General features: G+C 40.2%; 1 protein-coding gene across 2 annotated transcripts; it reads left to right on the top strand.

The window, feature by feature from the left end:
* The first annotated feature begins 23,124 nt into the window (after positions 1-23,124).
* On the top strand, positions 23,125-41,992 carry Naa30 (N-alpha-acetyltransferase 30, NatC catalytic subunit). Of its 2 annotated transcripts, XM_085698501.2 has the most exons (5): positions 23,125-23,280; positions 23,527-24,289; positions 29,012-29,135; positions 31,390-31,445; positions 38,626-41,992. In XM_085698501.2, the coding sequence occupies exons 2-5, from the start codon at positions 23,528-23,530 to the stop codon at positions 38,761-38,763; spliced, it is 1,080 nt and encodes a 359-aa protein (XP_085554627.1). In that variant the 5' UTR covers positions 23,125-23,280; position 23,527; the 3' UTR covers positions 38,764-41,992. The 2 variants fall into 2 exon arrangements, with proteins under 2 accessions (XP_085554627.1, XP_048285937.2); XM_048429980.3 differs by lacking the exon at positions 23,125-23,280 and having other exon boundaries at positions 23,480-24,289.
* Positions 41,993-72,089: the final 30,097 nt, after the last annotated feature.

Here is a 72,089-nt window from a genome sequence, read left to right as displayed (position 1 = left end):
TCAGGTCTACTCCTTCAAAGGTCCCAAATTCACACCTGGACCCACAGAGATCTCTTGTTCCTGCCTACTCCCTCGGAGGTCCCAGATTCACGCCTAGACCAATAGAGGTCCTGGCTCAGGCCTAATTTCTCGGAGGTCCTAGACTCACACCCAGACCCACAGGGGCCCTGGCTTAGGTCTACTCCCTTGAAGGTACCAGATTAATGTCCGTACCCTTAGCGGTCTCTGTCTCTGATCACTTGCCCAGCAGTTGCTCCCCTGTACCTGCCTCCTCCTGTGGAGTTCGCTGTCTCAGGTCCACTCTGACCCAGGTCACTGGGTCAGTCCTGCGTCTGCAAATGTCCCTGGTTTGGATCTGCTTCTGCTCCCATGGAGTTTACTGTCCCAGGCCTGCCCAGTCCTATATTAATATATGTGTGTGTGATATTTATACAAAATCCTACAGGAAAAAGAATTGTCCTGTGTGCCTTATATATCATATTCATCCCCTTGCTTTTCTACAAATTGAAACCAACACATATAGTAGTCAAATGAAAATAGATTCAGGTTTTCCCGCCCAGGATTTACAAACAAGATCAGCACACTTGCAATCCAGAATCTGTGAGATGGACATCAATGTTACATTTCCATGCAAATTTACCCTTCTAATAGTTAAAAACAAGACGATGCATATTAACAAGACTGTAAGCATCTTTTGTTGAAAAATTCACAATTGATTAAAAATGTCTTATTTTTTGCAAACATCTTATGCAAACATATTTTATGGCTGTGCAAGATTGCCCTCTTGTGTTTTCTCTAACTAAATCATTATCAATTTTTTGATTTAGTGTTCTTTCTCACTTTTCTTTCTAAAATTAATTTACCACAAAATTAACTTTAAAACTAAATAATGAAAAATGGCACAGGTCAATGTTATGACTTGTTAAATGAGGTTAACCCCCCAACATCATTTATAAAATACTATGGCCTAATATTAAGGAGATCAAGAATCAAGGAGAAATAGTTACATACCTTATCTTCCCCCAAATAATGTCAAGGGATTTCAAGAGCCAGATGCTAAATCCCAATACTACCCAAGTGATGGAAGATGCAGCCAATCGGCCTCTCAGAGAGATGTTGCTGTGGCATCTCCAGCCAGTTTCTCTCCTTGTTTTCTCAGTTATCATGGGAATAAAGCATTCATAGTTTTATTATTTTAAAATTTTTCCTTGTGTATTCAGTGAGCCAAATTTTCTCTTTAATATTGTATGATTAAAGCCGTTAATCATATGCTGCCAGTAGAAATGCAAATTTGGTGCACGTGCATGCACACACATGCACACATACGTGCACACACTTGACTGCACACCATGCATGTACATACTCATACTTCTTTTGATGGGGTGAGCTTCCAATCGTTGGCTAGGCAAGTTTTTACCGCTGAGCTACATCCCCAGCTCTAGTTTTTGAGGCAGGGCCTCATTGTATAGTCTAGACTGGCCTCAAACTCCTCATCTCTCTTTCAACCTTCCAAGTGCTGGGAATACACTGCCTGTCACCACACCTGACTGGTACATCCATTTTGCAAATCAAATTAGCACTATACATTATGAACCTAGGTTTGCTCTTAGGGATTATCTTAAAAACACAATCCTAAACACCCACCCCAATTTTATACACAAACTGTTTGTGATAAGTTTACTTACAATACAAACATTGGTAATAATTTTTGCGTGGTTCCGTGTTGAATTAGAGTGGACTACAATTCCAGAGTGAGATGATTTACAATCATTAGCATCTTATTACAAGTACTGGAGGAATTGCTCAGTGGTTAGGAGCACTTGCTGCTTCTGCAAAGGACCCAGGTTTTGTTTCTGACACCCATGTAAAAGCTCCCACCCTCTTGTAGCTCCAGTTCCAGGGAATCTGATGTCTTTTTCCAGCCTATGTAGGTACCAGGTATGTATGTGGCACACATACATTCACACAGGTACCCACATACAAATAAGTAAATAAATGTTTGATTTTTTATTGTAGTATTTTAATTGAAATGAATTTTCTTCTATTATGCTAAATTAGAAGCATCGTAAAATGTGTGTGTGTGTGTGTGTGTGTGTGTGTGTGTGTGTGTAAGACAGTGACTTCTGAGCATGCCTCCTAAAACTAGATCTAAAGACTAACATAGAGGGTTGGGCAGAACTTCGTGGTATAGTGCTTGCCTAGCATGACTGAATGCCTGGATTTCATCCCCAGAACTTCAAAACGATAGTAACAACAGCAGAAACAATAAGAGAGTGCTTAAAAATGCTAATATTTGTCATTTGGTGATGACAGAATAGACGGGCTTTCATCTGTTTCTCACTTGTTCGAATTTTTTGTATTTTTCGTACTAAACATGTTTATACTGTTGTTTGGATGGGTGAATTACTCTGTTGTGAGCACCTCTTCCCGAGTGCATTCTGACCTCTGCGGTTTAAGCCCAGGAAGAAAACCCAAACTTCAGCATTCAGCTCAGGACACAGCATCTCACGGAGTGCAGGTAGGAAGGTGGGGGACTCTGCACTGCTGGGGGAGAAGTTCTTACATTGGATAGGAACCACACTGGATGCTTCAGAGGAGGAAGAGAGTAGAGTCAAATAATGGATTCCTTCCCCAAACACACAAAAGGGTAGAGAGAGGGAAAAAGCAGCCTTTCCTGGGCGTATTGCACCCTAGGTTGGTTGAAGGGGGCTGGGTGCTCAGTGCAATGAGGGAGCAGGGGAGTGAAGGTTGGGGCCAAAGTTCCACGGGGCTCCTGTGGGACAGCCTCAGCTGGTGGGTGGCTGGTCTCCCTACCTGAAGTTATCCAACAACCTCTTCTCTTACCGCCCACGGCACCCCTGTCATTTTCCAGATTGAAGCAAGGGCAAATCTTCTGTCGTCCCTTGGGATGAAGCTGAAACTCTTTAGGGTAGCTGGAAGACCCTTGGTGACCTGCCTTCTGCCCACCCAGCCCTTTAAGCTGACTCTCGTCATGCAGGCTTTCTGCTCCTCCTCATACTGCCCTCTGGTGGTCACCTGGGTTAAAACAGATGTACCTTTTCTCTATTTTAACTGTTACCTACCCTTTAAGTCTTTGATAAAACGGGGCTGCTGTCTTTGGGAAGTCTCCGTGGCCCGTGGTGTTCACATCTTCCCTGACACGACGCTCCCCACGGGTGCTGCTGAAGTCTCTGTGATGCTGGGGATAGAATCCAGGTTCTCATGCATTCAAGGATAGTAGTTTACCACTAAGCTGTACACTCCGCCCATTCCCGTCCCCAGCCTCCCACCCTTAACTGTCTGCTTGATTTGTCCTTCTCTTCCCCCAAATTGAAGGCTTTGTGAAGGCAGAGTTTTCCCTTTTTACTTGGGGTTGATAGTGCTTAGCAGGGAAGTAACAGTTGTTCATTAAATGAATGGGGTGCATGAAAAAATGAGATAATCTGATTCTATTTGATCTATGCACAACTCTAGCAAGGCATTCCTAGAAATAAATATGAAATAAATAGAATGAATATTTATTTCATATTGGAATAAATATGAGAATCTTGTGATGGTGGTCCAGTGGATGCTAGGAGTATTATATCTGGTGTCGATTCCTTAATTTTGTCCTGTGTCTGTGTATGTCTCTCTCTTACGACCCCATGCTATACTTTAAAGTTGTTTTTCAAATGTATTATGGGTGGGATCAATTCTGATATATTGACTAATCTCTAATACTTTAAAAACATCAAAATTACAAATAATCTTTAAAGACCCAAGAAAATGTTCACATATTTTAATTAATATTAGTTACCTATTAATTGAGGTCCAACATATATTTAATTGTTTCATAAGTAAAGAGTATACTCAGATTTTGAACTTTGGAATATTTTTTTTCAATGTACACAATTTTGCTGTTATGTTTTGAAACAGGGCTTTTTTTTCTCTGTGTAGCCCCGGCTGTCTTGGACTTACTCTCTTGGCCAGGCTGGCTTTGAACTTTGAACTCAGAGGTCTACCCCTCTGCTTCCTGAGCACAGGGATTAGAAGTGTGTGCCACCGATTGTGCTGCTGTGAATAAAGTCTGTTTCAGATTCTCCTTTCTAAAGTTTACGTATACGAACTGCATGATTGAAATAACCGGCTGTTTTCCACTTGAAAATATATAATGAATTTATTTAATTAAGATATCGGAAGTAGATGGATGTGGTGGTGCACATTTTTAATTCCAGCACTCAAGAGGCAAAGCAGCCTGGTCTACATAGTTTGAGGCCAGCCTGGTCTACATAGTATCTATTTATATATAATTAAGAGCTATAATACAATTGTGTCTGAGGGCCATTCCGTGTAAAACACTTTTTATTTCTTTAGAGTTTTTAGTGTTTCCTCTGAGTGAGCACGTATCATGTTTGTTAGAGAGGCACGTATTAAAAATCATTATACTAGCATGAATTTCAGAACAACTAACCCATTTACAGGTACTCCAAAAAAGTTAGAGGCTAGGCAAAAGGGATGCATCTGGTCTCTAAGTAGCGACTCCCACAGCTGGCCAGGAAAAGCCCCTCACCTGCTCACTTACAAATCTAGGAAGTTGCTTTTCTTTTGCTTAACAATAGGTCCCAGTGATAAGCAAAACCGCTCTTCTCCAAAGCTCCTTGAAGTGCGAGAAGTCTAAGAGGATCAAAGGAACCGTTAGCCACTCCCGGAACTTCAAAGGTTACTCCGCTGGGAACCCTGAGAAGCAGCTGCCCCCGCGTACTTTGGAGACTTCCAATACCGTGTGGAAACAACATTACCTAGAAAGGTTCCTGCACCGCCATCTATTTCTTCACTACAGTTGCATTGGCGGTTTTGTCCCCGTACTAAAATGAGCTGCAGATCAAAGAACCAGTTAGGATTGGGCACTGCAGCATTTTATTTTATTTTATTTCAGATGTTATGTGTTTTAATGCCACATTCATGTCTCCAAAGTCTACTTAACTTTTCCAGAGCCTCGGTGTCGACCTTGAAAAAGGTCCTTTTAACTAAAACATTTCATGCAGGCTATGGTGACCTGAAGTCAAAATAATGCAATTAACCATATAAATGACTGTTTAATTGTAAACATTGCCTCCCAAAGTTCATTTTCATGATAAAATTTTATCACGTAAAGTTATGAATTTAAGAAACATTATCTTAAGCCCCAAGTATATCATCTATGTGATAAAAGAAAGTTCTATATAATTAAACTTGGTTCAAGATATTCATACCAATAGAAACCTACATTCTTTTTTAATCGCACTTATTCATTCGTTTGATTGGTTAATTTTTGGTTTTTCAAGACAGGGTCTTTTTCTACGTAGCTCTGCCCTGACTGTCCTGGAACTCACTATGTAGATTAGGCTGGTCTCAAACCCACAAAGATCCATCTGCCTCTGCCTCCCAAGTGCTATGTGTGATTAAAAGCATGCACCACCATGGCCTAGCTGAGAGCTATATTCTTAAACGATGTAAAAGAACTCAGTCTTGCACCCATAACTTCAGAATAAATGCATTGCACAAAGAATTCTCCCCCTGAAGGAATCTTTAGTAGAAGCAGGCCTCCGTGGAGAGCCCTTTCTGGTCTAGGAGGACCTGGGGGTCAGTTCCCAGCACTCACACAGGTCTCTAACTCCAGCTTCAGAGGCCCTGCTATCCTCTATGGCCTCCACAAGGCACTACACGCTCATGATGTACAGACACCTAGAAAAATGCATACATGTTTTTTTTAAAGCATTTTTCTAGAAGAAGTCACAGGCAGACAAACAAAGAGATGCTCCAAAGAAGTGCAAGCAAAGACAACTAAAACATATAGAAGTTGGTTGACCATGGGGAAGTGTGCATGGCTGTGTAAAACCAGATGGAGGGGACTAGAGCTTAGAATTATGATTCCCAGGCACTGGGGGTGTCATGAGCACAGTCATGGGGACTAGAAATTACTTGGCATATTTTGGCAACCTCAAGCAATTCATCTCTACATTCACTCATTCATATAAAGAATCACCGTTAGTTGAATATTTTGAGTTGAATTACTAGAAGAAAATAATGGAAAATGGACTAACACATCGAGAGAAAACAAAATTCCTGAAGGGCACGGCAGTAAGAAATGCCACAGAGGAACAAAGTGGCAGGAGCAGTAAGGAGGTGAAAGGTCAATTTGGGGAACACAGCAGGTGACTGTTAGCAGAGAGACAGACCCACACAGCAGCTGAAGGATGAGCCTGCACTTGAATGGGGACAGGAGCCAGTGTGCGGATTCGTCTGTGACTAAAGGCAATGGAGACAGCACAAGAGAAGGGAGAGTTTCCAAAGGGAGTTTGTTTTAGGCTCTGAGGTACAGTTCCCAGCCAAGACCACAGGGAACATTCAGGGGGCAGCTGTGAACGGAAAAGTCCATAGTCCCAGCAACAGGCTGCTTGAGCCTCTCCGGTGAAGGGACTCGCGAAGCCTGGAGAGCTGGTAGGGCTGCCTCCCACCCTCTGGACTGGCCGGGGTGGGGTCGGGGGTCGAGGCTAGTTGAGGGTGAGTTCAGATGCGGATAGGGTGGTAAGCGCAGCTAAGAAATAGTTCACTTTCTTAGGGAAATGGCAGCAGTTGCCTGCGGGAGCCTAATAAGCCAGCAGCGATTCAGCTGTGGTTGGATGAGTCTCTGAAGTATCAACAGCTAAGGGCACAGCTAAATTGGAGACCCGTAATTTTCAACAGCTTTCAAGTGAGGAGCAGGTAGTTCTCCCCAAGGCCTCTCACCAGTCCTGCATCCAGGTCTGTAGGCTGGTTATGAAATTAGTGCAAGAGAGGAAGTAACGGAGGAAGATCGCTTTTGGACCATAACCCTGCCTGCTTCCGAGGCCTCTGGTCTGTCCCTGCAGTCGAGACTGCCAATTAGTGTTCTCAAAGGAAGGCAGAAGGTTAAAAACAGACCACCACCCTCAATTCAAAGGGAAGAATCAAGGTTAATTAAAGCACTTTAAACTGGGAATCTCAGAGTGTACTGGGTTAGGGAGTAAAATTTCTATTTTACTAATATTCATCCTTCGGCTAAATTATATAGCGCTCAGAGTTGAGATATGTCCAATTTTCCACTAGAATAAAAAAAAGTTAAGGACACACACACACACACACTTTATGTATAATAGATAAGATTAGTGGGATTAAGAGCCACATGGCATGTAAAATAAAACTACACAAATACTTAAATTATTCAGTGTTTGTGCCTATGGCACATCGAGTCATCCTGCTGAGCGAAGGGAACTGAAGATCTTTTCATTATTAATGTCTTCATTCCCACAGTTGTCGTGAGGGTCAGTACGCAGATCAGTTTCTCCTCCAAACCTAGACAAAGACAGAAAAATGTCTTGCTGAGTGAGAGACCTGGGAAAGAACTTTTCTTGTTCCGGGAAGATTCCAGGAAGTTGCTCTAAGATGTTTTGAAATCGCTGTTGGTCATTTTAACGGGCTTAATGAGGAGAGTGAGTTTCTTCCAAAATTTAAGTTGTGTCCTGCTATTCAGAAGAGAACAAGTAGGTCCTGTTTTTTTAAGTGACTATTGCATCGTAGGATATTACAAAGCACTAAAAATACCAATCACCCAGGTAGAGGAGTAGCTGTGCTCCGAGGCCATTTCTTTTCCTGAGTCTTTGCTCAGGGAGGCAGCTTTCCTTGTAGAATTTCACAGAAAGCAAATATGCCTGCAGCATTGTAGCAAATTAGTTTTGTTTCTGTGCTACTGCGATCCCCACTTCATGCAGAAAGTCAAAAAGAAAACTACTTCCAAGTCGAAAACAATCTTCAGTCTTCCAAGAGCCTTCATCTGACCCAGGAGGTCGCTTCTGAAATTTTGACACAAACACAACTCATTACACAGAGAACTCATCGGTGCTCAGATGTCAGAAACATTTCTGCCTAACTGGAAAGAAAGCCAGAATTTACTTTGTTACTCCAAGAATTCAAGATTGCTGAAGGAGAATGTCAAACAAGCTTAAGACTCCTTTATGTGTTAGCTGGGGAATACAAAATAACAGTCCCTGCTTTTAAGGAGGGCTTCAAGATTCAAAAAACAAAAATAGAAGCAAAACAAAATAAGACAAATTAAACCTCACTTTAAAGAAAAATAACATTTTAGTATGTGTATGTGAGAGAGACAGACAGACAGACAGAAAGAGAAAGAGTGGGGGGTATGCCTGTTACAGGTCATGTTTGGAGGTCAGAGGACAGCTAAAGAGAGTTGTTTCTCTCCTTCTACTGTGCATGTCCCTGAGATTGAACACAGGTCATCAGGCTTGGTGGTCACCTACAATACTCTATGAACTTAGGAACTTCTCCCTGGACCATAATTCTGATTTTTTTAAAATAGCTTCTTGAGAGACAATATTCAATCAACCCTTCAGTATGACCAAATTCATTGTCAACCAACAATACAGAAAAACCTTAAAGACAAGTTCCTCCTCTTTATTACACTGGGGTCTTTGGTCTTTTAGGAGACACGGTATTCCAAAGAGAAAAGCCAAGGTCCTTTGGAGCATCCAGTGCTCTTAAATGCTGCGCCATCTCTCCAACCCAACATTATTCTAAGTGAGAGTTTCCCTTAAGCATTTCTCCGAGGACTGTGTGAAGCCATGTGGGCGTCATTCCTTCATGATCTGAACTGATCGTGTTCCTTTGGCCAAACTCCCAGGTAATGCTTAGGAACTTTGTATTTTGAAACACATACATGTGTGCATGTGGTCGCACGTGTGTGTATGTTTTACTTAACCTTTTTATATTTATTTATGTGTATGGGTGTTTTGCTTGCATGCATGTATGTATATGCACAATGTGCATGCCTGGTGCCTATGGAGGTCAGAAAAAGACATCGGATTCCCTGGAGTCTTGGGTGCCACTATGGGAGGCAGAGATAGGGATGCAGAGAGAGAAAGGGGAAGAGGGAGAAAAGAAAGCAGAGTTTCACCTTTTAAAGAGACAGGGTCCTGCCTACCCTGCACTAGGCAAGGCTCACTCTTGCCACACTCTCTCAGGCCTTCAAGGGGCGAGGCCAACCTCATCTGGATGCTGACTGTCCTAACTCTATCTAAGGGAGATCTTTAGATAATGTACCCATGTGTCTGAAATATGACTGTTGTGGTGATTGTATTGCCGTTTTGAGGCACGGTCTCACCATGGAGCCCAGGCTTAACTTGAACTTGCTGTATAGCAAGGCTGGCTTTGAACTTGTAACCTTCCTGTCTTAGAGCCTCCCAAATGCTAGGATTGCTTGTGTATGCCACCAGGTCTGGGTTTGGAAATTAATTTTTTTGTGTATTTTTTGAAGAGATCAAACAAGATTACATCATACGCCTGCATCTCGTTTCCCTTTCCCATAAGGTATTGGGGGATATGCTACTGTGCTTGAGACAGAGTCTCATTAGATAGTCCTGTCTAGCCTGGCACACCGTAGACTAGATTAGTCTTGAGTTTGTGGCAATGCTCCTGCTTCTGTCTTTCGAGTGCTGAAGTTTCAGGTGTGGCTCCAGCTTGGCTTCAGAAAGCCTTTCCATGTAAATGCCTATGACAACTCAAATTTTCCAAATAGCCTGTCTTAGTTAGGGTTTCTATTGCTGAAACGAAACACTAGGACCAAAAAGCACTTTCAGGAGGAAAGGGTTTATTTGGCTTAGACTTCCACAATGTAATCCATCATTGAAGGAAGCCCTGACAGGAACTCACGCAAGGCAGGATCCTGGAGGCAGGAACTGGTGCAGAGGCCATGGAGGGGTGCTGCTTACTGGTCTCCTCAACCTGCATTCTTACAGAACCCAGGACACCATCCCAGGGATGACATCACCCACAATGGGCTGGGTCCTCCCACATGAGCCACTAATTAAGAAAATGCCTTACAGACTGATGTTAGTTATTTCAAGACAGGGTTTCTCTATGTGGCCCTGGCTGTCCTGGAACTCACTCTATAGACCAGGCTGGCCTCGAACTCACAGAAATCCTCTTGCCTCTGCCTCCCTAGTGCTGAGATTAAAGACGTGCACCACCACCACCTGGAAACGGCATTTTCTCAACTGATGCTCCTTTCAGATGACTTTAGATTGTTTCAAGCTGATAAAACTACCCAGCACAACTGACCCCCTTCTCACCTTGACATAAAAACACATCACTGTTAAGACATAACCTTTCCGTCATTGTTCTTACCCAATACCTCACATTGAAAATATAAATAACTTTAAAGTCCCACAGACTTGACAAATTCATACACATTAAAATTTCAGTCCCTTTAAAAATATCCAATCTCTTTTAAAATCCAAATTTACGGTAAAACTCCAAAAATCTTCCTTCCTTTCTCCCTCCCTCCCTCCTTTCCTCCCTCCTTCCCTCCTTCCTTCCCTCCTTCTCTCTCTCTCTCTCTCTCTCTCTCTCTCTCTCTCTCTCTCTCTCTCTCTCTCGTCAAGATGGACTAGTCTCACATCTGTGTGGGCCCTGAGAAATAACAGCAATAGAAGCCCTGAGACACGTGTGTGTCAGGTTAGTGGGGTTTTGCTGGACAGACCTGATCATGTTGTTAGGGAACATGAATCGTGGAAGGATTTGGAACTTTCTAGGCTCAAAATGCCATTGAGTTTTTGAGAGATCTATAGAAGCTGTTCTTTAGAAACTTGGCAGATGAGAATGTTGAGAGCAGACCGTGTGCAGACAATGGAGGCCTGGCTTGTGAAGTTTCAGAGGGAAGCAAAGATGTTACCAGGCCATTGGAGTTAAGAATTTGTGGTTCTGGTTAGCTGAGGCTGAAGAGTCATCCATGCTTAACAAGATACCAGAGCAGCTAAAGCGAACCCTTTGCTTTGCTGAAATATTCTGCTCTCATCAGCTGGAGCTGAGAAATTATCAGTAATTGTGAAGAGGTCAGAACCACTGACATCTGGGAGTGTTTCCTGAGAGCAGGCAGAAGCTGTCTTTTAGAGGTAGCCAAGGCTGCAAGAACAGCTGAACTGGTTTTGAGATTTTAAAGGCAGGGAGAGGTCACGGAGATCAGCTGAGGCTTGCCACTATGACAGGCCATTGGTGAAGGTGCAGCCTCCGTGGTAGCTGAAGACCCAGGATGGGAGGGTCATGCAGAGAATTTGTGGGTTGTCACCACGAGGAGAGCCCAGGAGAAGCTATGGGTGAAAATGCAGTCCCGTTGCGGTAGAAGTCCCCAGCATTTTAGACCTGACCACCGAGAAAGGCAGTAGCTGTGGAGTGAAGTCATTTGGAGCTTAGAAGACCAGCTGTGCATGTTGTTGAGGGCAGAGTCAGAGAAATGATCCAGGCCTTCAGGGGAATACAGACCATCATGAGGGTCCAGGCATTGTGTGGTTTGCACTGTTGGGAACTTGGGTTTGCTTTGTTCAGACTGCGACTGTGCCCTAGTTCTTCCCTCTTGAAGCAATAAAGTAATTACCTTACTTTTACTTTACAGGAGACTACAGTTGAGAGACTTTAAACTAAAGAAGAAGAAAGAGAGAGAGAAAGAGAGAGAGAGAGAGAGAGAGAGTCAGAGAATCTGAGGTTGTTGACAAGTATGGCTTCACACCTTGACCTAGGGTGTGGTTACTTGGTGTTTTGGACATTAAGATGGTCCACAGAAGTGAATCCGCTCCGTTGGAGTTAAGAATTTGTGGTTCTGGTTAACTGAGGCTGAAGAGTATTTTTCGGACAGCTGATTCTCTGTCTCTGTCCCTCTCTCTCCATCGTGGTTGTGGGCTCTCCATGAACCCCCTTCTTGGGCTGCTGCCATATGGGCAGCTGCCTGAAAATCTATCCAGGCTTTTACTGTTCTACTCAGCAGCAATGAGCCTGATATCTTCATCAACATTATCAGCAGATTTGATAAGACAAGTGGGAATTCTTTTTTCTTTTCATATTTATCTATTTATTATGTATACAATAGTCTGTCTGCATGTATGCCTGCAGGCCAGAAGAGGGCACCAGACCTCATTACAAATGGTTGTGAGCCACCATGTGGTTGCTGGGAATTGAACTCAGGACCTTTGGAAGAGCAGGCAATGCTCTTACCTCTGAGCCATCTCCCCAGCCCTGACAAGTGGGAATTCTCAAAGGGAGGAATTAGTTAAAAGAAAGATTTTTCCCCACATTAAAAAATGGGAAAAACCATTACAATGGAGGGATTTGGGTCTCTGTATAATAATATGCTGGACAGTTTGACAATGGAATTATTAAATAAGAAGATATCTAATTTAGATGGGATTTATGTAATGTCATTTGTAAATGTTATCTACATTATTTTTGTTGTGTGACTAAAGAAGTTGTTTAACCTGAGTGCTAAGATATAGGCCTTAGGAAAACCTAGTAAAACAGATCAGAGAGATGTTCAAATCCAGACAGAGGAATTTTATGGGGAACCAATTTCAGCATTGCAATGTGAAAATAGAGAAAAACAGGCTAAGGTTTTCAAACAACCAACCTTAATATATCCAGTAACCTTACATAAATTACCAAAGTGTCAGAGACTCTGTTACAGCTAAATGGACTTCTGTAGCAATATTAGATTTAAGGAGATTCAAGAAAGTAATAGTCTCATATGGCATGCAGTCACCTTTTGTGGAGCAAATGTTAAACTAGTGGTCAATTTGTAATAGTACTGTACCTAAAGACTGGATAGAATTTGTTAAAGGTGTTTTAGAGTAAGGTCCACAATTATAGTGGAGTACCTGGTTCAGCGAAGAGGCTAAGATTATTGAATAGTGGAGTAAAGATAGAGGTAGGAAAATCTCCCAAGATCAAATTCTTGGAGAAGGAGATTATTCTACTATAGGAAGGCAAGCTGTATGTGATGACCACACCCTGGATTTATGCCACTCGGCAGCTTTGAATGCTTGGGACAGAATTGGAGAAGTAGGAAAGAAAATTGAGTCATTTACTAAAGTTATCCAGGGCCCAAGGAAGCCTTGGATATCTGGGGAAGTACTAAATGGAATGCTTTTGATTGGACCCTAAACATTGATCAAATGCCTGTCAATAAAGGTAATTGCAGGAAGGCAGATCTCTAGGTTAATATAGGACCTGGTAGTGGGAAGCAGGTTTCTTGACTGTGTGACTGTCTTCACACACAGCTCAAATAGTGCCGAACCGTGGGAGATAAATTCCAAATTTGTAGCAGAAGGGGATAGCTACAGTGAGAAATATTACAGCAAGAAACAGTCACTTTATTCACAAGGAAATGATTCCAAAATGCTCTGCATTTTGGTTTAAACCTCCAACAATGCTCTTGGCTCTGATAAGTTGACCTCATGAAAATATTGCTGAGTAAATACTGTATAATGTTGTGGCCTGTAGCACTAGACAAATAATAATTGAATCTCTATTTTTTAAAAATGCCAATTCTTTATGCAAAATGATAATTAGGCCATTAAATGCAAGGTCAGCACCTTTGGAGGAATGGATTTGAGATACATTTAGTACTGACTCTCATGAACATGGTGATGCATGGATAGGAGAGGTGCTTGCAGAGGTTTGACGAAAGCGCAGAATGTCACGTGTTATAAATGTGACGGGATTGTAGACAGGGCATTACTAGAAACAATGTTTTTTTCTAAGAATAATCCATTTAGCATGCCCCTCCCTTCTGGGTTATACAGAAGGTGTGACAAAGGCAGACATTGGACTAATGTAGGTCAACAAGGAATATTCAAGGTAACCCTTTGCCATTGGAAAACTCTGTGAGGGGCCTCTTGCAGACCCCTATGCCAAATCCAGTTAAGTTGTTTCCTGTTTTAGTAGAAGACATTTCTTCCCAGAGCAATTAAAGTACCTAATGCCTATTGTAAGAAACCATACTTGTTGTAGGAGGTCACTTGTTCGTTCCTGGCTACTCGGACCTGAAATAATAACACAGAAACTGCATTATTTGAAACACTGCTTGGCCAATAGCTTAAGCATATTTCTAGCTCACTTTTATCTCTTAAATTAACCTATTTCTATTATTTTATATTTTGCCATGAGGCTTGTGGCCTACCAGCAAGATTCTGGCTGGTGGCTTGCGTCTTTTTCTTCTGGTGGCTCCATGGCATCTTGCAACTCTGCCTTCTTTCTCCCAGCACTCATTTTAGTTTTCCTGCCTAGTTCTTTTCTGCTGAGTCACTGACCAAAACATTTATTCATTAACCGATGAAAGTAACACATAGACAAAAGGACTTCCTACATCATATACTGTTCTGGATAATAGAATAGCTATAGAAAAGAGAATAAAACATTCAGGAGAAACTGGAAAACAAATATTTTGGCAAATTTCTATAAATGAACAAAGACGAAAATTAAAATATGAATAAATGATGCTATCATTGAGGTTTGGTAGACACAAGTGCAGATGAAACAATTTCATCAGAATGTTGGCATCCAAACTGACATCTTCAGGATGTAAATGTTCAGTTTTTAGGAATCAGAATTTTATCTTAGGTAAAGCAGAGCATTGGATGGGTTGAATGTATAGGACCAGGAGGACAGAGAGGCCTATTAAACCATATGTGGATAACATACAATGAATTTGTGGGAACGTAATTTGTTACAGGGATGGAATACTCAGATTAACACTTCCCCAATCCAAGAAACAAACCATAAATTAATATATGTTTCTGGGAACTATTAGAAGATTTTATAAAGAACAGTCAGCGACCACTCAGGTTGTACAAAATAGAGTAGAACAGCTGCTGATATTCCAAAGGCACCAACAACCCTATCTTTAAAATGGTTGACGGACAAACCTGTATGCGTTAAGCAATGGCCTTTAACAATAGAGAAACCACAGGCTTTAGAACAGCTGATACAGGAGCAACAAGATGCTCCACATATTGAAGAATAAACCAGACCTTGGAATGTTCCTATCTTTGTTGTTAAAAAAAATCTGGAAAATGGAGAATGGTAACAGATCTAAGACGTGTTAATAAGATGATTCAATCAATGGGCTCTCTACAGTCTGGAATTCCTTTGCCTTCCCTTTTACTTAAAGGATAGCCTCTTATAATTATTGATCTAAAAAATTGTTTCTTCACTCTATGAGAAAAGGGCAGAGAAAAATTTGCCTTCACATTGCCTATTTATAATACTTCTCAGTCTACTAAGAGATAGCAATGGAGCTTCTCCCACAGAGAATGTTAAATAGCTTCACGCTGTGCCAATTTTTTAAAGTCAGTCATTGGAAATGATAAGTATGCAATTTTTTTAATCTATAGTTTACCATTACATGGATAACATTTTATTATCTAATTCAAATGTAGGTACTTAAGAAAGAATGTTTGAAGAAGTAAATACAATTTTGATTTGTTGGGGATTACAAATTACTTCTAAAAATAGAAATTTGAGTCTATTAATTATTTAGGATATAAAATAGGTTTTAAAAAAATTTGACCTCAAAAGGTACAAATTAGGAGCAGATTCTTAATGACTTCCAAAGATTGCTAGGAGACATTTCCCATCTATGGTGCACTATTGAGATAAAACCCGATGAACTGATTAATATAAACAAAGCCTAGATGTGACAAGAAATCCAAATAATTATTAACTGAAGCCAAATGGCTTTGATTGAAGAGGAATTGGAAGGCACATGTGGGTTGTATGTATCAAAATCTTAACTGCACGTTGGTCATATTACCCTTCAAACATTCCCCTACAGAAATTTTAATGCAGAGGGAAGATATTATCTTAGAATGGATTTTTTAACCATATAAACCAAGTAAAAATTTTAAAACTTAAGTGAAAAATGTCTCTGAGTTAATTAGAAAAGGAAAACTGAGACTTCAACAATTAAAAAGTATAGATCCAGTGGAAATTATAGTACCTTTTAATATGATGAAATTAACAAATTATGGGAAGAAAGTGAGCTCTGGCAAAGATCTTGTAGCAATTTTCTTGGAGAGATTAATAACAACTATCCCAAAAGCAAGAGAATTCAACTTATAAAGAAAACTAGCTGAATCCTTCCTTGCATTGTATGGGGCACACCAATAACTGGAGCTGCCATATTCTATACTGATGCAGACAAATCAGGAAAGGCAGGTTACAAATCAGAAAACTTAAGTAAAATGGATCTAAGCCCTTATGATTCTGTCAAAAAGTCAGAATTATATGCTATTCTCAAGGTACTAAGGGATTTTAAAGAACCTTTCAGCATAGTTACCAATTCTCAATTTGCAGAAAGAGTTGTTCTGCATATTGAAACCACTAAATTTATACCAGATGACACAGAATTGACTTTATTATGTATTCAGTTACAAGATACTATCAGGAATAGGAATCACCCTATATACATAACACACATAACACACATTTGATCCCATACAGGACTGCCAGGTCCTCTAGCACAAGGTAATACAGAAATTGATCAATTCTCAATCACAATGTGTCAATGTGTTTTTATAAAAAAACATTATGTCAATAGCAAAAGTTTTTCTTTAAAAAAAAGACTTTTCCATCATGTGGCAACAAACCAAGGAAATTATAAGGAAATGTCCTACTTGTTCTTTATACAACAAAACATCACTACCTGCAGGAAGTAACCTAAAGGGTAATTAAAGGAATAAAATCTGGCAGCTGGATGTTTCATTTTGTAGAATTTGGAAAACTAAACTATGTACACCACACCATTGATACCTATTCAGGTTTTCAATGGACAATGACTTTGAGTTCAGCAAAGGCTTATTTGGTAATTACATATTTACTAGAAGTAATGTCCATCATGGATATGCCTGTACAAATAAAGACAGACAATGGTCCAGCATATGTTGCTTTGAAAATGAAACAGTATTTTGCTTACTATAAAGCACATTACAGGTATACCATATACTCCTATACATCAGGAAGCTACAAAAAGATCAAATTGATCTGTAAAGGAGAGGTTAAATAAACTGAAAGGGATGAGAAATAACCCCAGAAATAGATTGCATAATGCTTTATCAACTTTGAATTTTCTAAATGCCAATGCAAAGGGAATAACAGCTGCAGAGAGACATTGGATAGTATGAAAAGAAAAACTACATAATTAAATCAGTAAATATCATTTAAATGACCTCAGAATGGAAACCAGGACATGTATTATGTTGGGGAAGGGTTTTCCTTTTGTTTACACAGGAGAAGAAAAATCATGGGTACCACCAAAATTGATAAAGGTTTGATTTGAACAAGAGACACCTCTTAATTAGAAGAGATGATAGTTCATCAAACAGTGTGGTCATTTAAACTAACCTATAAAACTAACAAATGCAATCAGATGGAGGTGGCACACACTTTTAATTCTAGCACTCAGGAGGCAGAGGCAGGTGGAACTCTGTGAGTTTGAGGCCAGCCTGGTCTACAGAGTGAGTTCCAGGACAGCCAGTAATACACCAAGAAACCTTATCTTTAAAAAACAAACAAACAACAAAAAACCCAAGAACAACAACAATAAAAAACTAACAAATGCTTTTCATTTGATCATATATAACTTGCCAAAAGAGAATCTCCCCAAAATTAGGGTGGGGGGAAGGTTTTTTTTTTTTTTTTTAGAAGAATAAAGGTATCCAAGTAAGGAATCCAAAGATCACAAGACAAATGAGACAGCTGTAGAAAAAGGACAAATAATACAGAAAAATTATCACAAGAAAAGTGGTAAATTAGCCTATTTGTATGTCACATTTCCAACAAAATAAAATTTCATACATCTTCTCAAATCTTTGTTTCTGCTGTTCTCTACAGACATATAATGCAAATGGTCTCTTTGTAGTCCCAGTCCAATTACAGATTAAAGCTGGCTTTGGAGTTGGAGTGTGGTTCTCCTTCTGTAAATGCAAGCATTTTTATTAAAGTGAAATCCAAAATCTGTATCTCATATCAGAAGAGTCACTTGATATGGGACTGAAGTAAAACAAAAATTTAAGGACTATTTTATAGATACTAATCTCATAATACTTTGGTTTTCTATTGATTCTTTAACAGTTTTTCTTAAGGCATAAGGTTTGCAAGATTGATATATTTATATAGATACTGTTTGTTCATTTCCTGGCCACCTAGACTCAAAATACCCACATAGAAACTGTATTCATAACAACACTGCTTGGCCAATAGTTTAAATGTATTTCTAGCTAGTTCCTACATCTTAAATCAACCCATTTCTATTATTTTGCATATTGCCATGAGGCTCATTGTTTACTGGTAAGGTTCCAGGGCAGGCATCTTTCTCCTTGGAAGCTATATGATATCTCTTTGACTCCACCTACTTTCTCCTCTATCTCTGCTCGAATTTCCCGCCTGTCTTTACTCTTTTAAGCCATCGGCCAAAAGAAGCTTCTTTGCTCACCAATAGCAAAAAAAACATATTCACAGAATACAGACAGGAATGCCACAGCATATCTATGTTATAAACTTTTTGTCATGACATTAATGGTCATATGGAGTGCTAACTAATTCTAGAAAAAGGTTTCATCTACCGCCCTGTACTTGATTTTGGGTGCGAGTCTCTATCAGTTTTCTGCAGTGAACCATGAGCACTCCTAACAGCCACCTTTGCAGTCTCCAAAACTAGGATGGGCCCCACAACGATGATTCCTCCAGGACTATAGTAACACCACTGAGCTGAAAATCACCATCTAAAGATTGGCTTAGAACTACAAACTGCTCAGAACAATTTCAAGGTAGCTAATTTCAAGGTAGTAGTTGTTAGAGTGAGATGATCCACTCTAACAACTACTCTGGCCAAGAGTTGAGACAAGCCCTGCACTTTCCCATTATGGAGAGACTGGACAACAAATGATACCGCTATCTCTCTCAGGACTTGACAATTAAGCCAAATTTTTCTTTTCAGGATCCCCTAAAGATATTGTTGCCCCAGACAGCAGGAAGTAAATTTAAGTGTACAACACCCACATTCCCAAGAGGCAGGGTGGGTAGTTTTCGGTTGTTCAACGGGTTATGGATATTTGTCATTGTTTAGGGGGCTTGGATAGAAGTTGTTATTGTTTACTGTCAGAAGAAAAGTTGAACAAAGGAGATTAAATACAGAGTTCTCGTTTGGAAAAGAGAAAAAGGGGATATAGATATGATAGGATAAAAGGGTAGATTATTGAATCTACTCTGAAAAGAAAATAGGGAGGATGTAGATATGATAAGATAAAAAGGTAGATGGTTGAATCTACTTTTAAAAAGCAACTACTACTTTTAAGTGTTTTACATTGTATTGGATTTTTGTATATTGTATACAAATTTTGTATATTAATACAAATTTGAGATTAATTTTGTTAGAAAATATTGAATATTCATTTTTACTGTTGTTCAAGGTATGGTACCTATACAACTCATTTAGCAGAGTATGCAGGGGCTGGAGAGATGGTTCAGCTGTTAAGGACACTGACTGCTCATCCAGAGTTCAATTCCCAGCAATCACATGGTGGCTCACAACCATCTGTAATGAGATCTGATGCCCTCTTCTGGACAGCAGGCATACATGGAGGCAGAACATTGTATGCACAATAAATAAATAAATCTTTAAAAAAATGTGATGCAAACTTCTAGTCCTTGGAAATTATTATTACCAACTATTTAGGGTAATAAGGAAATGCAGGCTAGTAATTAATCACCTATTATAATTGAACTTGTAGTCACTTTAGGTCTGTTTTCAAGGTCAAACAAAGATATATTTTAGATAGGTCATCTTCAAACACGTCAGAGATCTACAGAATGTGGTATTTAAGATGTTTTAATAATCTAGATTCTTTTTCATGGTAATGAGATATGTCTGCTCCTGGGAGCACTAATCTACTTCAGAGAAGATGATGGGCATTGAAGAAACTCCACATGGAGTTTACTTTCTTTGTGGCAAAAGTACATCAATGGGCAAGAAAATGCCCTTGCTTTGACTGTTCACAAATTAGGACATTATGCTGTCCTAATTGGACAAACAGGACACAAAAGAAAGTGACTGCCAAACAATGTCAAGACAAGGCGGGACAGCCTTTCAGAATATCCTGCTTCACAGAAAAGTCCATCAAATATGCTAGGCCCGTAGGTTGAAGATTGATGCTCTAATGTTGCAGAGGAACTTTGGGTGACTGTCCAGGCAGCCAGCTGTTTCTGCCATTTTTCACATTTTTGGAAATTGCTTGCTTGCACTTCCTGTTTACTCAATATTATTTCATTCTCAGGTCTCTGAGAAAGTTGAAGACCAGACAGTTATAGCTATAGTTTTCCTTGTTTACCGAGTGTGGAAAGCAAATTATAATAGAAAGTAAATTAGATAAAAGACTTTGGACTCACCAAGATAGGATAGATATGGAGTATTTTCTCTGAATTTGTCAAATGCAAATGGACTAGATACTGTTTATATATTTATTGCCTGTATATATTATACATAGTTATTATACTTATATAGTTTTTCTTATAGTTTTCTTTTAAAATTTTAGAGAAAAGGGTACATGTCATGATATTTTATTTGTATTTTAATATATAAAGTTTGCTTGAAGATCAGAATGTAAAACAGACACACTAGTCAACTATACAAGTCAGGCAGTGGTGACACACACCTTTAATCTCAGAAGTCGCACTAGTTAGCTATAGTGGTGGTCGTGTATGTCTTTAATCCTAGCACTAGAGAGTATTATAAATTGGGATGAGACAGGAAATTGCTCTCTTTCATTCTGAAGATTTCAACAAGGTAAAAGCTCCCTAGTGTTTTGGCTGATTTGCTTTTCTGATCTTCAGGTTGAACCCCAATATTGAGTTTTTATTATTTGTGCTACGCTTAGCCCACTTTCTTACGGAACCCTGACCACCATCCCTGGAATGGTACCTCTCACAATGGGTTGAGCCCTCCCTCATCAATTCCTAATTAAGAAAATGCCCTACTATAGGCTTGCATATTGCTTAATCTTACAGAGGTATTTCATTTCTCAGTTGGCGGTCCTTCCTTTTAGATAACTCTAGCTTGTGCCAATTTGACATAAGACTAGCCAGCACACACAATAAATGGTTATTTTATAATGAATAATTGTGGAAATAGTCTGCAAAGCTAATAAAAACCAGGATAGTACCAATAGCAATACCTCTTTAAATTTAAAAAAAACAATAGCATAGTTTGACAGTAATAGTCTTTAATTTAGGATTGGGAGATGGTTAGATTGCTATGCCAGCAAGAGGACTCTATTGAGTTCAAATCCCCAGATTCTTTGAAACTGATGAGTGGGTGTTGTGGCACTCCTTTAATTTCAGCCTGAGAAGGTAGAGAAGAGGGATCTCTGGAGTAAGCGGCTTTGCAAAACTAGCTCTCTTGGTGAGTTCTTGGTTCAATCAAGAGATTCTGGCTCAAAGAATAAGATGGACGAGTGAAGAAGGAAGATTTCTGCATCAAGGGTCCACATTCACACACTACCCGTGCTCACAAGTGTGATCATACATGCATACATGTGACCATACATACATACATACATACATGTGTTCACATGCATGCACACATACACGCTCATGCCCACACACCACACATACACACAAAAGAATAAAACGTTTATTTAGTCATTCTCAAATTTATAGCTACTTAGTTGGACTTTCCCCATATTACAGAGAAGACTGAAATACACAAGTGTTTTCAAGCCTGTTTGTACAGAAATGTATTTCGGCAAGACATTCATAACGTATAGAGGGCAATTTGAACAATACCTGGCAGATAATTACAAATTTTATTATCTTTAGAGGCTTAATCTCTCCCTGAGAAGTGGTATGTCCTTTAATAGTCTTAGTAAAAAGGATTGTAACCTTTGAATCTAAAATGACACCACAGTGTGGGTCAGTGTTGCTTGAGAATTATTTTTATGTACTATTTATTTTTAGATAAGGTTTTACTATGCAGCCCAGGTTTACTTTGAATTTCTGAGCATTTTGCTTTTACCTCCTGAGAACAAGGACTCTATAAGACATGTGCCTACTAGTGCAGCTCACTTTTTTAGTTTAGATTAGGTCGTGGCACAAAGTTGCAAACCTTCTGTCAGAGAAACCTATCCGTGAAATCATTAATCATGGGAACACCTGACAAGCTCTATACACCAGTTCAAATAAATAAAAACCCTATTTTTTGAACATGTCCTTTCTTTTTTTTTTTTTTTTTTGCCTGTATGTATGTTTGTACACCACGTGCATTCCTGTTGTCCTTGGAGGCCAGCAGAGGTTGTAGCATCCCTTGGCTCTGAAATTGCAGACTGTTGTGAACTGCCTGTGAACGGTGCTGGGGATCTAACCCCAGCAGCAAATGTTCCTACTCATGTGTCCAGCTCCTACAAACAACTAAAACCAAAAAAGTAGTAACTTGATTTGTATGCATGAGTTATTTACACAACCCTTGTGCCTCTCAGCTCAGATATATATACGGCAAACCATCAGCTGTGGACTAAAGTAGGCAGAGATAAGTCACATGCTCAAATGCATGCCCTAGTCTTCAATACCTGCTTAGAATGCACACCACCTGGGAGGATCCCGCGAACTCTTTCCCGGGGCCACCCAACCTAACACAATTACAATCACAAATTAGAAGTGTGCTTCTTAGCCACCACCGGCTCTGTCACTTTCCCCCAGGTGTGCCTGTGGTTGTCCAGCACCTGTTAGTCACATTTATGGCTCCAATGTTCGGAATGGAGAAATGGGGCAAGAGGGGGTTTGGAAGACGGCTAGCCGTTCTCTTGTCCCAACGGGATAATGAGGCTCTTTCCTATTGCAAAACGCTATCTTCACAGTTCAATGCTTCAAATTCCCTCCTTTTCGCCGCCCAGTCCGGGATTTGCTACCTCTGTAGCCGCTGCTCCCTGCCCCACCCGCCAGGTCGGAGCAAAAGTTGTTAACAGTGCAGCTGCAAAAAGGCGCTGGAGATGGGCTGTCAAGGGCTGGTCCACAGCCGCCGCAGCTCCCGGAGCGCCTGCCGTGCCCGGCCCACTCCTTCCCACCCCGAGAGGCCGCCCCGCGACTTCCGCGGCCGGGAACCCCAGCCTAGGGCCACACCCCCCCGCGCGCGGCCGCCCGGAAGCCCTCGGGAGACACCGCGGGCCCCGCCCCACGCACAGGTCACCGCCCTCCACGCCCCTTTCTCTGGCCCGGCAGCCGGCAGGCAGGGAAGTGTCGTAAAGCCTGGCCCAGGAAACTTTACCCGGGGTAACAGGCGAGGCGCTTTACGGCGGCGGCGGCCGGGTGAGAGGCTCGGCGGCGGCGGCGGCGGTGGAGCGGCCGCGGCGGCAGAGGCGGCTGCGGCTGTGGCTGAGGGACAGGAGCGGCGGCAGCGGCGGCGGGGAGCGGCGCGGGGTGAGCCGCGAGGAGGGGCGGGTGGGAGGCGGTGACACGGCCGGCGGCGGGGCTCGGGCGGCCGGGGACGGTGGCCGGCACGGCGGCGCGGCGGCGTGGGGGCGGCGCGGCGTTGGGGACGCTCGGTGAGGGACGGTTTCTGCCTTTGTTCCCCCCGCCTCGGCCGCCCCCGGCCCGCCGCTCGGCGCTGCCTGGCGCCGCTCGGCCGCCGCTCATGGCCTCCTCTCTCGGCTGTGTCGCTTCCAGGATGGCGGAGGTACCGCCTGGGCCTAGCAGCCTCCTCCCACCACCAGCGCCCGCGGCCCCGGCGGCGGCCGAGCCCCGCTGCCCGTTCCCAGCGGGGGCCGCGCTCGCTTGCTGCAGCGACGACGAGGAGGACGACGAGGAGCACGAAGGCGGCTGCGGGAGCCCGGCGGGCGGCGAGGCGGCGAGCACGGCCAAGGCGCGTTCCTGCCTGCGCTGCCCGCAGCTGCCTCCGGAGCAGCCGCAGCAGCTCAACGGATTGATCGGCCCCGAACTGCGACACCTCCGGGCCGCGGCGACCCTCAAGAGTAAGGTTCTGAGTGCAGCGGAGGCAGCCGCCCCCGACGGGGCCCCCAAAGTGACTGCCACAAAAGAAGCCGGGGGACACCCGGGGGAGAGAGCTCCCTGCTCGGCCCCCAACAATGCAAGAACTGCGCTCCCCGGCCGGCCGGAGGCGGCGGCGGCGGCGGCGGCGAGCGACCCCGCGGCGGCTCGCAACGGACTGGTGGAGGGCAACGAGCCGGAGGAGGAGGAGGACGAGCAGGTGCGACTGCTGGCTTCGGCCCTGACCGCCGGCTGCAGTCTAAGGAGCTCCCTGGGCCGGGAGGCCGAGCCCGGGGAGGATCGGACGATACGATACGTCCGCTATGAATCCGAGCTCCAAATGCCTGATATCATGAGACTGATCACCAAAGATCTGTCCGAACCCTACTCCATTTATACGTATAGATATTTTATCCACAACTGGCCACAGCTGTGTTTCTTGGTAAGTGGATGGTGTGACAAGAGGGTGAGCCCGGCAGAGAGCCTGGCCACTCAGGGCAGGGAGTGTCAGGCGAGGGCCCGGTGTGTGCTGGCAGTGGTTGTAGCCTTCATTTTCACAGCACCCTACAGCTGTGAAGTGCCAAAGTGCGCGCGCGCCCTCTCTTAGTTAGTAAATGGAACTGTGTGGAAGGTGAGAGCTCATGAGCAGGGTTCTCTGGCTCCTGTTGTAACAGAGGCAAGCCAGTGTGTTTCACCTGGGGTGGGGGCGGGTCTTACGTCCTGTTTACATTAGCTGCTAATCGCATTTGACCCTTCACCCCTTCCCCTCCTCATTCGCAGAGCATTTTGTAGTGATTTAATTGGAACCTGGTTCTGTTCACGCGCAGGCCTTAGTAATAACTCAGTTCCAGCCTTAGTCAGGGAAGAATATATGCGGTAAACATGTTTTGGTGAACGTGGTTGTCTGTTGCTGTGGCCACGTTGGAGAATGAAATCTCAGAGCCTTGGTCATGGATGATGGACACTGTTTCCTTCAGTAGGACAGTAGTTGCAGGCAGCATGCTTTCAGGTGTGCCATTGCAGAAGGTGTCACTAACACTTCCGGTGGCTGAAAGGCCCCTGGAACTTGAACAGAAGGCCTTTTTGTGGGACGCAGGAAACTTAAGTGTGAAACTGCTCAAACAGCCTGAAAACTGGTGCCTTGGTTTGTATGGGGATAGATGACAGAAGGTTTTTTTTTTTTTTAACTTACATGTAAATCGAACAGATTTGCCTATTGGATAAGATGAATAGCTATTGTAAGTTTTCATTTCCAGCACTGGTAATCTCTCAACGGTAACATTGACCCACTTTCTGTCTGTATGAAATCTTTAACTGAGATATTGTTAGACTTGAGGTATAAGCTGTACCGTGAGCACAGCACATACTTTCAGAGAATAAAGCTCCCATTGTTATTATTTTTAACCCAGACTTAGTTGCACTCAGTATTCCTTGCAGTATGTTTTGACAATATGTCAAAAGGCTTGTGGTTGCTTCCACAGCTTGATGGTAATCCAGAAATACTGGATATTGTAGATAGACATTGGTAGTTCCGTTAGCGTTTGTGTTAATTGTGCTTAAACTTTATTTTAGGACATTTGTTTAAACTTTAGGTACTATTTTGTATTTTGTATTCCAGAAAATGTGGTCAGGATTCTTAGTATTGTGTTAAAATAGTTCTACAGGATGAGTTAACACAAGTCTTTAAACCCAGCACTTGGGAGGCAGAGGCAGGATTGTCTCTGAGTTCAAGGCCGTCCTGGTCTACACAGCAAGTTCCAGGATAGCCAGAGTTGTGTAGAGAGACCCTGTCTGAAAAACCAAAGACAAACCAAAGTTGTAAGACATGTTAGTGTCGGTGACTATGGGACAGTGCTTACAACACTGATGACATAGATGCCGTCAGATGCGGTTCCTCAGAATCATGTATTGACTGAACTGTACATCATCCGCAAAAGCCATCAAGGAGTTTAAACTGAAATGGGGCTGGGGAGGCGTTCAGTGGTCGTGGGTTTGAGCCATGCTGTCCCTAGACCTCAGTTTTTCTGGCACTTTATACTATGGTAAACTTCATTTCATGTACACTCTTCCTAATTGGCCAGTTAAGTTTTTACTTTAGCTTTTACTAGCCAAAGTTTAACATTAAGTTATGAATATCTAGAAGTTGAAATGTGTACAAGTAGTTGGCCTCTAAGGTTTCTCATTAAGTATGGAATATGAGTCTGGAGATAGTGAACAATAAAGCAAGTTACACAACAGAGACAGTGTAAAACTAGTTCTTTCATGTGCTTTTCAAATTGAATTTTCCAGTAGAAGTAATTTTTATAAATAATGTCTGAATTATGTCTTTCAAATTACATCTGAAAGGACCACCCTAGAGATAATCTAGACCCACCTTATTTTTCAGTGGGAATAAAAATCGTGGTTCTGGATAATGTTCAAACTCCTAGCTGTTTTAGGAACAGAGAGGGCTTTAGCGCTCTGGTCTCCTGGCCTCTCTTGATGGCAAATAAGATGCAGAACTATTTTATCATCATGGAAGTTGTCCTTATAAGTGTCAGTCTCAGGATTAGAACCTCCGAAGTGCCTCCAGGTTCCAGGGAGAACATGCAGTAAACCTTAAAAATTGCCTGTACTTGGTTGACTTATCACAACAAGTTTCTTAAAACCCTTCCTAATATTTGTAACACTTTGGAAAATAGAAACTAGTCCAGATGAGTCACTGTCAGTTACCATAAACTTTAGCCTTTATAGTTCACAATATTTTCACTTTCGGGTTTTTAGAAGTTCTTAAATTTACGACTAGCAATGTAGTATAGTATTTCCTGTTATCTGTTCTAATTTAACTTTCTGATGTCCTCCAGTGTTCTTTTTGTAATGATTTGGGGAGTTTGGGAATCTGTTTTGCAGATACACGTTTTTCATAGTTGTGTAGACTTGACAGGCTTTTAAAAAGTCTTGTGAAGGTAAAAGATAGATTTACTACTTACCATACTTCAGAAACCATGTTTAATAATATGCTTCAAAGTGAGTGCAGCAGCTTTTGTTTGGGGAAAAAAACCAAGTAATTTAGTGATTGTTTAATAAGCAATTGATTAGGATTGCAGTATTGGTTTTTATACTGAGCAAGTCATATATCCATATGTCATATGATAGATCATATTTTTAGATGATATGTACAACTTGATCTATATTTCTTTGTTTTTAACTAGGGAAGTAATGTAGTCGCAAGAAAAACTAACATAATATTTTGTTTGCTTTTTACTTACATGGTCAGAGGACAAATATTTGTTTGAAATTCTGGTGCAGTTTGAAAGTATTACCTAGCTGTATTTAGTGGCTTTAATTTTTCTTTTTGAATGGCTTTATTAACTGTAGGATATAGATATCCTATGGTCTTAAATTTTTCGTGTTATTTTCTTTTTACACGAGCCTAGCTTACTAGGTCAGGGAAATTTTTTTTTTTTGCCTGTTATATGATTTGGTCTGTGATAATTATATATGTGTGTGCACATGTGCATATATATGTTGAATACACACACATACATACATACGTGTATACTGACAATTCAGATCAGAAAATGCTATTAGTAGGGCTGGGCGTGTAGCTCAGTGATAGAGTACATGCATGTTATTGGGTTCAGTCCTTAGCACTAAAAAGGCTGTCAAAGTTGTTCATTTAGATAACTTTTATCTCTGTTTCAGGTCTTAATACAAAAAGAAATTAAATTGATTTGTTGTGCATTAAATTGGTATGTTATGAATGAAAAAACAAAATGGAAATAATAATTGTAAGGTTTTTTTTTTTTGACCCAGAAGAATTATGGAAAATGTGATACAATGGGAATGAACTGTTATCAGTTATTGACTTTAATATCCTTTCAAAAGGATTTTCTAAATGGGTTAAAATTATCTTGCTTACAAAGATTTTTTTCCACAGTTTATTTAAAAAGGGAGTTTCAGGAAATGTATTAAATACTAGACCATAAAATGTTACAACAAAATCAAAGTTAAAATAGATATTAAGTATATGTTAGATTTTGCTTACTAATCTTTTGACCAGTTTATGGTGGTGTTGATATAGTTGTTTCTGGAAAGTTAGTTTACAAAACAGAAATATTGCTTGCTGAGGGATTGCCCTATTTATATTTCTCAGTATACACTATTAGAACTTTTTAACAGTTTTGAAATATTTGATAAGCATTTGCATTAACAAGACTGGAATATCAAAATGAGTTATCAGCATTGTTTAACATTTAGCCTTTAAGACTTTGATAACCTGATAGTTTTATTAAAATAGAAGTCATAGTATTCTAATTACACTGATATAAAGACTGAAATTTAAGATATTTATATGTATATGTCTTAAAATATCACACATATATGATCTATATATATTTTGGAAACAGGATTTTGCTGTGTAGAGCAAGCTGGCCTTGAGCTTCGTATCCTTCTGATTCAGATCCTTCCACCTTAGCCTACCAAGTGCAGGCTATTGTATTGAATTTCTGGGAGCTTTATGATAATGACTCATATTGTCCGGAATATCCTGAAAACGGACTATCATGTATTTAGTCTTTGTAGTGCTAAAGTGCCTTTTGAGTGTGATTTAAGTAATACTTCTAAACGGTGCTTTTTCTGAAAAAGTCATAGTACTTTTTTCTTGATCAAAGTTAACTACCAGATGTAATTTTCAGTTATGTTTATCTTTCATTAAATCTTTATTATAAAAACTTGTAATACTCTGCTTATGGGTAAATTGTACATTATTTTATTGTATTCTAATAAGTAGATTTTTTTAAAGAAATAATTTGTTCACTTGCTCCCTCTTCCCAAATGTAAACAGGTCTTTATCTCAAGTTAGTTTAAATATAAGCACTTGATATGGAGTCTGTAAAAGTTCTTGAGTGTTTGCCTTGTAGAAATCTTGTCTCCCTCTCCCTTAGGGTTTTAATAAGCATGAAAAAAATCAAGATCTGAAGAAAGTTTGAGTTTAGAAACAAGAATATTTGAAGAGTTTTGAGATTCAGATTTCTGAAACTTTCTGTGATTGCTCTTTTGCTCTGGAGTTCTCCTGGTTTCCTCTCTCAAAAATGCTGACCAAGGGTCAGTTGCTGTTTTCCCGTGATAATTTTGCAGTACCTGATGGCATTGTGTTCTTCTTAACTGTTTGTTTATTTTCAAGGCCATGGTGGGGGAGGAGTGTGTAGGTGCCATCGTTTGCAAGCTGGACATGCACAAAAAGATGTTCCGCAGAGGTTACATAGCCATGCTAGCCGTGGACTCCAAGTACAGGAGAAATGGCATTGGTAAGGAAAATGTTGTTTCACAAAGGGTGAATAAATTACTTTCATTTTTGTGTATTGAAACAAAAGATTTAAATGTCAATATGTAGGAATAAACTTCAAAGTAAGGGAAGAAGTTGTATGCACATCACTACAGGCATCTGGGGACAGCTTTGAGGAGTCTGTTCTTTCATATGGGCTATGGGGATTGAACTCAGATTATCAGGCCTTACTGGCAGGCAAGTGGTTGTTTTTTTTATTTTTTATTTTTTGTTTTTTTTTTTTAATTTTTATTTATTTATTTATTTATTTTTTGAGACAAGGTTTTTCTGTAGCTTTGGTGCCTGTCCCGAAACTAGCTCTTGTAGGCCATGCTGACCTCAGACTCCCAGAGATCTGCCTGCCTCTGCCTCCCGATTGCTGGGATCAAAGGTGTGTGCCACCACCACCCGGCCTATCTATGGTTTTTTGAGACAGGGTTTCTCTGTGTAGCTTTGGAGTCTGTCCTGGCACTCACTCTATAGACCAGACTGGCCTCGAACTCATCAGAGAGCAGCCTGCCTCTGCCTCCTGAGTGCTGAGATTAAAAGCATTTGCAACTACCACTTGGTGAGAGATAATCTTTGTTTTTTTAGATTTGTGTGTGTGTGTGTGTGTGTGTGTGTGTGTGTGTGTGTGTGTGTGTGAGTGAGAGAGAGAGAGAGAGAGAGAGAGAGACAGACAGACAGACAGACAGACACACACACACACAGTGCATGTGTACAGGTTAGAGAACAATTTTTGAGCGTCTCTTCCATAATGTGGGTCTTTGGGATCTGATCCCCGCTGACCCATCTGTGGGTCAGCACGTGTGTTTTTTTTTAACTGTCACTGGAATCGTCTGGATGGTTTAAAGGCAGATGGTTAGACTCTCCTTGAGAATCTCATTCAGCTGCTCTGGCTCAAGCTTTTCCTGTTGACTGTTTTGTAAGCCTAATTAGAACTCCTGTCCTAGTGTCCAGTACCTGCCGGCTCTCTTTTCACAATGGATGGTCAGATGGAGAAGTGCTTATTGGGATGTATTTTAAGCTAAGTCAGTGTTATAAAATATTTGATGTGCTGTTATTGCTATTAGCAGTTTTGTTATTTGTAGCTGTAAAAGAATATGGGTGTTGCTGTCTAATACTTATATTTAAGACTTTCAGAGTCAAGGTAGTGTCCTGAGAAATCCCTATAAATATGTTAGGAGTTTATTTATTTATTTGACATTGGGTTTAAATTCCTGCCTCAGTTTTCCAAGTAGTTGTGATTATAGTCAGGTGCCACTGTACTGAGCCAGTTTAAAGGGTAAAGAACTTCATTTTTGGATAGTGTTAACAGTAAATTCTACTAAAATTTGTAATGAATTTGGTTTGTTTTATAGATAGGTTTGAAAAGAGCTAAGGACTCAGAAAAAACAGTTTGATTTTCCAGTTTGGAAACAAAGTAATTTTAAAATAAAAATAAAGTTTATATCTTTTTTGAGGTGGGGGTCTCACTATGTAACCTTGGCTGGCCGAGAACTTCACGTAGACTAAATTGGCCTTGAACTCAGAGGTTTATTTACCTTCTCTCCCAAGTGCTGGGATTAAAGATGTGTACAATTACATCTGGAAAAAATTGTCTTTCTTAAAATGAGATTTGACAGTTCTTTCTATAGTATCTATAGTATCTATAGTATCAGATCTGTTATAGTATCAGATCTGTGTGACACTGAATTATGATACTTTCCTAGACATTTACAGACACACCACTGGCATCAGTGAGAGTGCCTGACTTGGTTGTGTCAGGCTCAGTACGTTTTACAGCAACTGGTTTTGTCTAGGCCCCAGTGGGCTAAGTAGTTCTTGTTAAATGGTCTTGTGGCCTTGTGTCTAGAGAATTGGATGACATTTGACAAAATAGCTCAGTCATTCAGTATCTTTGCTAGCTCACAGGATTCCGGACTACTTCATGCTGTATTTTCCCTTTTTATTTTATCTTTCCTAATATCCTATAACAATAAAACAGGCTCATGCTTGAGGCTAATGAGACCTGAGGAAAAAGAATCTACCAGAAAGTAGATCTTTCCAAGGCAGGTTCACTTCTCTGTGGAGTTCCCTGGACTTCTGCTTTATTTTCTACTTAGAGATGATCAGTGCATCTGCATTCAAGATAAAGCCTAACATTTGATTTCTGTGCACTTATGATTACCATAATTTAGATTCTTTAAGAAACTAATTATACTTTTCCTTCATTAATACTCAGATCTATATTCTAGGTACTAACCTGGTAAAGAAAGCTATATATGCCATGGTGGAAGGAGACTGTGATGAGGTGAGTCGCTCAGCTGTTTACTCCTGTTATCCTAGGCAGGCTTCTGCTGCATGGGTTTTTAACAGTATCTGCTAGTACCAGTACTGGAAGTTTCATTGCAGATCTTCTACACAAATCAGATTGTGGAGAAAATGCTATTTTGTTAAGAAATAATAGTTGTGATATAAAGTACATTTTAAGATAATGGAGTTGAATTTCTTGAGACTACAGTGAAATCTAAATATTCAGTAAATATTTAATATTCAAAAGCTTTGTTGTCTATTACCTGAGTCATTTAAGTAAGTGGTTTCTATTTTGCTTACCTTTTGTCCTATTTAACTTCCTTTTTTAAAAAACATGGGAGAAAACTCAACTTGTATGGAGGGCATTTCACTCAAGGAAAATGTTTCTTAAGTATTAAATAATAAACAACTGATTTGCATATTACCACAAGGGAACATCTTTTCAGCTTGTCTGTAGGGCCTTTTGCCATCTGTACTTCCCTTTATTCCTATAGCACTGTGCTTCACATATGCTTAGTAAATATTAGTGATTACTGGGGATGCTAACATTGTACAGTAATGGAGGTGGGAATGGTGTTAAACCAGAGAATGAGTGCCTTTTATAGTAGTGACAGCTAAGAAATAAAAGTTATTGTACTTTATGAGCAACACAAATGACAGTCATCCTTGGGGAAAAGTCCCTTTTGGTTTACTTTGAGACAGGCTCACTATGTAGCCCTGGCTGGCCTGGCACTCACTGGGGACCAAGCTGGTGCTTATCTCACCCTCTCGAAGGCTGGGGTCAGTGTGCACCACTGTGCTCAGCAGTCTGTACTGGGAGAGCGCGGATGTATCTTGGCAAAGTTATTCAATACATGCAATTAGGTGGTTCCTTTCTTTGACCTTAGTAAGTGCTTTGATAACTTTTTAAAACGGAGGGGTTTTGTTTTGTTTTGTTGTATGAGACAGGTCTCTGTCTCAGTCTGGTCTAGAGTTAGGTAGTCCAGGCTGCCCTTAAACTTGCCACTTTCCTGCCTTAGCCTCCAGAGTACCAGAATAATAGAAATGTACCTTGCTAAAGTTAATTTGTGTGTGTTTACAAAATTCGTCCTACTGTCTTGTTCCTCAACTATGTCCTTTCTACTGAAATCTGGTTGTCTGTCTGCCTTCACATTTTCTGAGCATATTTTCATGTAGATGTAATAACTCTGTAGGCTTCACAAAAGTTGCTTAGCTGTTTGGAGAAATCTTTGAGTTGATAGACTCATATTTTGATTTTATGCTACTGAGAATTATTTCTTGTGAACAAGGATGCTTAGGGCCAGGACCTACTTTGTCTTTCATGAGTTATATTAGTCATCGCCTATGAGGCAACATGTGTACTTACTGATAAGTGTTGAATAATACTAGTTTTTCATCAAAGCTTCTAAGAGATTTTGAATACTGTGTTAGTATATATGGTTAGATCTTAATTTTACTGTATGTTTTAGAATTAAATGGTGTTACTTTCTTCTGTATTTATTTATCGTGTGTGTGTCAGTGTATGCATGTGTGCATGTAGAGGCCAGAGATTGACCTTGGTTGTCTTTTTTGATCACTTTTCACTCTAATTTTTGAGATAGGTTGCACTGAACCTAGACTTCATCGGCTCAGCTGGGCTTGGTAGCACTTTACTCGCTAAGCTCCCATGGCCTCATACCATAAGTATCTTGAGTGAATGGTTTGACATGTTTAAGGGACTCAGTATGAGACACCTTGATTTCTTATCCGTCTTCTGTGACTTAGGGACTCCTAAGTATATTAGGTGTTTAATTGAGGGCAAATCATTTAACTTTGCCTGCTCTGTCATTTTGTGTGAAGTTATGTTAATGTGCTTTTAACTTTTGTTGTGAAGAACAATAGTTACTTACTTGTTCATTTATCAGATATCTATCAAGGTCTGTTGGGAGCCAGATAACAGTAGGCACAGCCTCTCTCCATGAACTCCAGCCTCCACTGTTAAAAATGCTGTCTAAACTCTGCCAGTTTGACTTATCCTCATAATGTTTTCTTGATGGAGAGTTGGTGGACCATCACTGTAATGTATTTCTCTGTTAAAGAGAATCAAACACTCAAATACATTAAGCTTCTTTTAAAAAGATTTTGTGTGTGAGTGTGTATGTCTATGTCTGTGTCTGTCTGTGTCTGTGTCTGTGTCTGTGTCTGTGTCTGCTAGCCACCTGTCTGTAGGTATTCAAGAAGGCCAAAAGAGCTATCCCCTTAGGATAGCTCATAGCTCTGAGCTGTCTGGTTTGGATGCTGGAAACTGAATTAGACTCCTGCAAGAGTAGTACATGCACTTATTAACTACCGATGCATCTCTCTTAACTGTTTTTATAGGACCAAAACAACAACAACAACAACAACAAAAAACCCAGAATTATCTGTTGGTGACTGTTTTTTACTCTTGGAGCTCTTTATTCATTTAGGGGCCTGCCACCAAACTCCCAAAGAAATCACACACACAGAGCCTTATTATTACTTATAAATGCCCAGCCTTAGTTTGACTTATTTCTAACCAGGTTTTCTTAACTTAAATTATCTCATCTACCTTTTGCCTCTGGGCTTTTATCTTTCTCTATTTCTGTATACCTTTCATTACTTCTTACTCCATGGCTAGCTGGGTGTCTGGCCCCTTGTGTCCTCCTCTCCTCTTCTGCTCCTTCCTTCTCCTTTTCTCTCCTATTTATTCTCTCTACCTGGTAGCTCCGCCTATCCTTTCTCCTGCCTTGCTCAGTTCTTTATTAGACTAATCAGGTGTTTTAGACAGGCAAAGTGACACATCTTCATAGAGCTAAACAAATGCACTTAAAAGAATGCAACACACCTTTGCATCATTTAACAAAATGTTTCACAGCATAAACAAATGTAGCACATCTTAAACTAATATTCCAGAACAATTATCTTTTGATTTTTTTTCATATCTCTATGTGAAGTAAAAGAGAAGCTTTGCAGTAAATTTCCAGTATAAACCTTGATTTAAAAAATGTTTATAAGAGTTGAAGTGATAAAATGTTGAAAAATAGTTAACTTTTTTCTTAACATATTCTACTATATTGAGTAATACAGGATCTCTTAGGAAATAGTCAGTATACTAAGGCCATCTTTACATTCTTATTAGAGTAGCCACTTGTGTAATTTTTTTTGTATAGTTAGGCTTAATTAATTTATTAGGATGATAACAAGCCAGAATTCAAATATATTTTTTGAAGATTTTATTTTTTTTAATGTATGTGTATGTGGGTATGCCATGTATGTCTGAGGAAGCCAAAAGAGGGACTCGGGTCCTCTGCAGGAGCAGCAAGTGTTCTTAACCATTGAGCCATCTCTCCAGGGCTAGACTGCATGTCTTAACCACACTTCAGTTGTAATGTGGAGCTGTAATTACCCTTATATACATTTAGAACAGCAGTTCCCATGACCTCTTTGGGGGTTGAATGACCCTTTCACCGGGGGGGAGTCACCAATATCTTAAGAAAACACAAATATTTACATTATGATTCATAACAGTGCAAAATTACAGCTATGAAGTAGCAAGGAAAACAATTTTATGTTTAGGGGGGGATCACCACAACATGAGGTGGCACAGCACTAGGAAGGTTGAAAACCACTAGTTTAGAATAGTTTAGGTTGCTAATTATTAATGAAAGTTAACTTAGATCCCCTTGCCCAAGTTGATTAGATTTTCTTTTTATTGCTTTATCTTTCCTTGGGAAATAGTGGAGAAGTTTGAAGTGTGGTTACTATGAAGCTTTTATTTGGACTCCAGTTATTTGCCCTTGTTTACTGTTTTCTTTGTCAATGATCTATTTATGTATTTTTATGTATGTATGTAGGCATTTTGTTTTCATGTATGTCTGCATACCTGAAGAGGGCATCCTTCATGTAGGATCCCATGATATTACAGTTAAAGATGGTTGTGACCCATCAAATGATTGCTGGGAATTGAATTTGGGACCTTTGGAAGAGTAGCCGGTGCTCTTGCCACTGAGCCATCTCTTCAGCCCGTTTACTGATTTTCTTGAGTTTCATTCATTTGTAAAGTGTAACCAGTGATTCTCAACCTTCCTAATGCTGTGACCCTTTAATACAGTTCTTCATGCTGTGGTGACCCAACCACTACTGTTATGAATCATGAAGTAAGTATTTTTGGAGGTAGAGGGTTGTCAAAGGGTCATGACCCACAGGTTTAGAACCACTAATAGAGATAGCCATGTTCGTTTCTTGAGGTTGCTATCTAAATATAACTATCCTTTTAATATTTTTCACGTTTTATTACTATGAAGTAAGTTAGTAATTTAGAGTTGTGGCAACATTAGTTTTTCTCAAATTGCCTTTAACAATTTAGTTGTAATTACATGTTGACCTAATAACAGAATTTTAATAATTTCCCAAGAGAATTATTTGGATCTGAAAACTTGAACTCAGGTATTCTAGTGTAGCATTCAATATTAAAACTTGAATTTTTGTTTGTTCATGGCAGTTTTTCACTATGTAGCGTTGGGTAGCTCAATGGTCATAGAAATCTCTTGTCTCTGGATGATTGAAGGTGTGTATCCAACTTGTGCATGGGCAATGTCTTTCAGAATAGCTGTGAATTTGGGCCAACAGGTTTGTAAGTGATGTCATAATACATTGTTAAAAGCTTGTGCACCAATAGAAGGTGAAGTAGATCATAGTTGGTTCCAAAGACTGACAGTTTGATGTTGAACATGAAGAGGAGGAAGAGGGAGACTTAGTGAAACTGGGCTTGTACATGGAAACTATATTGAGAGACCTTTTAAGTCTCTTCAGATAATTTTTAAACCATTAAGTAAAAACCTCTCCAGATAATTTTTAGGTCATTAAGTTTAAGGACAAAGAGCTAATAACTTTTTTTTAGTTAGGAAATTAATGAGAGGATTACATGTAGAAAATGAGAGGCTCTCAGCTGGTGGCAGTTTAAGGTGCTGTCAGTATGGGATAAAAATAAGAGGACTACTTTGAGAGAAAGTTTCAGAGGGAGAATTGATGGCTGCAGGAGAATAGCGAGAAGATAGTTAAGACTCCTGGGATCCCAGCTGAGAAGCCGGGTGGTGGGATGGAGAGCCTCTTTGACCATGATGCAGAAGTGTGCAGGTCCTTAGTGGTTTTGGACACAGCAAACTGAGGTGCTACCTCTTCTCTCTGTCTCTTGATTCTTATCAAAGATAGAGCAGCAAGGGCCTCGTGCTTTGTAGATGCTTTGCTGTGCCTCTGTTGAGTTGTGCTTTTGCCATGTTTCCCTTCCTCTAAATGCTCAAAGGTTATTACACCTCTGGACTGTGGGTTGCTGTGTTGCTAATTCTAAGTGACACAAGTGAGAATAAATAGAAAAGGTAAATAGAGCAACATATATTAAAACTGGGAAAGGAGAGAGTGTTTAGGTCGAGGGAAGTAGAAATACGAAGAGCCCATAGTTTTCAAAAGTATCAGCTCTATGTTGTCATGGCCACCAGTTCAGCGATATTCCAGAAGACTCAAATGGAATCTAATACTCTCCGATCCTCTGTTAAGTTTTGGTCTGAATAATGTTTAGACCACTGATTCTCAGTAACATCAATCTCACTTTGTAATTTGTTTAAAATGCAAATTCTTGGGCCCTGTCCAAAGTCTCTTTGTGTGTGTGTGTGTGTGTGCACATGTGCGGCATACATATATGTGTGTGTGTGTGTACGTGCCTGCGTACATGTATATATGTGTGTATACACACACACACACATGAGATCAACATTGGTATCTTCAGTTGTTTTCTGTCTTATTTCTCCCCACGTTAGTTTTCTTAACTATTACTGTGTGTGTATATATGTGATGTGTAAGTGCATATGCATGGCGCATGTGGACATCAAATAACTCTGTAGAGTGCTCTCTCTTCTTACTCTCAAGTTCAGGCTGCCAAGCTTGCTCTGTAAACACCTTCACCTGCTTAGCCATCACCAGCCCTCCTTATTTTTGACCCAGGGTCTCTTCCCCTAACCTGCAGCTTGCTGATTTGTAGACTAGCCAGTAACATTTATAGATCTATCTCTCCCCAACCTCACACCTGACGCCCTGAACAATCTTACTCTAACCATCTCTCCAGGTGACTGATGGATTCTAATGTTTTATTCCCTTGGTTAATGTTCAGTAAACTTTCTGCAAAAGGACAGATGCTAAATATTCTAAGCTTTACAAACCGTGGGTCTTCGTGAGAGCTGCTTTAACTCAGTTTTGTGTTAAGAAAGATGCCATTGGCATGTGTACAAATGGGCATAGCCACTTTCCAATAAAACTTACCTTTTTTCTTCCTCTCCCTCCCTCTTTTTCTTCCTCTCTCCTTTTTTTTTTCTTTTTGATGCTTTGCTGAAGATTGACTCCAAAACCTAATACGTGCTAGAAAAGTACTCTGCCACTGAGCTATATCTCCAGCCCACCAGGAAAATTTTATATATCGAAACTGACAGCATTAGGATATTTGGTTCAATTCTTGAAGTTTGCAGACTGGTCTAGACTCTAGGCCAGTGGTTCTCAACCTGTAGCTTGCGACCGTTTTTTGGGAGTTGAGGGTGGGGAGGGAGTAGTGTCACAGGTTCACCTGAGACCATCCTTTTATTATATGTTTGTGATTCATAAAAGTATCAAAATTACAGTTATGAAGTAGCAATGGGAATAATTTTATGGTTAGAGTCACCACAACATGAAGAACTGTATTAAGGGCTCGCAGCATTAGGAAGGCTGGGGAATCAATAATGAATAAACAGTGACAGGTTAATAGAAACAGGAGTCAGAAGTCAGACTAAATAACATGAAGTCCTGACTTTCAAAACTTTGATTGTTGATTTTCCTCCACTTTCTCTTTTTATATCACCGTATATGTCACCTTAGTTTTCTCCACAGGAAAATAGTTCATCTTTGTTTTATTATAAAGATGTAGTCAAGTCCTAAACGTTGAAACATCACAAAAACCTGGAGAAAAGTTCTCAATAATTTCACCCCTGTCTTGACTCAAAAATAATTAGCATTTTGATGATTTTTTTCTGTATACCAGTATTGTTTTATTGTCATTTTAAAACAAATCAATGTAATTTAAAAAATATTTGATTATATATTTTGTCAATTTTTAATTATGAAATTATAACTTCAGTTTTTTTTCTTTTTTGAAGGTTGTTTTGGAAACAGAAATAACAAATAAGTCTGCTTTGAAACTTTATGAAAACCTTGGTTTTGTCCGCGATAAGAGGCTGTTCAGATACTATTTAAATGGAGTTGACGCCCTGCGACTTAAACTGTGGCTGCGCTGAGACTGACGGCAAGGGTTGGCTCCACCCTCACGGAAGCGACTTTGCATGCAATGCAATTTGTGCAGAATTGCTTTGCAGGTGGATTTAGTAATTCCCATGCAGCTGTTACCTGTCAGTGTCCATTGAGTGTCGCACAATATTTGTTGCACTTTGGCATGGCGCATTTGTTCTGAATTAAATGAGATTGTTTTAAACTTCAAGGGTTCTTTTGGTACCAACAGGATGTGCCAGTTAATAGCCAAGACTTGTTCATTTGCAAAGTTTGCTGACAGTGCTATTTACATAGTGATCATTTTATCACAGAACCAGTAAGTGGGACATGAATTTTGTTCCTTAAAGAAGCCAATGTAGTAAGTCTCTTAAGTATACTAACATTTCACACAAACCTGCCATAATTTTCTGAAGGGGCTGAGGGAGAAGCTTCAGTTTAGGTTTTATTTTTTCAATATTACATTTTCCATTCTTGAATATTGGTACCTCAGTGATTAGTCGATGAAAAGTGTAGGGTGGGATTTGTCTTACATTGAGTAAAGATGACAATTGAATTGCGTCTGCCAGTGCCTGTGTAGATAAGTATTCTTGTCTTCATCTCTAGTTTTTGAATGCATGCTGTCTTTTCTTTTTCTTTAATGCCTTTGCAAGCAAACTTGTTTTTATTTAAATTCTAAATTTGATAATAAATTATTTCAGATTTTTATAATTTGGACAGTTTTTCCAAGTGAGTGACAGTGGTTTGATTTAGAAGTCCTTTTTTTCCTTACAGTAAGAAATTGAATCCACTTGGGAAACAGAAATGGCTTAAAGGGATGGAGCTGGGAATTGCTGGGTTCTGGATGCACTTTTTTTGTTTTTGTTTTTTTTTTTTTTTGAGAATGGGGAACTTTTGGACAGGAATAGAAAATTAATGTAAATTCGTATGATTTTATTTAATCAAAATGATTGTTAAGCTGTGAAGAACAGCTTCTATAAAGTAGCTGGGTTTTTGTTTTGTTTTTTACTTGATTTGAATTCACACCGCTTCCATTTTTGACAACACTTCACTTTTGGTTCTTTGTCTTAGAAATAAATTTCAAGGAGCATTGTATCCGTTTTAAGCTGCATTTATTTTCTTTTCACTCATGAGCAGATTCTTGGGGGACCTTTGCTTTGTTCCTCCAGAAAAAGGGGAGGGATGGAAAATTTTTAAATGAGTTCTTTGGGTTTTCTGAGCAGCCAAGGTGTTTATTAGTTAGAATGTATTTTGGCTAATCAGTGTAATGTTAACAAATTTTAGCAAATTGTTTTGAGTTGAGTCAAGTAAACCTGTGATGAATAATTTATTTAACTAGAAACCCTAAGCACTCAAAAGGAAAAAGATTGATTCTCTGACAGATGTTCTGTAGGAACCTGGCATTTGTGCTGTTCTTTTCATTTGATTATACTTTTCTTCTGCTCCAGTACTTGGTTTGAATTTTATTTTATGGCTGTAATTACTGTATCTTTTAAAACCCTACCTCCATTAACAGTTGGTAAAGGCCCCTTTTCAGGAAAGTTTGTTGCTTTTTTTTTCTTTTTTCTTTTTTTTTCCCAAGGAAAGCTGCTCTTTGCTCAGTATGATATTTTGAAAGTGAACATGGTAACAAGTACTTTTAAAATAAAGATGCACACTTTATATTTGAAAATAAAAACTTCCTGCTGGTGGGATCATTTATAGTCCTTATTTTTAAGAAAATGTGTCTTTCCATTTTATATTGCTCTTTAAAGTTTAATGCAGAATACTGGTAATATTAAAAGTGTGATGACCACGTAGTACTCAGCTTTTCTGCGTACCACTTTGAGTCTGTTTTTGGTCAAACTTCATTGGGCTTCAGTATTTAGAAGACTGCCAGTCATCATGATGATTCTGTTTTCTGTTTCAGTGTGGAGGAAAGTAGCTAAACAGTATACTGGACATCATCAAATTTTGTTTTGATTTGCCAGTCCATAAGTAATGAATTGTTAATGAACATACATCTTCTGGACTTACTCTAATGGGAATAGTTGTAAAGTAGACACATGCTAGATTTTTCAATTCAAAAGTTTTGTTCTTGCTAGGCTGTCAATGAAACTGTCACAACTCCCCTTAACTTCAGAATTGCTGAATTAACTGTGTGATGATCTGTAAACATGACCTGAACTATGTGGCTAAAATCTCAGGTCATTACAATGCTGCTCAATGGATGGATACATGATGAATATCAGTGTATACTTTGATGTTTTTAATTACTTGACCAACTTTGTTTTTAAACCAAAATTTAACCTAGTTACAAAATTAAAGCTTTCCAAGTTGAAATAACTTCAAACATGAATTTGATATTAGGCTTTCTTTTTTTTATATCAACTTAAAAAGTAGTCCCATTTATAATCAACAGTGGGTTCACTTGGCTAAAACTGAGCAAAATTGGTGCAACTTTCCTTTAGTGGGGTGCTGCCTCTTTAAGACTGACTGTACTATCCACTGACACTGGTTTGGCAGTTGATACTGCTGAACATTTAATACATGCTACCATGAAGCTATATGTGTTAGTATTGAAGAAAGCTAACGGGTATGCTACCAGTCTTGATGTGTGGACTGATTATAATTTCCCTTACATTGGGATGAAACTTAACTCTGGAATAATCAAAGTCCACATTAGTACTTGATGTCGAAACCAGCAAAATAAGATAAAAATTAATATTAAAATTTGATTTTTAACTTTTTCTGCCTCTCTTCTCCAAATTACCCTCTACACACATGAAACAAATCTGTGTAAAGGAGTTTAACTCAAGTTTTAACTCTTCCATGCCCTGTGTTAATGATATTGGCTGGCATGTATAAGACTGGATGTGTATATTTATTATGGTGTCTAAAAATTAGAAGGTTCATCACTTTCCAGGAGCATACAGGGAATCAGATTGGTAGTACACCAGTTACTTTTCAGTACACCTCGACATCACTAGGATGAGTGCTATAATATCCTAGGGCTTTCAGGTTTGTAAAAACATAACCATAAGTTATATTGACGTCACATATGAGTTGAGTATCTATGAAATATCACGTGTATCTCAAGAATATTGGACTGCTGTTTCCTGACTGGGGTGTTGCTGCATAGATTCTCCTATTGATCTGTCCTTTTGGAGAGAGATTTCATGGGATTTGAAATGTGCAAGCTGTGTGAATAACATGCAGTCAAATAAAGTATGGTTAAGTTGTGTTTGCATTTTTCTTTAAGATACAGCTGTGTGCATTCTGTAATTTGGTTTCAGATAATCAAAAAGCAACATGTTGTATTTCTCACTGCCCTCCATCAAGAGTTATTTGGAAGGAATGATACAGTTTATCTCTCTACATTGTGTTCTGACAAAGTAAACTTAAAAATGAAATTACAAACTTGATTGCTAAATGTACTCAAAGTTAGTCAACTGAGATAGTGGTACAAGGGAGAACATTTTAAAGCACTTATTAACTGAAAGTAGTTTACTGTCCTTGTTCCTAGCAACTGACTCCTAGGACAGTTTTTATTTTTACTATTTGTACTGTGCCTCCTTGGATAAGCAGTATTTTTTTCCTTTTGCTAAACATTTAAGTAGAGCAGGATCTAATGGATTTTTTGACTCATTCTTATGAGAAATTTAAATTGGTAGTTACGTTTGAAGTACTGAATATCTGTTGGAGGATAGATATGTTTTAACTGTGACTGCTAAGTTTTATCACCCTTGCTGAGTATTTTGTTCTTTGTAGCAGTGTGAAGTGTCTGTTTGAGGTCATGTTGTTCTTGGATCTGAATGTCTCATAAACTCAGTGTAAATGAGGACCAGAAATGTGAGACCTTTGGTATCCAGATCTTGGGGTTTTTAATACATATATTAAACATATTTAACATATATATACGCATATATGTATATATATGTGTGTGTATGTGTTTGTGTGTGTGTGCGCTACTTTAAAAAATAGGGTTTAAAATAAATCTCAGCATATAGTATAGTTGCAGCGTCTTGACGAGCTGTCACAGCTGCACTCTTCAGGACGGGAGCTACTAGTCACTCTTCACTACTGAGTTGCAGTACCACAAGAACGGGGAACTTTCTCCATAAATTTTTTAATTTTATTTATTTGAAATTAATTATATGTGGCCATTGGCGCATGTATGGATTACAGAGCTTTAGACAACATATGGCTGAGGAAAGCTTATTGAAGTGTGAAATTGATGGATGATTTAAAATTGCCTCTGAGCAAAAGCACTGACTAAACTGCTTGTTTGTTGACACTCGAGTCACGTTCCTGCCGCATGCCCCCATGTGAGTGACACTGAGAAAGCAGTGCTTGCCTCTTCCTGTCACCGTGACCGTAGACTCAAGTAACGAAACTGCTTTCTGAGCGTCTTAACACCATCCAAGCTTTAAAACCTGTAGTATTAGCCCAACAGTTTATTTTAGATTAATTTGAAATAATTACCCTTCTAAATTAAATAGATCTCATTTTACCAGTGCCCAAATTGGAGTGTGGAGGTATGCCATATTTATACAATTCTTTAAAGCAAATGAGACTAAAGGCAAATGTTCGTAATTCTAACAAGTTAGTTTGGGTCTGTTTTTGTGGAGTATCACTTCATCTTGGCTGGCCATTTGGTCAGCTGGGCTTCAATAAAAGGAGTGGAGACCACACCACAGAAGAGTACTGGACTGGTATAGCCTTTGGTGAGCTTTCAGTCTGTGTGACAAAAATAGAAGCACCAAGATGTATTTTCTACTTCCTTAAAAATTGATACGGTATAGGGGTTATGGTGAAATCAGTATATTTAAAGTTTTTTTTTCCCAAGACATGGTTTCGTTCTGGCTCTCCTGGAACTTGCTGTGTAGACCAGACTGGCCTCGAACTCGGAGATCTGCTTGCCTCTGCCTCCCTTGGGATTAAAGGTGTGTACCTCTTCTGACCAGCTATTTAAAGTGTTTTATTGATAAAAAAAAATAAGCATAGTTTTAGTTATGGTGGATTTTCATGAAAACTCCTTTGCTGTATAAATGCATCTTAATTTTTTGATACCTCAGTCTCCTGAGAATAGACTCTTTTTGTAAATGTATAGCCTTATTTCTCACTTATAACAAAGTGAACTACTAAGTTTGTACATATTTGATACTTTCATGTCATATAAACACACTGTTTTATAAATACCCCCAACGCACCCACAGGTCCCCAAATTTCCCAGATAAGCAGTCATAAGTTCTATTTTTTGAGATTTAAATAATTTCACCATTAAAGTGAGAAGTGGCATGTTTCTCTAGCAGTCCATTAAGTGCATTAAGGGATATATTGACAGCTTAAGGGAACTGTTGCATTAAGTTCCACAGATGCATGAAACCCAAAGTTGACTTCAAATATAATGTAATTGTTAAAATTTGTTTATACTTACAATTCAGTGCCCTAATGTGTAAGGAATTGATCACTTTCATCTTTAGGGGCAGGTTTCCTGTGATTGTTAATGTTTATGGATCATTTTTTTAGGAAGCTGAACCTATGCCTTAAATTTAAGCCTGCTGCCTTTAGATGCTCTCGGCCAACTGGCTGTAACCCATGACTGCATCAGGAATACCTGCTTTTACTGTGAATGCAGTTAGAAATTTTAATTAAAGGTAAATATTAGAAGTACTTCATCTTCATGATTCTAGGCAAATTTCTTAACGTTTTTGAACTTTTGCTGAAAACTGATAAGGTTGTGCAGAATAAGTGATATGATGTTTACTGGTGACCTTGACATGCCTAGTCACCTGATGCATAGGAGCTGAGTGGTAGCGCTCAGTAATACAGAGCAGCCTTTGCAGTGAGTGCTACAGCTCCATCTGAACTAGATTTAAAAAAAAGGCGTGTGTGCGTGTGCTAAAGCTTTTATACTCTGTGTGTTCTTAAGTTAGGGACAGAAGCTCACACAAACAGCAAAACAAAGCTGGTATGGTAAGAATTGAGTTCCTTTTCTGGAATGTGAGCTTTAATGCTGCTCAGAGTTGGGAGTGCTGTTGGCATACTCTTTAGCAGTCCTGTTCTTTAGCTTCCACCAAGAAGAACTGGTTTGCACAGTGTTGCGTCTTTTCCCAGAGCAGCTCGGATCCAAGGCCTGGTTGGTAGGTATGTAAAGGTTGGTGTAAAGGCTCAGCTGCACTACCCTCGATCTGTAGGACCAGAAATCCTCATGGATTGACTGAATCTTCATTGGCAGTACATCTTACCTGCACTTCCCTCTTCTTAGCCTAGCTTCCTAATAATATTTCCTAATCAGCTTCCAGAGTGCTGATCTCCATCTCAGAACTTGTTTCCCAAGGAACCGCTGTGGGAACACAGTATGCCTAGGAGGGCCAGAGGTGATCAGAGGCAAAGGTCTTAATAGATAACTTTAGTATTGGTATTTCTTCAATCCGGAACCATGAGATATAGAAGGACTGCGGCAAGAAACTCAGAGCCACTGCAGTCTAGGTTTAGGGGATGGGCAGTGGAAGGGTCCAGCCCTAAGGAAAGCTTATCCTAGGGTTAAAAGCATTAGTTGAGTTGACTTTAGTTTAAAATTGTGCCTGACTAGGTAAGTTACAAGTCATTTCGTGTGCTGTGGTAATGGCAGTTGCTGTGATGTGGTTAAGTGCTCAAGTTTAGGGTCATTCTTGCTGCTTAATTCTGGTTCACTTAGTGCCCAACCACACAGGAACCAGACAACTTGGAACTGACAACATCTCCATTTCGTTAGTTGTGGATAACACAAGGGCAGATCCCAAGTAATGAGAATACGTGGTAGCTGTCATGAGAGTGGAGGAGTGCTCTGCTGTCTTTGACTTTCAGGTTATCAGTGTTCCATACCTGCTAAGAGATCTTATACATGGGAAAGGGAGTTGAAGAGCTAGTTTTCTGTTGGTGTCTTGAGCAAGAGCAGGGCTTGGTAGTGGTGTTTTGAGAGTGTAGTGAGTAATCAGAGGTACAGCTTGAATTCTGTGTCCAGTAAATCTAGGGGATGGTCAGAGGAGTACAGTCTTTGTTCATATTAGACTGAGGAGACTTCAGGAAAGCATGTGTCAGGAGAGCGGGGAGCAGTTATGGATTGAAGGTGAAGGGCTAGCTGATTTCCACAAAACATCCTGTGCTTCTCAGACGTCTTGTTAGGATGGGCTCACGATCCACAGAGGACAGGAAATGAAACTACAGCAGGTATCTGTATCTGTCTAGTATACTAAACAGCTACCACTTCTGAGTTTGGATTCTCTGTATAGCATAGTTGCCATTTAAATAGTTTTAATTATTTGTCCTTCTTCTAAGTGAGTAAAGGTTCCAGTAAGTTTTTCCATGTGTAGTTGTTTGTGGCCTCTCCCCAGCACAGCACCCTGAGTCACTGGAGAAATGAGTGGTCCCGCTTGAAGTGCACACGGATCTGGGATACACTCACTACAGCAGGGCGAGTTCTGCTGGGCCTGGGTCTAGGACAGCAGATGGGACTGAGGACTCACACAAGCTCTTGACATACTACCTATTTCCTGCCTGGTGGCCTTTAACCTCCATGTGATGTGTGGAAAAGAACGTTGTAAGTATCATTTCTTGAACAGGAGTGATTTCTAGCAAATGTTTTGCCTTCACTACCCGTGTCTCAGATTTTTCTGTGGTATGGAGCTAGGTAAAATACAAAAAGGTAAGACTTTAAGAAGAGGGTAAGGGGGATGGCAATAACCTTAAAGGAAGTGCCAATCAAATTTAACTTGGGACATATACAAATATGTCACTTGTGACATTAATAATGAGTTATGAAAATTGCTAATGTAATTATTTTTCATAATTTGAAGTTAATAGCATGGCTATAATAATGTGACTGGTAGTGTTTGCTTTGTGGAGGAGAGGAGAATGCAGTTCCAGCAGATCCTTCAGGGAGTATGTGAGAGGACATGCTGGGCCACGATTGTCACCCATACAAGGGAGCCTGGGAGCTCCTGACCTGGACTGGAGTTTGAGATCATAATTCATCTGGCTCATGGACAATCCTGATTAATTTTGCAGACCCTATTCAGGAGTAGCTAGTGGATAATAGTTTTAAAAAAGACTTTCTTGTGTATGGATGTTTTGCTTGCATATATGTGTACCATGTACATGCCTGGTCCCCTCAGAGGTTCTGGGTGTCCCTATGAGAAATTGTCAACAGAACCTGGGTCCTTTACACATAAAAGTGCTCCTGTGCCAGGTGTTTTGGTGCAGCACTGGGAGGGAAGGGAAGGGGCAGCAGAGGCTGCCTTGGTCTGCATAATGAGTTCCAGGACAGCCAGGGCTGTGTAGGAGACCCTGTCTCAAAAACAACAGAAAATAAACAAGTGCCCTCAACTACTGGATTATCTTTTGAGTCCTATATTTGCCACCTTTAAAAGTTCAACTGAGGACAAAATACAGCTGAGTTAAGCGCGTAAAAGAAATAGTTTAAATGAGTTGTTTTTTAGACTTTCTAAGCAACCCCTCCCACCTTCCTCTTAACCAAAATATCAAAACACCAGTTTACCCCAGCAGAGGACATCTGAGGGCATCAGCGGTGTGATGCTAGATTGCATCTCACTTGAGAGCAGGTTTTCTTTATTTTGTATTTAAATAACTACTTTAAGTTGTTTTGCAATTGGGCATCTCCATACATTTTTTTTTAAAGGACTAAGATAGTAGGGTTTTACCCCTGAATTATTACTGTTACCAGAGTATAGAGGGAGTCACTAAATATTGAAGCATGGCATAGAACCTACATAATGGTTAATTCAATGGACTTTAGCGCTGAAAAGCCAGGGATTCTAACTTCATAAAGAAGTGGAGATAATTAAAAATAGTGCAAATAACATATTTAGGAGAGAGAGCCTGGTCCAGAGCGTTTAGTGTTAGCTTTAGACTAGGTCTCTTGTATGTTAGGCAAGCACTCAGTCACTCAGAGAGATTTCTGGTCCTGGGTTGCTTTCATTATTGGAAATTGTTAATATTTCACAAGATAAAAGATAAACACTTGTTATTTTAAGTTGATAATGTGAATTGGACATAGGGTCATGTTTGTAATAGCTTATACTTTAGTGTGCTGGCTAGTGCTGGCTAGTTTTGTGTCAATTTGATCCAAGCTGAAGTCATCTGAGAGAAGGGAACCTCAATTAAGAAAATGCCTCCATAAGATCAGGTTGTAGGCAAGCCTGTAGGGCATTTTCTATATTAGTGATGGATAGGGAGGGCACAACCGATTGAGGGATGGTTCCACTCCTGGGTTGATGATCCTAGGTCCATAAGAAAACAGACTGAACAAGCTAGGAGGAGCAAGCCAGTACGCAGCACTACTCCATGGCCTCTGCATCAGCTCCTGCCTCCAGCTTCCTTCCCTGCATGATGAGTTCCTGTCCTTACTTCCTTTAATGTTGAACATGATTTGAAAGTGTAAGCCAAATAAACTCTTTCCTCTCCAAGTTACTTTGGTCATGGTGTTTTTATCACAGCAATAGAAACCCTAAGACACTTAGCAAGCTGTCAGCAGACCCTCAGTTCACATGGTCACCCCACACATTCAGCCTGGGATCTGTTGTTTGGCAGGAGGAGCTGCCTTTTTTAACTGAAGAGCTTTAGAGATTCTAGATAATACTATTGTTCAACCTAGATTGAATTACTGATATTCTTATGGGTCTCTTTTCCAAGTTGAATGCTGACTACTTAATAGAAATTAAATCTTTCTTTTTACATCTACCCTTCTTTGTTATTAAAGAAGTTGGAACTTCTTCAATACAGCAAACAAGTGGCAATTTTTTAATTTCTCATTTATAAGGGCAGTATATGATTATGTTTCAAAAATTATTTTGAAGTAATTTTCAGTTGATGGAAAATTTGCAAAATAAAAAGTGTTAAGAACTCGTGTCATTTGGATAGGTTTTTCCTTCTTGATACTTTCCCACCATTCTTTGAGGAGTTAACTTTCTAATACAAGAAGATGCCATGGGATCACCAGTGCATCCTTGGCACAACCTGGCAATCAGCCAGTTCTTAACATCACTCTGCCTCATTTTGGTGGAGAATGTTATTTGCAAACCATGATCTTTGTACTCATTGTTATTGGGTGTTATTGATATTTTTAGGCTTTCTTGGCAAGTCAAGAAATACGTTTATGTAGGCACACACATATACACATAGACAAATCTATCTTCCTGCCTCTAGACTCACCCTCTACTCAGCTAAAAACCATTAGTCTATACTGATTCCTTCAATTACAGTTACAACACAGGGTTTATTCTCACTTCTACCTATATGTAACTGCCTTGACTGATAGTAAAAGATCAAGCTCCATTTTGCCTCAATATTTTGACTGTGTGACTAGTAATCCTGTCTGTAACTGTTGGGACTACTTTGCCCCAGTTACAGCTTCCAAATTCATGGCCTTAACTCTAAGAATTGAAGTGGGAGACTGTGTGTGTGTGTGTGTAGGTCTAAAGTAGAAGCTCTGCACAATGTAACTACTTAATCCCATTCTGACGTCAAGACGGAAAGTAAAAGGTGAGCAGTTCACATTCAATTATTTTACCTAGTGTTTGACTTGGCAAGTGATTATCTATTGTGCTTAATCTAACTAGAAACTGATGTAATACCCTACTGAACCCAGCCATTTTATTGCACAGCGCCCAGACATGCTCATTTTAGTGAAGCCCAAATCCTTAAAGTGGCAGAAAGCCGAAGAATTTAAATATAGAAAGTTTGAATATCCTTTGACCACTCGATTTACTGTTTCTCACATTCATTTTTTAAAATATCATAACCAATACTTAGGAATCTATTCAAATATCCTTGCTGAAAGTGTTGTTAATTACATTCTTGGAAGGTTTATCAAGATCGAAGAATAGATAATCTGCCTGATGAGTCCTCACTATCAAACCGTCCTTGTTATCACTGCTAATCCTGGGTCATCCCGCAATAGATGCTGATTTAGCAGCCTTGTGGAATGTCTACCATTTAATAAGTTCCCAGAAAATTCAGGAGTAGGTAGCCCGAGTAGCTGCACAAAAAACCATTGGATTGGCATGTTCTTACTTGAGTCTAGAAGAGTCCTTAACCTGTGGTCATTCATTCCTGGTATGCAATATTGGCATGTAATATTGAATTGGCTATTATGATCTCTCAAGGTTTTGTTAGTGTCTTGATGCTTGAAGTCACCTATATTATGTATCAATTTGTCCGTCAACACTGTCAAGGGTAATTTGGTGCTCTGGGAAGGGTAAGACCACAACTGGAGCCTTGCAAGACCAGACAAAGCGTTCCAGATGCCACTGACATGCCAAGCCTTCAAGCAGGGATTTGATGGCTAAAGTCTGTTCCCTTCCGTTTTTCTCCTGGAACAACGTCAGATGGCTAAATAAGCTGTGTGACTTGTCAGGAAGAAAACAAATGATCAGAACGCTTATACTTCATCAGCCACGTGGAATGCTGTCACAGTTGATTACTGCATTCAGTATTCCTGGTAAATGGCCTTATTAGCAGTTCCATAGGTAAGGAAGAGGAGGGGAGAGTGACACTTATGTGTGGTTACCCAGGTAGCAAGTGGGCGTGGAAGCTCAGGTTTTGTCTGAAATTCAGTGTCTGTGCAATAAACCGTTGTGTGGGGCATTAGTTTCTATGCTGACTTTATTTTCCCTCCCAGGAGGATGTTATTGAGGGAAGCAGACACTGCCACACATGAAAGTGTGAAACCAGCAGACCTACTTAAATTTTAGACCTAAGTATCAACAAGGCCATTTACTTAAGAGTGTTGTCTTTGCTTCCTGGAATTGTATTGTTTGCTCATACAGAAATACATTTTTTACTTAACAGCGTTTGGTCTGGTTGGTAAGCACACACCCTCATCTGTGTAGCTATGGACTATTGGAAGCCTCCTCACTACCAGAAAAGCCACAGGAGGAGAGAAGGCATTTTCTTTATTCATTTTCTCCTGCTCTTTGCTCAGTGCCTGGCATGAATTTGTTGAAAGAGTAACTGAAGATAAGAGGACACAGGAAAAGAACTGGCAAAATTTTGTCTCAGAGTGGGACCTTGAGAAAAACCCAAATCAAACAAACCTTGGTTTTGGTGGGTTTGCTCACCAGTCCCTCCCCGTCATCTCCATTCTTACTCTCCCTCTCCACTTTCTCCTCCATTTCCCCTTGCTTTTCTACCCTTCCTTCTTTACCTTTACTCCACTGAGAGCTCGTTCATAATGGGCAGAGGGTCTGAGCCATTACATTAACAAGGAAATGCCGGTCAATTTGTTGGAAGAGGCTTCACAAGCTCTGAGACGCTTCGCTGGAGTCTGAAAGCAACTGTTGGGTTCCCTTAGCACAGCTGTTCTGCAATGAATTTCTTTTTCCTGATACTAAAAAAACCATATAGTTTTACTCAGTTATGAAACTAAATATAGAAATTCAAAATTACATAAAATAGTGTTAATATTTGTGCACTCTTTATCCAGTTTTAAAAACTAATATTTGTCAAGCTGGTTTCATTTTTCTTCATCAGTTTTTGATGTTGATATTTGTATTATCTAGAACACCCATGTCATAAATAGTCAGGTAACTAACTCAGCATGTAAGAATTTTAAAAAAGGATCCTGTGCTATCATAACCTATAAAATAATTATTTCAGTTGCTATTTCTACCCATGCTTAAACATTTCTTGTTAAAATTATCCTAAAATAGTCTTGTTCAGGATCAAACATACTTTACACTACATCATTTGCCCAAGTCTTTTTAGACCACAACAGTCCTTTCACCTACCTTTTAAATTGCTATTTTTGTATAATTGGATCATTTATCTCATACAGTCTTCTGCCTTGTGGGTTTGGCTTATTGTCTCCTTGCCCACACTGTTGTCGTCATTCTTTCATTAAAGCAGTAAGACTCATAGCAGCACCCATGTTCAGTGTGGCACTCCAACCCATGTGTGCAATGCGTGCAGACTAGATCAGTGTAGTTAATATACTCACTGCAGTCTTCCACAAGGCTCTTGAGTTTATATGCTGCAAGCAAACCTGCACTCTGCTTGCCGTATCTTCTCAAAGATGGTTTCATAGCAAACGATTTTGGAAGACAAAATCAGTGTCTCTTATCTGGAGCAAAGGGCAGACAGGCTTACCCATATAACAGAATTCCATGACTTTAGTGTTTTCCCCCTCAAATACAGTTCACTATGAGCTCTTTATGTTGCTCTGCTGGAACTAGAGCTCAGGGAGCCAGAGAGTAATGATGGTTCTCTGGCGATTGCTTTTGCTATGGACAACAGACCACCTTTGTCCTGAGTTAGAAAACAGTCCAGCAGACTGCATATGTATCAACCATATCTCACCGGCCTAGTCCTGTCTCTCCTATGTATAAAATCAATTATTGACTTTAGACATTCTGAGAGGTGTAAGATATCTCAGAGTTGTTTTGATTTGAATTACCCTGATGGCTAAGGATGTTGAACATTTCTTTAAGTAAGTATTTCTCAGCCATTTCTCTATTGAAAATTCTCTGATTAGATTAGTACCCAATTTGTAAATTATTTGTTTTTTAAATTATATATTTATTTATTAAAAATTTCCACCTCCTCTCACCCTCCCATTTCCCTCCCACTCCCCCTACTCCCCCTCCCCCTTGCTCTCCAGTCTTAAGAGAAGTCAGGGTGCCTTGCCCTGTGGAAAGTCCAAGGCCCCGCTCCATCCAGGTCTAGGAAGGTGTGCATCCAAACATATTAGGCTCCCAAAAAGTCAGTACATGCAGTAGAATCAAAATCCGGTGTCATTATCATTGGCTTCTCAGTCCGCCCTCATTGTCAGTCACATTCAGAGAGTCCGATTTGATCACATGCTCATTCAGTCCCATTCCAGCTGGCCTTGGTGAGCTCCCATTAGATCAGTCCCACTGTCTCCGTGGATGTGCGCACCCCTCGTGGTCCTGACTTTCTTGCTCATGTTCTCCCTTCTTCTGCTCTTCATCTGGGCCTTGGGAGCTCAGTTCAGTGCTCCAGTGTGGGTCTCTATCTCCGTCCATCGCCAGATGAAGATTCTTTGTCAATGACTTCTCAATCAGTCCCCCATTTCAGCCACATTCAGAGAGTCCGGTTTGATCGCATGCTCATTCAGTTCTGTCCAGCTGGATTTGGTGAGCTCCCATTAGAGCAGGCACACTGTCTCAGTGGGTGGACCAACACCTCACGGTCCAGTCTTCCTTGCTCATCTCCTCCCTCCTTCTGCTCTTCAATTGGACCTTGGGAACTCAGTCTGTTGCTTTGATGAGGTCTCTGTATCCTCATCCGTCGCCGGATGAAGATTCGATGGTGATATTTGAGATAATCATCAGTGTGATAGTGGGGCAAGGCCAATTCAGGCACTGCTGCCCAAGGACCTAGCTGGGGACATCCCCGTGGACACCTGGGATCCCCTCTAGAGCCAATTCTCTTGCCAACCCTAAAATGATTCTCTTAATGTAGATAACTTCTTCCCTGCTCCTATATCCGCCCTTCCCCCATCTCCACCCTCCCACTCCCCCAAGCTCTCTCCAGTCTTTCCCTTCTCCCTTCTCTCTCCCCCCTCCCCTCCCCCCAAGCCCACCCTCACCCCTACCCCCACCCCCATGCTCCCAACTTTTGCCCAGCAATCTTGTTTGCTTCCAATTTCCGAGAGGATCTATATATGGTGTTCTTTGGGTTCACCTTGTTATTCGGCTTCTCTAGGCTTAATGTCCTTTGCTTATGGCTAGAGTCCACTAATGAGTGACTACATACTATATTCATCTTTTTGGGTCTCGATTATCTCACTCAGGATAGTGTTTTCTATTTCCATCCATTTGCATGCAAAATTCAAAATGTCATTTTCTACCGCTGAGTAGTACTCTAATGTGTATATATTCCACACTTTCTTTATCCATTCTTTCATTGAGGGGCATCTAGGTTGTTTCCAGACTTGGCTATTACAAATAGTGCTGCTATGAACATAGTTGAACAAATGCTTTTGTAGTATGATTGGACATCTCTTGGGTATATTCCTAAGACTAGAATTGCTGGATCCTGAGGTAGGTTGATTCCCAATTTCCTGAGAAACCGCCACACTGATTTCCAAAGTGGTTGCACAAGTTTGCATTCCCATCAGCAATGGATGAGTGTTCCCCTCATTCCACATCCTCTCCAGCATAGGCTATCATTGGTGTTTTTGATTTTAGCCATTTTGACAGGTGTAAGATGGTATCTCAATGTTGTTTTGATGTGCATTTCCCTGATGGCTAAGGAGGTTGAACATGACCTTAAATGTCTTTTGGCCATTTGAACTTAGTCTGCTGAGAATTCTCTTTTCAGTTCAGTACCCCATTTTTTAATTGGGTTAATTAGAGTTTTCATATCCAGTTTCTTGAGTTCTTTATATATTTTGGAGATCAGACCTTTGTCTTATGCGGGGTTGGTGAAGATCTTCTCCCATTCAGTAGAATGCCTTTTTGTCTTAGTGACTGTTCTCTGTTTTACAGAAGCTTCTCAGTTTCAGGAGGTCCCATTTATTCACTGTTGCTCTTGTTGTCTGTGTTACTGGGGTTATATATAGGAAGTGGTCTCCTGTGCCCATGTGTTGCAGTCTACTTCCCACTTTCTCTTCTATCAGGTTCAGTGTGGTTGGATTTATGTTGAGGTCTTTAATCCATTTGGACTTGAGTTTTGTGCATGGTGATAGATACGAATCTATTTTCATTCTTCTACAGGTTGACATTCAGTTATGCCAGCACCATGTGTTGAAGATGCTTTCTTTCTTCCATTGTATACTTTTAGCTCCCTTGTCAAAAATCAGGTGTTCATAGGTTTGTGGGTTAATATCTGGGTCTTCTATTCAATTCCATCGGTCAACATCTCTGTTCTTATGCCAACATACCAAGCTGTTTTCATTACTGTGGCTATCCTGGGTTTTTTGTTTTTCCATATAAAGTTGATTATTGTTCTCTCAAGGTCTGTAAAGAATTTTGTTGGGATTTTGATGGGGATTGCATTGAATCTATAGATTGCTTTTGGTAGAATTGCCATTTTTACTATGTTGATCCTCCCAATCCAAGAGCATAGGAGATCCTTCCATTTTCTGATGTCCTCTTCAATTTCTTTCTTCAAAGCCTTAAAGTTCTTGTCGAATAGATCTTTCACTTCCTTGGTTAGTGTAACCCCAAGATACTTTATGCTATTTGTGGCTATTGTGAAAGGTAAAGTTTCTCTGATTTCCCTCTCTGCTTCTCTATTCTTTGTATGTAGAAGGGCTACTGATTTTTTTTTTTTTGAGTTGATCTTGTATCCTGCCACATCACTGAAGGTGTTTATCAGCTGTAGGAGTTCTTTGGTAGAGTTTTTGGGGTCACTGATGTACACAATCATATCATCTGCAAATAATGAAAGTTTGACTTCTTCCTTTCCGATTCAAATCCCCTTGATCTCCTTATGTTGTCTTATTGCTGTTGCTAGAACTTCAAGTACTATGTTGAAGAGATATTGTGATAGTGGACAGCCTTGTCTTGTTCCTGATTTTAGTGGTATGGCTTTGAGTTTCTTTCCATTTAATTTGATATTAGATGTTGCTTTGCTGTATATTGCTTTTATTATATTTAGGTATGATCCTTGTATCTCTACCTTCCCCAAGACCTTTATTATAAAGTGGCGTTGAATTTTATCAAATGCTTTTTCAGCATCTAATGAAACTATCATATGTTTTTTTTCTTTCAGTTTATTTATATGATGGATTACATTGATAGATTTTCGTATGTTGAACCAGCCCTGCATCTCTGGGATGAAGCCTACTTGATCATAATGGATTATTTTTTGATGTTTTCTTGGACTCGGTTTGCCAGTATTTTATTGAGAATTTTTGCATCTATGTTCATGAGCAAGATTGGTCTGTAATTCTCTATCTTGGTTGAGTTTTTGTGTGGTTTTGGTATCAGGGTGACAGTAGCTTCATAAAAAAGTTTGGCAATGACTCTTCTGTTTCTATTATGTGAAACACTTTAAGGAGTATAAGCATCAGCTCTTCTTGGAATTTCTGGTAAAATTCTGCATTAACACCATCTGGTCCTGGTTTTTTTTATTTTTTAATTTTTTGGTTGGGTGGTTTTTTATGACAGCTTCTATTTCCTCACGACTTAAAGGTCTATTTAAATTATTCACCTGGCCTTAATTTAATTTTGGTATATTGTATTTATCTAAAAATAAGTCCATTTCTTTTACATTTTACAACTTTGTGGCATATAGGCCTTTGTAGTAAGACCTAATGATTCTCTGAATTTCCTCAGTGTCTGTTGTTATGTCTCCCTTTTCATTTCTGATCTTGTTAAATTGCGTGTTCTCTCTCTGCCTTTTGATTAGTTTGAATAAAGGTTTGTCAATCTTGTTGACTTTCTCAAAGAACCAGCTCTTTGTTTCTTTGATTCTTTGGGTTGTTTTCTGTGTTTCTATTTTGTTGATTTCTGCCCTCAGTTTGATTATTTCCAGTCTTCTACTCGTCCTGAGTGAGTCTGCTACTTTTTTTTTTCTCTAGAGCTTTCAGGTGTTCTGTTAAGTCTCTAATGTGAGCTTTCTCCATTTTTTTTATGTGGGCACTTAGTGCTATGAACTTTCCTCTAAGTACTGCTTTCTTAGTGTCCCATAGGTTTGAGTATGTTGTGTCTTTATTTTTGTTGAATTCAAGGAAGACTTTAATTTCTTTCTTTATTTCTTCCCTGACCCAGGGGTGGTTCAGTAGTTGACTCTTCAGTATCCATGAGTTTGTAGGCTTTCTGGGGGTAGAATTATTGTTAAATTCTAACTTTATTCCATGGTGATCCCATAAGACACAGATGGTTACTAAAATTATTTTTGAATCTGTGGAAATTTGCTTTGTTACTGAGTATGTGATCAATTTTCGAGAAGGTTCCATGAGATGCTGAAAAGAAGGTATATTCTTTTTCATTTGGATGGAATGTTCTATAGATGTCTGTTAAGTCCATTTGATTCATTACCTCCCTTAGTTCTCTTATTTCTCTGTTAGGTTTCTGTCTGGTTGACCTGTCCATTGGTGAGAGAGTTGTGTTGAAGTCTCCTACTATTAGTGTGTGTGATTTGATGTGTGTCTTGAGTTCTAGTAATGTTTCTTTTACATATGTGGGTGCTTTTATATTAGAGACATAGATATTCAGGATTGAGACTTCATCCTGATGAATTGTTCCTGTTATGAGTATAAAGTGTCCACTCCATCTCTTCTGATTGATTTTAGTTTGAAGTCAATTTTGTTAAATATTAGTATAGCCACACCCGCTTGTTTCTTTGGTCTGTTTGATTGAAAAACCTTTTCCCAACCCTTTACTCTGAGTAAATGTCTGTCTTTGTGGTGGAGGTGTGTTTCTTGTAAGCAGCAGAGTGCTGGGTCCTGCTTTAGCATCCATTCTCTTAACCTGTGACTTTTTATAGGTGAATTGAGACCATTGATGTTAAGTGATATTAATGAGCAGTGGTTGTTAACTCTGGTAATTTGGGGGTTTTTTTTGTAGTAGAGTTTGTGTGTTTCCCTTTTTTGGGTTGTGCTTGTGGAGGGTTGTTAGATGTCTAATTTATTGTGGGTGTTGTTGGGTTCTTTGGGTTGATTTTCCTTCTATTACTTTCTGTAAGGCTGGATTTGTGGCTACGTATTGTTGAAATCTGGATTTGTCCTGGACTATCTTGTTTTCTCCATCGATGGTGAATGCAAGCTTTGCTGGGTATAGTAGTCTGGGCTTGCATCCATGGTCTCTTAGTTTCTGCAGCACATCTATCCAAGACCTTCTGGCTTTCATGGTTTCCATAGAGAAGTCAGGTGTAATTCTGATAGGTTTCCCTTTATTTATATGTTACTTGACCTTTTTCCTTTGCCGCTCTTAATATATTTTCTTTATTCAGTATGTTTTGTGTTTTGATTATTATATGGCGAGGGGATTTTCTTTTTGATCCAGTCTATTTGGTGTTCTGTAAGCTTCTTGTACCTTCATAGGAATATTCTTCTTTAGGTTGGGAAAGTTTTCTGCTATAATTTTGTTGAACATATTTTCTGGGCCTTGGAGCTGTAATTCTTCTCCTCCTTCTATCCCTATTATTCTTAGGTTTGGTCTTTTCATGGTGTCTCAGATTTCCTGGATGTTTTGTGTTAAGAATTTATTGGATTTGCTGTTTTCTTTGATCAATGAGTTTATTTCCTCTATAGTATCTTCAGCGTCTGAGGTTCTTTCTTCCATCTCTTGTATTCTGTTGGTTATACTTGTCTCTGTAGTTCCTGTTTGTTTACCCAGATTTTCCATATCCAGCTGTCCCTTGGTTTGTGTTTTCTTCATTACCTCCATTTCAGTTTTCAAGTCTTGAACTATTTCCATTACCTGTTTGATTGCTTTTTCTTGGTTTCTTAGGGTATCATTGAGGGACTTATTCATTTCTTCATACTTTTTGTTATTCTTCTTATCCATTTCTTTAAGGGAGTTTTTCACTTCCTGTTTAAGGGACTCTATTACTTTCTTAATGTTACGTTTAAAGTCTATTTCTTCTACGTTTTCTGGATTAAGGTGTTCAAGTCTTCCTGTTTCGTGTTCGCTGGATTCTGGTGTTATCATGTTGTTTTTCAGATTGTTGTAGGAATTCTTGTATTGGCGTCTGCCCATCTCTTCCTTCAAATGCCTTCCAGAAGGATGGATCTTCTGGTATGGGATCTAGGCCGCTTGCTGACCATGACCTTGCAGGCAAAAGGGCACACTTGCTGGGTGCAGGCTCAGTGGGACAAAGAAACTCCTGCAGCAGTTGCACTCACCACCCTGTCCCCAGACCCTCCGTCCCAAAGCAGGCTGAGGTGGGAGATTCTATGACCCGCAGAAGAAAAGTGGTTCTTGGGGGGCAAGCTGAGCTCCCTTTCCTGGGCTTCCTGCTGGCCTCCAGTAGGGTGCACACTCACCCCTCTGGAAGGACAGATCTTCTGGTACAGGATCCTGGCCACTTGCTGGCCAGGGACCTCGCGGACAAAAGGGCGCACTTGCTGGTTGCAGACTCAGTGGGACAAAGAATGTCCTGCAGCAGTTGCCCTCATCACTTTGACCCCAGCCCCCAGCCCCAAAGCAGGCTGAGTTGGGGAATCCTATGACCCCGCAGATGGAGAGTAAATTACTTGTTTTTTGATATCTAGTTTGAGTTTCTTTTTTATTTTGGATATTAGTTCTCTATTAGATGTGGAGTTGGTGAAAATCTCTTCTTATTCTGTAGGTTACCACTTTGTTCAAATGATTGTGACCTTTGCCTTAAAGAGCTTTTCAGTTTCATGAGGTCCTATTTATTAATTGTTAGTCTTAGTGCCTGTGCTGTTGGTGCTCTGTCCAGAAACTTACCTTCTGTGTCAAAGGACTCAAACTATTCCTCACTTTCTCTTCTGTTGGAATCACTCTATCTGCTTTTATTTGAAGTGTTTGATCCACTTGGACTTGAGTTATGTGCAGGGTGATAGTTATGGATCTGTTTGGATTCTTCTATACCCATCCATCCAGTTTTGTCAACACCATTTGTTAAAGGTCTTTTTTCCAGGGTATGTTTCTGGCTTTATCAAAAATCAGGTGTCCATGTGTGTGCCCGTTTATGTCCGGGTCTTCAGTTTGATTCCATTGGTCAACATGTCTGTTTTTATGCCATTACCATGCAGTTTTTATGACTACAGCTCTGTATTACAACTTGAATCATCAGAGAGGCGTCCTCTGGCAGCAGATGTAGGGACCCACAGTCAGACCTTATGCAGAGATAGAATAAAAATGGGAGGTCAGATCCCTCCCCTCAGAGCTCAGTGGAGAATGTAAGAGCCAGAAGGGATGGAGGACAACAGAACAAAGTCCTCTGAGTCAGCTAAGCAAGGTGCAGGCGAGCTCACAGAGACTGAAGCAGCAAGCACAGGGCCAACACCAGGTGCTCTATGTACATATTACAGCTTTTAGTTTAGTGATTTTTTTTTTTTTAGGAAACAAATCACTAGATTGGGTTAACTGAAGTGGGAAGACAACCATAAATGTAGGCAGCATTAACCGTGGGGTTCAGGAATGAATACAAAGAAGACCAGGAATTCATCTTCTCTGCTTGCTGACTGTGGACACAGTGGGGGGACAGCTGCTTCATGCTCTTGTCACCATTATGATAGCCTCTATATTCCAACCATGTCCCCAAATAAGCCATTTCTTCCCTTGAGTTGCTCTGTCAGGTCTTCTCCCAGTCAGCAGTGAGGGAAGTGAGGAACACTTCCGGTCCCTTTGTAGGCTCCGAGGATCATTACACACCCACACACGACAAACCTTAGCTTTAAGTCTCGAACCTACACCACTAGGCCTGCTTAGGTTTGTTTTTCATGTTTTGCTTCACAAGTATATTTAATTTTTCTTGTTTTACTTTGATGATGGATTTTCAAAAATTTTTTTGTTGTTCTTTAAACATAAAGCTGAAGAACAAAAAGGCATGGCTAAGACACACCATCTCATATTTCCATTCTCCCTCAGGTCCTCGAGTTCCCTGACCTCCAGTGAGGCTAGCAGGGCTAGGTTTGGGGGTGATCTGAGAAGCCGAGAGGGCGTCAAGGTAGAGGACAGGCTCTCCTTCCTGTCTCCATTCCTATTTACCTGGTCCTGAGGCCGGGACCCTGGATTGAAGATCAAAAGTGATTGAGATTCAGTCAACTTTGAGCCAACTGCAAATGAAACCCCATCATTCTCGTTGCCTCACCACGGACCCTGCCTGCTTTCTCACTACCAGGTACTTTTGTTTAACGAGGTTTGCTCAGGATTCTGTGTGACTGTGTCATAGCGAGGATCTTTCCCATCTTACCCGCTAGGCTGAGACACTGGTAGAGGCAGTCACTTTAAACTCAAACATTTTGCTCTTTATTGACTGTGTGCTGCTCTTCCCAAGCTTGGACATTTCATGTCTCCCACTGATGACATTTTGTTAGGGAGCCATACTCCTCAATGCATGCTGTTTCTCACAGGCCAACCTCCATTGCCTTGTCTCCAGGAGTCAGCAACCTACAGCTCACCTGTCTCTGCTACTGTTTGCAGTCAGCTCGATTGTAGGCTGACTTATAAAATAAGAGGAGAATAAGGGATGTCAGAAACCCAGAATTCTCGCCCTCACCCGCCTCAGCCTTTCTGTACTATATCGTACTTGACATGTGGGCATACTTTCCAAGATTCCCTAGAGGATTAGAGCCTACAGGAAAAGGTGCAGGGTAGCCTAACTGGTCCCGCAGAGTAAATTGGAACACTAAAAAGATTAAAAGTGGAACTGAGGGTGGGGGGAGAGAAAGTTGTGGGGACGGATTCTGCCTTTAGAACTCTGTGGGCAATGCATCTTGTCCTGACAGGTTCATAGCTTACTCTGTTGGGGAAGCACTTTGTAATAACCGGGCAAGGCTCAATACGCCTGCCTCTAATTACTCCCCTGGAAATTACATCTTATTTTAAAGACTTGGTCTACCTTTGTTAGCCTGTATTTAGGACTACCTCCAAAATATGAATCCAGGAAAGAAGTCATAAGCTAGATAATAGAAACTTTGCAAATAATAATGAAGTACGTGGAAGCAACTTCGATCAAGACAGATCAGAGTGCGGTCTGCCTGCCTGCTTGTCAAAAATCAGCGATGGAGTTTGCCTGGCAGTGGTTCAGACCCAGGGCAGCAAGCAGTTCCAGAGAGAAGCCGGTGAGGTGGTGGGGTCAGAGCATGATGTTATTCAGAAATCTTTGCTGTTTCCATTTGTGTGTGTGTGTCTGTGTGTGTGTGTGACCAATTTTATTTTATTTTTTTAAATTAAGAAATGCTTGTCATGAAATAGCCAGCAGAGGGCTCTCAAAGGAACTTGAGTGCTCTTAAATATTCATGTGGTGTCTAAGCACTGAGTTCTCCTTATTGAACTTGTTAAAAAGGAAAAACAAAATGAACTGGAGAATGATTGCAAAAGAGTAAAGCCTCAGTACATGTCACTGGCATTGACCTTCCCAGGGAACCAGGTGCCTCAGTACATGTCACTGGCATTGACCTTCCCAGGGAACCAGGTGCCTCAGTACATGTCACTGGCATTGACCTTCCCAGGGAACCAGGTGCCTCAGTACAGACACAGCATTGGCCTTCCCAGGGAACCAGGTGCTTCAGTACAGACACAGCATTGACCTTCCCAGGGAACCAGGTGCCTCAGTACAGACACAGCATTGACCTTCCCAGGGAACCAGGTGCCTCAGTACAGACACAGCATTGACCTTCCCAAAGAAACAGGTGCTTCAGCAACAGGCCAGTGGTGGCAAATGTCTCCCGCCCGCAGGTTGTTTCCTGCAGCCAGTTCTAGGCAGTATTGAGATTCCTGCTTCTTCGTTGTTGAAGTTAGCGGTGGATGGTGATGGCTTGTTCATGCACTTGTGTGTCATGTTGGAAATAGACTTACTACAGAAGGGAGTCCCTTTCCAGATAGTTTTTATTATTATTTCCCACTTATGAATCAATGTGTGAATATTTTACCTGCATGTTCGTATGTGCACCATGTTCGTGCATGTATTAGTAGAGTCCAGAAGAGGCTGTCAGAATTGGAGTCACAGGTGGCTGTGAACTGATCAGTGTGGATTTGGGGAACCAGGTCCTGTGCTAGAGCAGCAAGTGCCTTTAAACTATTGAGCCATCTCTCCACCCCCTCCCTTTTCAAGAGCTCAATGAAGATTTTACCAATAAATTGAATCAATGTGAATAAAAACTGGTCACATATGAGGGCTGTGGGATCCCTACCCTCCCATGTGGGGACAGAGGGTGGACTACCAGGTTCTTAAACATCCTTCTGGGAATCCGGGGTCAGCTGCTCCATTTTTAAAAAATTTGTTTTATTTTATTTTATTTTTTGAAACAATCTTTTTTTTATTTTATATATCAATCCCAGTTCCCTCTTCCTCCCCTCCACCGCCACCTTTCTCCCTACCCTGACACCCCATCCATTCCTCAGAGAGGATGAGGTCTCCCATGAGGAGTCAACAAAGTCTGGCACATTACTTGAGGCAGGACCAAGGCCCTCCTCCATATATCTAGGCTGAACAAGGTATCCCTCCATAGGGAATGGGTTCCAAAAAGCCAGGGATAAATACTGGTTTTATGGCCAGTGGCCCCACAAACTGCCCAAGCCACATAATTGTCACTCACATTCAGAGGGCCTAGTTCAGTCCTGTGCAGGTTCCCCAGCTGTCAGTCCGGAGTCAGTGAGCTCCCACTAGCTCAGGTCACCTGTTTCTGTGGGTATCTCCATCAGGATCCCTTTGCTCATATTATTGCTCCTCCCTCTTTATGACTGGCTTCCAGGAACTCAGCCCAGTAATTAGCCATGGATCTCCGCATCTGCTTCCATCAGTTACTGGGCTAAGGTTCTATGATAACAATTAAGGCAGTCATCAATCTGTTTACAGGGAAGGACAGCTAAAACACCTTCTCCACTATTGCTTAGATTCTTAGCTGGGGTCATCCTTGTGGATTCCTGGGAATTTCCTTAGTGCCAGGTTTCCTGCTAACCCCATAATGGCTCCCTCTATCAATATACCTCTTTCCTTGCTCTCCCTCTTTGCGCTTCCCCCAACTCGACCTTCCCAATCCCTCCTGTTCTCCTTCCTGCTCCCCTTCTCCCCTTCTCACTTCCCTTTCACCCTCCACCCTCCCTCCCATACTCCCACTTTATTCAGGAGATCTTGTCTATTTCCCCTTCCCAGGAGGATCCATGTATGTCTTTCTTTGGGTCTTCCTTGTTTCCCGACTTCTCTGGGGTTGTGGACTGTAGGCTGGTTATTCTTTGCTTTATGTCTAATATTCACTTATGAGCGAGTACATACCATGTTTGTATTTCTGGGTGTGGGTTACCTCACTCAGGTTGTTTTTTTCTAGTTCCATCCATTTGCCTGCAAATTTCAAGTTGTCTTTTTTTCTTTTTTTTTTTTTTACCGCTGAGTAGTACTCATTGTGTAACTGTACCACATTTTCTTTATCTATATTCTTCAGTTGAGGGGTATCTAGGTTGTTTCTAGGTTCTGGCTATTACAAATAATGCTACTACGAAGATAATTGAACAAATGTCCATTTGGTATGAGTATCCATCCTTTGGGTATACACCCAAGAGTGGTTGGTATTGCTGAATCTTGAGGGAGGTTGATTCTCAATTTTCTGAGAAACCGCCATACTGAATTCCAAAGCAGCTGTACAAGTTTGTACTCCCACCAGCAATCCCACATCCTCTCCAGCATAAGCTGTCATTAGTGTTTTTGATCTTAGCCATTCTGACAGGTGTAAGATGGTATCTCAGAGTAGTTTTCATTTGTATTTCCTTGATGGCTAAGGATGCTGAGCAATTCCTTTTGAGATTCCTCTGTTGAGAATTCTCTCTTTAGGTTTGTATCCCATTTTTAAATTGGATTATTTGGTATTTTGATGTCTGATATTTGAGTTCTTTCTGTATTTTAGAGATCGGCCCTCTGTCAGATGTGGGGTTGGTGAAGTACTTTTCCCATTCTATAGGCTACCATTTTGTCTTGTTGACTGTGTCCTTTGTCTTACAGAAGATTCTCAGTTTTAGGAGGTCCCATTTATTAACTGTCAATCTCAGCGCCTACTGAGAAATCTACTGGGGTTATATGTAGGAAGTGGTCTCCTGTGCCAATGCGTTCAAGGCTACCTCACACTTTCTCTTCTTTGAGGTTTAATGGCTGACTTTATGTTGAGGTCTTTGATCCATTTGGACTTGAGTTTTGTGCATGGGGATAAATGATCTATTTGCATTCTTCTACATGTCGACATCCAGCTATGGCAGCACCATTTGTTGAAAATATTTTCTTTTTTTCTATTGTATAATTTTAGCTTTTTTTCTCAAAAATCAAGTGTTCATAGGTGTGTGGATTAATATCAGGACCTTTGATTCGATTCCATTGGTCCTCCTGTCTGTTTTTATGCCAATACCATTTTTTTTCATGACTGTAGCTCTGTAGTAGAGTTTGAAGTCAGAGACTGTGATGCCTTTGCAAGTTCCTTTATTGTACAGGATTGTTTTGGCTATCTTGGGTTTTTTGATTTTTCCATATGAAGTTGAGTACTGTTCTTTCAAGCTCTGTGAAGAATTGTACTGGGATTTTGATAGGGATTGCTTTGAATCTGCAAATTGCTTTTGGTAAGATTGCCATTTTTACTATGTTGGTCTTACCTATCCAAGAGCATGGAAGATCTTTCCATTTTCTGATATCTTCTTCAGTTTATTTCTTCAAAAACTTAAAGTTCTTATTATATAGATCTTTCACTTGTTTGATTAGAGCCACACCCAAAATATTTTGTATTTTTTGTGGCTATTGTGAAGGGTGATGTTTCTCTGATTTCTTTCTCAGCCTGCTTATCGTCTGTATATAGGAAGACTGCTGATTTTTTCTGAGTTAATCTTGCATCCTGCCATATTAAGGTGTTTATCAGCTATAGGAGTTCCCTGGTAGAATTTTTCAGGTCACATATGTATACTACCATATCATCTGCAAATAGGAAGGTTTGACTTCTTCCTTTCTAATTTGTATCCCCTTGATCTCCTTCTGTTGTCTTATTGTTCTAGTTAGAAGTTTTAGTACTATATTGAATAGATATGGAGAGAGTGGGCAGCTTTGTCTTGTTCCTGATTTTAGTGGAATTGACTTTGAGTTTCTCTCTATTTAGTTTGGTGTTGACTGTTGACTTGCTGTATATTGCCTTTATTATATTTAGGTATGTTCCTTGTATCCCTGCTCTCTCCAAGACCTTTATCATGAAGGGGTGCTGGATTTTGTTGAAGGCCTTTTCAGCATCTAATGAGCTGATCATGTGGGTTTTTCTTTCAGTTTTTGGATTTCATTGACAGATTTTCGTATGTTGAGCCATCCCTGAATCTCTGGGATGAAGCCTACTTGATTATGGTGGATGATTTTTCTGATATATTGTTGGATTTGATTTGTCAATATTTTATTGAGTATTTTTACATCAATGTTTATGAGGGAGATTGGTCTGTAATTCTCTTTCTTAGTTTCATCTTTGTGTGACTTGGGTATCAGGGTTATTGTAGCCTCATAAAGAGTTTGGCAGTGTTCCTTCTGTTTCTATTGTATGGAGCAATTTGAGGAGTATTGGTATTAGCTCTTTGAAATTCTGGTAGAATTCTGCACTGAAACCATCTGGCGCTGTGGGTTTTTTTTTTTGTGTGTGTGTGTGTGGTTTTTTTTTTTGGAGACTTTTGATGACTGCTTCTATTTTCTTACAGGTTATAGGTCATTTTAATTGTTTACCAGCTATTGAATTAATTTTGGTATGCAGTACCTATCTAGAAAATTGTCTGTTTCCTTTAAATCTTCCAATTTTGTGGAGTACAGGTTTTTGAAGTATGACCTTGTCATACTTATGAAGGGGCCTGCTTGTTGAGGGTTTCTGGCCCTCCCGGTACCCCACAGCCAGCAAGCCTCCAAAAAAATCACACAGAGGACTCCATAAGATTATAAACTTATTGGCCCATTAGCTCAGGCTACTTATTAGCTCTTATAACTTATGTTAGCCCGTTATTTTTATCTATGTTAGCCACATGGCTCAGTACCTTTCTCAGAGGGGCAACTTACATCTTGCCTCTCCGGTAGTCTGGACAGAACTGCAGAGGGAGCTTCCTGCTTTCCAGAATACTCCTGTTCTCATTGCCCCGAATCTATTTCCTGTCTGGTTGACCCACCTATACTTCCTGCCTGGCCAATCAGCATTTATTATTTAAAACATGATTGACAGAATACAGACAATTTTCTCGCACCACTTCCCCCTCTTTTTTTTTTAAACAAAGGAAAATATCCATAGTCCATTTTTTGGGAATGTGGGCATAGTATTCCAGGCTGGTTGGGGGCACTGATAATCTTATGGGGTCCTAAAGAAAATTTAGAGTTATAATCAAGTCCTGACTGGAGTATCCTGTGAGTCTTGATCATCTCAGGCAGCAGTCTTGAATCTGTTCTAGATGTAGAACTCAGACATCCAGGCCATCTATTTCTACTGGAGATTTCTCAGGTGGTCTTCCTTGATCAAACTGGATTTTTCTTATCTCAGAATGAATCCACAGCCTCTCATTTACTGTGGAAACAAAAGCAAGATCTCTTCTCCAAAGTAACACACCTTTTGACTTCAATTTTGAAGTCAAGGTATTTTCAGAATACCTATTGTGGATTAATTCAGCAGCATTTATAAACAAATATCTTTTAGCAGCTGTTGCTCCTTCCTCAGCATTCAAACCATTCAAAAAGAGCATAATAGCATATAATATCAAGATTCTCTGTGTATTTTCCATCTTTGTGCAGTTTTATTTTTACCTCTATTTCTTTTATTTTTACTTTTACTTTTTGAGACAGGTTCTCTGTATATCTTTGTCCTGGAATAACTCTGTAGACCAGGCTGTCCTTGAACTCACAGAGATCCCTCTGCCTCTGCTTCCCTAGTGCTAGGATTAAAGGTGTGTGCTACCACACCTTGAACTAACAGAGATCTGACTGTCCCTGCCTCCTAGGCATTGGGATTAAAGGTGCATGCTATCACACCTTGAAGTCACAGAGGTGCCTCCCAAATGTTGGGTTTAAAGGTGTGTACCACCACACCCAACTGCTCCTTTTTTTCTTTTTTTACTTTTAAGAACTTTAACCTTTAACCTGCATATATTTTTAACACTCTGTAAACCATTTAGAGGTTTTCTTTGTTTTTGAATCTCTCTTTACTGTATAATCTCTTTTTTTTGACCACATGAGTCTTTATGGAGAAAATTTAAGTTGTGGCTTTAATGGCTAGATCCAGCCCATTCCTTAGCTTTCCAGCCTCATGGCGGAGGTACCGGCTGTAGCCATTTTTATTGCCATAACTCAATGGCATTTCAAGGTCCTTACCAGCAAGCAAGCTGCCGCATTCTGCTCATAGACCACACTCAGTCAGACTGCCTGCCTGAAAGAGTCAGAGTTTGCCCTGGTAGGACAGCCCAGAAAGCTGGCCTTTTAAAACAGCACAGCTTTTTTTCCTGCTACAGCTGAAAACTGAGAAGCATTCAGTCAACTTTTCATCAACACCATTTAAGTGTTTTGTGGCAGGACCTCTTAAAAGAGCTGCAGGGTTTTGCAGCTAAAGCTGAGTCAGGAAGCCTCTCTTAGATGAGAGCACTTGCTTGCCTCTATCAAGCATAGCAGACCCGAGAAATTGCTGCTACCAAGAAGCCATGCTTTACTCTAGAAGTTTTGTCTAGAATTTTTGTCTAGAATTACTTCCCAAGCTCTCTCAGGCTTTATGTGGATTCAGTTATCCACACGTTGGCATCATTTTGTAGAAGGAACAGCGGGCCTGCTTCTCGTCCCACCTGGCTCCTGCACGATTAGCTTTACACCCGAAATAACAACACATAAATTGTATTCATTTAAAAACTGCCTGGCCCATTAGCTCTATTCTCTTACTGGCTAACTCTTACATCTTGATTAACCCATTTCTATTAATGTGTGTAGCACCACGAGGTGGTGGTTTACCAGGAAGATTCTAACCTACGTCCATCTTGGGCCGGTACTTCATGTGTCTTCCTGCCTCTGCTTTCTTTCTCCCACAATTCTGTTCTGTCTTCCCCACATACCTATGTTCTGACCTATCAGGCCAAGCAGTTTTCTTTATTAATTAACCAATGAAAGCAACACATAGAAAGAAGACCCATAAAGCTAGTCAGGCGGCCGTGAGCAGGGTGGCAGGATTGCAGCCCACTGCTCCTTTTGCAACATGACCTAATGATTCCCTGGATTTCCTCCATGTCTGTTGTTACGTCCTCCTTTTCATTTTCGATTTTATTAATTTGAATGTTCTCTCTCTGCCTTTTGGTTAGTTTGAATAAATGTTTGCCAATTTTGTTGATTTTCTTAAAGAACCAACTCTTTGTCTCATTGACTCTTTGTATTGTTTTTTGTTTCTATTTCTACTTGTATTTTGTTTCTATTTTATTGATTTCAGCCCTCAATTTGATTATTTCCTGGCATCAACTCCTCCAGGGTGAGTTTTCTTCCTTTTGTTCTAGAGCTTTCAGGTGTGCTGTTAAGTTGCTAGTGTGAGATTTCTCCAGGTTTTTCATGTAGGCACTTAGTGTTGTGAACTTTCCTCTTTGTACTTCTTTCAGAGTATCCCATAAGTTTAGATATGTTGTGCATTCATTTTCACGGTATTCTAGGAAGTCTCTAATTTCTTCCTTTTTTTCTTTCTTAATTCCCAGGGTGATTCATTTGAGCATTGTTTAATTTCCATGAGTTTGTGAGCTTTCTGCAGTTAGGGTTGTTGTTGAATTCTAACTTTAAGCCATGGTGACCTGATAAGATACAGAGGGTAATTCCATTTTTTTAAAAAAAAATCTGTTGAGGTTTGCTTTGTGAGCAAGTATGTGCTCAATTTTAGGGAAGGTTCCATGAGGTGTTGAGAAGAAGGTATATTTTTTTGTGTTTAGGTGGAATGTTCTATAGATGTCTTTTAAACACTTAACATCTGTTAGTTCCTTTATTTCTCTGTTAAGTTTCTGTCTGGCAGACCTGTCCAGTGGTGAGAGTGGGGTGTGGAAGTCTCCCACTATTAGTGTGTGTAGTTTAATTTGTAATTTAATGCTTTTGTAGTTTAATGTGTAATTTATGTTTTATAAATGAGGGTGCCATTGTATTTGGGGCATAAATGTTCAGGATTTAGACTTTATCTAGATAGATTTTTCCTGTGACAAATATGAAATGTCTTTCTTATCTCTTTAATTTCAGTTTGAAGTCTATTTTGTTAGCAATTAGGATAGCTGTAGCAGCTTGTTTATTAGTTTGATTTGATTGGAATATCTTTTCCCAACCCTTTACTCTAAGGTAATATCTTCTTTGCAGTTGAGCTGTTTCTTGTATGCAGAAGAATTATGGATTCTGTTTTCGTATCCAATCTGTTAGCCTGTGTCTTTTTATAGATGAATGGAGTCCATTGATATTAAGAGATTTTAATGACCAGTGATTGTTAGTTCCTGTTATTTTTGGTTTTGTTATTGTTGTTGGTAGTGTGTGTGTGTTTCCCTCCTTTGGGTTTTGTTGGTGTGGGATTATTAAAAACCTTGCTGGGTATAGTAGTCTGGGCATCTGTGATCTCTTAGTGTCTGCAGAACATCTGTCCAGGACCTTCTGGCATTCAGAGTTTCCACTGAGAAGTGGGGTGTAATTCTGATAGATCTGTGTTTTTATGTTACTTGGCCATTTCTCTTTGTCAGCTCCTCTGTGTTTATCTGAAGTCTGTGTGAGTGGGTTTGGATTATATTTTATGGGACTTAGTGGCTGGGGCTAACATTTTAAAGTGTGATCATGGGGATCACCGCAGGGCCTTGCACATGCTAGGCAAACACTTTATCACGGAGCCCCACCTGCTGTTCTAGAACTGCTGAAGAGTAGAGGACCTTTCAGGGAGGCACACTATTAAAGCCACCTTCTTCCTTACCTGTGAACCTGGGTATGATGCCAGCATCTTTTTCTTCATTTCTGGAACTTCCAAATTTGCAGGTTTTCTCTGATACATTCTGGAGCAAATTTAAGTGGTTTCTAGAAGCAATGAGCTTTTAAATCCCTTTTAACCTCTCGATTGTCACAATGGGCTTGAATGGAGCCACACTACTGAAGCGTATTATAGATATGTGTCATGTCAGGTGTCCAGTTCCTTGCTGTGCACCTGCTCATGGACTCTCGTTCAATCTTTGAAACCCTTCTTTGGTTGTTCTGACACCTGTGACTCCACTAAGTGTTCAAACCCGCCTTCTCAAAGGTGGGTGTACACTGTCATGACTTCCTTATGGGGGGTCAATTTCATACTAGTGAGGTGTTCCTGTTACAGGTCTATTCTTCTCTAACACTACTGTAATTATATGATTATGCCAGAGGGCTTTTTTTTTGATGCTGGTATTGTCTTACTCTTTTACTGTCAGGCCATTTGTGTCTTTGTTTAGAATATGCTTCTTGGAGCTAGTGTAGAGGTGCTTTTCTCTCCAGTCTCGCCACCCCCACAGTTAGTTTTCATCATGTTATTAACTGCTTACATCTTACATTACTACAGTTGTGGTGTAGGAGATCCTTCTGTTTGTGTGTTGCCTTTATTGGTTAATGAATAAAGAAACTGCCTTGGCCTTTTGATAGGGCAGAACTTAAGTAGGTGGGGAAAACATCCGAATGCTGGGAGGAAGACGGGCAGAGTCAGAGAAGCCATGGATCCTCTGCCTGAGATGGATGCTGGTTAGAATCATGCCAGTAAGCCACAGCCTCGTGGTGATACACAAATTAATAGAAATAGGTTAAATTAAGATGTAAGAATTAGTCAATAAGAAACTAGAGCTAATGGGTTAAGCAGTGTTTTAATGAATACAGTTTCTGTGTGATTATTTTGGGTGTAAGCTAGCCTAGTGGACGGGATGAACATGCAGGTCCTCTCCTTGCAACACAGTTGGGCTTAAAATATGTGTCCTTAGTGTTTGAATTTCTGGGGTTTATTTGCCTTTCTCTTTTCTACTTTTTTCTTTCTCTATGGATTTAAAAAAATAATTAGATTTTTCTTTGCCTTATTGGCCTTTAGTTTAGTGGTGGTAAGAATTTATCGAATCTGTCTCTGTCTCTGTCTCTCTGTCAGTGTGTCTGTGTGACTGTGTGTGTTTATAGACTAGGCTGGCTGGCAAGCCTTGTATGGATCTCCCTGTCCCCACCTCCAGCTTTGCTGTGGGTCTCAGAGATTGAACGTGGGTATCAGGATTAGTGGCACAGGTGCCTTTACTCTGCAGAGCCATCTCACTGGATTCCATAGAATACTTCCTTACACCTCATGCACATTGCTGTCATGTGTCTAGATGACTCAGTGACCAATGGATGACTGCTGTTCCTTCATCATTCATTCAGCACCAAGTTTACTGTATGTGGAAGTTGAATGAATCTCTTAAACACATCCTGCTAAGCAGTCCCCATTCTGCCATGCTTTCACCAGATTCCCAAACTGACCTGTGCTTATCAATACTACCTGATCAGGAGAGAAGTATGATAGACAGGAAGCTGGGGTGATAACATGTATAGCAACCTTTGTAAGCTAAAGTTACCGAAACGGTTTATACTCTAGAGCAGTATTAGCTTACAGCAGCATTGTGTAGACGATACAGACTTCTTTTCTTTTTTAACTTTCTTTTTATTTATTCTTTGTATCCTTCATATCATGCATCTGATCCCATTCATTTCCCTGTCCCTTAGGATCTGCCTTCTGCCCTTGCAACCTCCCCCCTCAAGA

The sequence above is a fragment of the Myodes glareolus genome, chromosome 12 (genome assembly GCF_982192425.1).
Source record: "Myodes glareolus chromosome 12, mMyoGla1.1, whole genome shotgun sequence".
In the NCBI taxonomy this organism is placed as follows: domain Eukaryota; kingdom Metazoa; phylum Chordata; class Mammalia; order Rodentia; family Cricetidae; genus Myodes; species Myodes glareolus.
This window is presented reverse-complemented; position numbering and strand designations above follow the sequence as displayed.

Excerpts from the sequence above, each read along its gene's own strand:
- Naa30 (XM_048429980.3), top strand. The coding sequence starts at position 23,495 with ATGGCCTCCTCTCTCGGCTGTGTCGCTTCCAGGATGGCGGAGGTACCG. Across the intron at positions 29,136-31,389 it reads GTACAGGAGAAATGGCATTG|GTACTAACCTGGTAAAGAAA; the intron begins GTAAGGAAAATG and ends TCTATATTCTAG. Across the intron at positions 31,446-38,625 it reads TGGAAGGAGACTGTGATGAG|GTTGTTTTGGAAACAGAAAT; the intron begins GTGAGTCGCTCA and ends TCTTTTTTGAAG.